The 72,089-nt window shown below is 42.9% G+C and overlaps 1 protein-coding gene across 3 annotated transcripts; it reads right to left on the bottom strand.

The window, feature by feature from the left end:
* Positions 1 to 40,649: 40,649 nt before the first annotated feature.
* IRS2 (insulin receptor substrate 2) lies at positions 40,650 to 70,220 on the bottom strand. 3 transcript variants are annotated; one of them, XM_064143762.1, is made up of 2 exons: positions 66,341 to 70,220; positions 40,650 to 43,169 (listed from the first exon to the last, which is right to left on the bottom strand). In XM_064143762.1, the coding sequence occupies exons 1-2, from the start codon at positions 69,825 to 69,827 to the stop codon at positions 43,165 to 43,167; spliced, it is 3,492 nt and encodes a 1,163-aa protein (XP_063999832.1). In that variant the 5' UTR covers positions 69,828 to 70,220; the 3' UTR covers positions 40,650 to 43,164. The 3 variants fall into 3 exon arrangements, with proteins under 3 accessions (XP_063999832.1, XP_063999830.1, XP_063999831.1); XM_064143760.1 differs by lacking the exon at positions 40,650 to 43,169 and adding an exon at positions 62,433 to 65,014; XM_064143761.1 differs by lacking the exon at positions 40,650 to 43,169 and adding an exon at positions 62,433 to 64,843 and having other exon boundaries at positions 66,341 to 70,219.
* Between the last annotated feature and the right edge of the window lie 1,869 nt (positions 70,221 to 72,089).

The raw sequence follows: 72,089 nt of genomic DNA, 5'->3' as shown, positions 1-72,089 counted from the left end.
TAATATAGATAATTATCTGAAGTCATAGTGACCTTTGTTGAAAGCTGCACTGAAGAATAAAGAAGCATTATATAAGCTGTGCATCCTTACGAGAAGGCAAAGATGCATAACGGCATCAAAGCCCATTTATTATTAATAGATCTGTCACAAAGGGAACCTCTGCTGTTAAATGACTAATTCAGTCCACTGAATTATTTTTATCTGTAAAATTCTAATTTAGAAGTCATTTTCATACAAAAAGACCCATTACTTCTGATTTTCAGGATTTTCCTAATGTGCATATTTAAGATCTCATGAATATTCTGAGTGCTTCATATGTGGAGGTCAGCAAGGGACTGTGCTAGCACTGCCCTCTTTAATATGCATACTAGCCACTGGTGGTTGGGGAAATTGCTAAGTGTACGGCAAGCAATTTGCCGGAGCCACAACTCTCTGCTTCCCTGCCATCAAATGTAGATGAAACAAAGCTTTTCTTCACCCTGCAAAACAGACTCTTTCTGAGACTAGAAGTCAGTCCAAATAAGGAACAAGTATTAGAAAGCCACAAAGAAAATGAGAGCAAGGGAAGTACACTGAAAAACAGGAAAAGCAGTATTAGTGTTAGTCAGTTAGCTATATGTTGTTTATTCTCTTCAGTATAGGTTTCATTACAACATTGACGGAATACAAATTGGCACGAAATTCATGTAAATTTATGTAAATGCATATATAAATGAGTTGCAGCCCTCAGGCTTCTGGCAAGTTGCCACAGTAGCTCTGAGCAGAGCAGAGACTTTGCACCACTGTAGTACTCTGAGAGGTGTTATTGTGAATTAGAGTGTGGTTTTCTGAGAAGCATTAGTAGCTTTATCAGTTTCTATATGGAGTCTGCCAGAGGCGAAAGAAATACCACTTTGTGAACTTTTGCCTTCTTATCTGAGTTAGTAATAGCACTGAGCCTAGAAATAGCTCATGTGTGACCACTACAAACTCTTTCACTTTCTCAGCAGAGTTTATAGTTACTGTGAGACAGAAACACACAGCTCATGAACATGATAAACTTCACTGGCATTTGCTAGGAATCTGTAATTGCCACAAACTCAGAAATCGCCAGTTTGTGACCATTATAAACTCCTTTGGCTTCCTGATAGAGGTTTTCTAACAGCCATGAGCAAAGAAATAGCTGGTTCACAACCATTAGGATCTTTGTAAATATGTCCACTGGGAAAATAGTGGTTGCAACAGCTCATTCACAAATTCCAGACTTTTATTTTCTGACTTGTCCATATCCAAACATAGTTATTCAGCCAATAACTTCCCAGTAACAAATAATGCCAGCATACATTCTTACTTAGTCATTCAGGGATAACGGCACAGAATAAAACGTAATACATTAAGGTAAATGACAGGTACTAGACTCAGGTAGCTTTCCAAAGCTTGTGGCTTATATCTGATGATTTTCTACCTATCTGTCATGGTATTTACCCCCACTGGATTTACATTTACGGAATCCAATTCCATCTCCATTCACGAGAGGAAAGAACAGCTCACAGGAGGTGTCAGACAGTGAAAAGGACAAGGATGAGAGGTACTGGCCTCAAAGTGTGATGGGATGTTCAGGGGCAGGGTTTTTCTTGTTTTTCTATATATAAGAATCTCAAGATGAATATGAAAGCTCTGTGTCCTATCCGCAAAAATACTTGCAGCCAGCTCCATCCAGGTACTTGCTGGATTTTCCTAACTGAAGATGCACTAAATCTAGCTGGTTGTCTGTTGATCATATAGCCAGGTTAAGATAGCTAAGATGGTAGCTGACAGTCTGTATGCAGACTCCCACCTCAGCCATTAACAACTTGCACAAACAGGCCTATGCCTTGGCTATAACATGACAGGAAAGAAATATGCTCACAGTCCTCTTGAATCTCTGCAGGACACCTGGTCCTTGCAAAAGAATGTCTTTCTCTTCAAAAGTCTCCCACAGCAAGTGTGGGAGGTGTCTGGGATCCTCAGAGGCACTTTCCTAGAAACTTTGTGTACTTAAAGGTGCCTACATGACAGCTGAGTACCATTTGCAAGCTCGGCCAAATGATTTTTCAATGACAATGGTAACTCTCTGTGGCACAGTGAACAAGGCAGCTGAATCACTGCAGGATAGAAAGCCTCTGGAGAAAGGAGAAAAAAACAAACGACAATTCTAATTTGCAGAATAGAAAGGAAGGATGGAAGCACTTTTCTTTTGTCACCCTCTCCACAGCCTCTGACTCCACACCTTTTCCTTCAAGTTCCCCTAGAGCCCTCTCCTATGGGACTGATCACTCAAGGCTCTCATCTGAAAACATCTCTCTCATCAGAGAGATTTTCTGAGAGTGGAAATTCCCTCATTTTCCCAGCTCACCATAAAAACAGTTGAGTGGGGTGGGTCAACAAAACATGCAGGTACTGGTGGCACAGGAAGCATTTATGTGCTCTTCTCTCCACTGCTTTAGGGAATTTATTATTTCTTTTAATGAGAAACGTTTGTGTAAATCAGCCCCCTTGGGGCCATGTGGTTGTAGTCTTGGGACTTAATTCTGTTCCCACTGAAGTCAGTGACCAAACCTCTATTGATTTCAAACGAAGCAGCCCTGGGTTTTTTGGTAGTTTATTTCCCACTAAGAAAATGTTTTCATTAAAGCCGTGATATCACATGATGCAGCTCACTGTAAAAGTGATGCTTTTGGTGGGCGTGTAGGGGTATACAAACAGAGGAATGATTTTTCCAATTACAATGGTAACTCTCTGTGGCACAGTGAACAAGGGAGCTGAACCTCTGCAGGACAGAAAGCCTCTGGAGAAGGCATGCGCTAACACATCAAGCTTCAGAGACCATGTTCCAGCAATTAAACATAAGAGGAAGCAACAGTTTTGATTAATTTTGCCACTTTTCACTGTTTAAAAATCCCCACCTTTTGAGACAGAAAAGGACAGATGAGGCTCTCAAGGAAGTTACCAGATGAACCAAAAGACTGAGCGGGCAAACTGGCAGGAAAACATTAAGAGAAAGAAATGGCAATGAGTGTCATTATGGAGATGCTGGGAAGGGATATTAGCCGCAGGAGAAGAGAGAAGGCGATCAAGGGCCTGATCCTACAGACCTTTATTTGCTTATGTGAATGATCTCATTGATCTTAAATGGACTCTGTGCCTGGCTATTGTGGAATCACATCAGAGAGTGGTAAGGAGCAAATGCTACTCTGTAACAGGCTAAACGTTTGCAGGTTTGTTGCCTAACCTGCAAACATTTAGCCAGAGGGAGAGATCAGGGGTGGAGGGAATAGGAGGTGTCAGGATAAGAAGAGGAAGTAACACATCTGGGAAGACTTTGCTTTGGTCTTAGCAGAGCGATATCATTGATGCCACCTTGTCACCCCTTGATCTGACAGAAAGGGGAGATCCAGGTATTTAAGAATGTATTTTAAAAATCAAACAAAGTTCTTGGGTTGAATTTACTTCAACTGAGTCTTGACCCAAGGAAAGGTCTGATAATAGTGTTTGAAAACTCTCATAAAATAAGAAATATTGATAGAATGGATCTAATATGCCATAAAAGGCTTATCTTACTGACGCATCATACTAGGCTATGATATATTGATGAAACTGCTAAAAAATAAGCATCTATTGAAGAAATAAACCTGTCAAAGCAAAAACATGTTATGTTAAATATTCACTTATTGCATTTCCTTTCTTCTCATTAGAGTACCTGTACAGTCTCAAATCCTCAAAACCTATTTGAATGCCTGATTCCTACCGAAACTAGTAGGAGCTAAGCACTTTGTTGTTGGGTTTGTGAATTCAAGTTCATTGATATTATAAATTTAGTAGCAGTCTACCTATTTTCTCCTTCATCTACTTTTTGGTTGTTTATTTTGCTTCACAGCACTGAGAGCACATTAATCACAGTATCACAGTATCACCAGGGTTGGAAGAGACCTCACAGATCATCAAGTCCAACCCTTTACCACAGAGCTCAAGGCTAGACCATGGCACCAAGTGCCACGTCCAACCTTGCCTTGAACTGCCCCAGGGACGGCGACTCCACCACCTCCCCGGGCAGCCCATTCCAGTGTCCAATGACTCTCTCAGTGAAGAACTTTCTCCTCACCTCCAGCCTAAATCTGCCCTGGCGCAGCCTGAGGCTGTGTCCTCTTGTTCTGGCGCTGGGCACCTGAGAGAAGAGAGCAACCTCCCCCTGGCCACAACCACCCCTCAGGTAGTTGTAGACAGCAATAAGGTCACCCCTGAGCCTCCTCTTCTCCAGGCTAAACAATCCCAGCTCCCTCAGCCTCTCCTCGTAGGGCTGTGCTCAAGGCCTCTCACCAGCCTCGTCGCCCTTCTCTGGACACGCTCAAGCATCTCAATGTCCCTCCTAAACTGGGGGGCCCAGAACTGAACACAGTACTCAAGGTGTGGTCTAACCAGTGCAGAGTACAGGGGAAGAATGACCTCCCTGCTCCTGCTGACCACACCATTCCTGATGCAATAAATATTTGCATGCAGGAGGCATCAAGAAAGTTTTCCACTAAAAAAAGATTTTTCACTTCCAAGAGCTTTGGAATTAGTAGTAAGTTAATACGTGTAAGTTACTGCAACAAAAAATTGTTCTTATGGCAATAGTTTAAGTGCTAAGGTACTATCATTCATGGCATAAAAAGTAACTTTACCAGTCCTTAGAGAAAAAGCAAAATGATAGATGCAGTGTCTTCTATTCTGTTACACAACCTGCTGCTAATCACAGAGCAGCTTAATTGCCTCAGCAAGAAAGCTGATGCTTTTAGCTCTAGAATTACAGACAGTGGTGCTTTTCAGAAAAGTGTAGGGAAAGGATTTCTAGAAAATTAAAAGAAGAATAAAATGATACAGAGTTTTTTCTAAAAAAAAAAAAAGAAAAGTAAACTTGCTAAATTTGGTTACAAGATAGGCTGTGCAAAAGTTTCTGTGCTGAGACACTTACAACCACTTGCTGATGCACAGTCAGAAGGAAGGCAGATAGAACAGATCTGTATCATCTGTGTATAAATTTTGTTAATAAAGAGTCATAGAATCATAGAATGCATTGGGTTGGTAGGGACCTTTGAAGGTCACAGGACCACAGGATATTAGGGGTTGGAAGGGACACAAGGAGATGACCGAATCCAACCCCCCTGCCAGAGAAGGACAATACTATCTAACACAGATCACAGAGGAACACATCCAGACAGGCCATGAAAGTCTCCAGAGAAGGAGACCCCACGACCTCTCTGAAGAGCCTGTTCCAGTGCTTTGTGACCCTTACAGTAAAGAAGTTCCCCCTTGTGTTGAGGTGGAACCTCTTTTGCTGCAACTTACACCCATCTACAGGTCATCTAGTTCAACCCTGCTGCAGTAAGCAGGGACATCTTTAACTAGATCAGGTTGCTCATAGCCCCATCAAGCCTGACCTTGACTGTCTCCAGGGATGAAGCCTCCATCACCTCCCTGGGCAACCTGTTCCAGCACCTTCATACTAAATAACTTCCAAATGTCCAATCTAAGTCTAACCCTGTTGGTTTAGAATATTCACTTCTAATTCTTTCCCTGATGTAGTCAGGTAGGTAGGTGGAGAGAAAAGCAGGAAAAAATGAGTAGTTGACAATAGTGATTTAAGATCCTGAGTAGTATAAACTATTCTTATTTTCCTTCCCCATGTATAAGTTTAGTTTCAGTGAGAAATAGCTCAATAATGACATCAAACCAGAGAAGTCTGTCCTTTCATCACCCAAAGCACAGTTTAATCTGTCTGAGGCCGTAAGGATCAGATCTATTTTTAGTAAACATAATGCTAAATAACTTTCTTTGCTTTAAATGAGCTCATTGAGCTAATCACTAAAGACAGGAGATCAAGGCACAGCGCTTTAAGAACTATGACTGTAGTAAATATTCACAATATGGCAATCTTTTCTAAAACCTAAAAGTATGATAGTACTGATTCTGATTCTCTGCTAGTTTTGCACCAATGCAGACATAATTCCACAGCCCAACCAGACTTTCTCCGCATTTACTGCAGCATCACTAAGATCAGAAACAGATTTGTTTATTCATCATTCTGTAGAAAATATCTGGCTTCTCATCATGTTGGAAATATTTTTTAACCAATATTTTTGTGGCCAAACTTCTTTCCTTAAATTTTTAAGGTTGTACTGGGAAAAGCAACATGAAACTCAAGGACACCACCCTCAGTAAGTTCCCAGAGTCATATAATCATACAATTTTCTGTTATTAGTGTGAATAATTATTTGAATCATAGAATCAGCCAGGTTGGAAGAGACCTCCAAAATCATCCAGTCTAACCTAGCACTCAGCCCTATCCAGTCAACTAGACCATGGCACTAAGTGCCTCTTCCAGTCTTTTCTTGAACACCTCCAGGGATGAAAGGTCTCCTCTAACCTGGTTGATTCTATGATTAAAACCGTGAGTTACAGATACACAGAAGAGTTGCATATTGCCAGTCATATTTCAGGTGAGATGAAGTATAGAATTGTAGATTGTGCCTAAAAACCAAGTAAGAAAATTGTGTTTTGATGGTCAGTATAGTGACTCACTGTGGACATAAGCCAAGCACTGAGAACGTCCACAATGACTGGTAAAAACTTGTTCAGATATCCAAAAACTTGTCGTTCCATATGTCTAGAGGGACGACGATTGTGGTGGTGACTGGCACCCTCTCAAAGACTGAAGATCACTTGACTAAGCACTAAAGCCTTCTTTGGGATGCAATAAAATCCCTGTTCACGTGCCCCTCTTTGACTAATCAGAGGAAACAGGTTTGTTTTCTTTTTAATAGCTGAGTGGTTAGACCATTCAGCCTTGGAGTAGGAGATCAGGTACTATCAGACCCTACATAATCAGTACAGTTACTCACATTTATTAAAAGAAGCTCACTGGATGAAATGAAACAGAAAGACTTATGATGAACAGGAATCCCCACCTCAAATGAATAATGTCTCATTCACTCTGTTTGCTGCACAAATCTGGAATATATTTTGGAAATATCTACCACGTGTCAGTTACAGCTGAAGTTTATAATGTAAATAGGCACAAGAACATTTGGCAATGTGGTGGAGGGTCGCAAAGCCCTCTTGCAAAGCCCTCATTTGGGCTTTGTCCTCCGCGACAGCATATATCCCAAATCACAGCTTTCCACTGCAGTTTCATTAGAAAACAGATATATGATAAAATGAACCTGCTATGAGATGTGGAACAAACTGACACTCATCTTTACGCTCTTACAGATATATGATAAAATGAACCTGCTATGAGATGTGGAACAAACTGACACTCATCTTTACGCTCTTACAGATATATGATAAAATGAACCTGCTATGAGATGTGGAACAAACTGACACTCATCTTTAAGCTCTTACAATGCTTGAGTTAAAGAATTTATTATTATTATCATTATCCTAACATATTTAAAGTCAATCAAGTGTGTATCTGAACTCTAGAATGAATTATTATCCCTGTATCACTTCCTTGAAATCTGTTAATTATCTAGGAAGGATCTATTTGGAGACTTACTGCATAGATAGGTATGCACCATATGCTTAATCTGAAGACTTTCACCTGTCATTTAAGATAACTGAATATCAATATGTGAGTGCAGGGTCACAAAACTGGTTGAAATGATTCTAAGGCAAGCTCACAATAAAATTAAATGCCAGTTTATTTTTCTGGAGGCTAAAATGATATATAGACTTTGCTATCAGGTTTGATGTTTGCTGAGTGGATGCTTTAGGTTGGACTCTATGATCTTGAAGGTCTTTTCCAAACTGGTTAATTCTATGATTGTGTGATTTATCAGTAATAAACTACCCCTATCACAAGAAGGCTGCCAACTGAGACTCTGCATTGGCCTAACATCTGTGGGCAAAGTGTGGCAGGGCATAGCAAGTTCCTTTCCCCACTCTCCATATCCAGAGGTTTGACTGGGGCATGGAACTGCTTTCCCTACCCCCACCTCTGGTTCCAGAGGTTTGAACAGGGGAAGAAGTAGATGAGAAGCTTCTCCTCTCATCCCTACATTCTTGAATTGGGAAGAGCAATAGGAGCCCAGCATATATATGGCAACTGGACACTCTGGCTAGGAGGACCTTGAAGAAGGGTGACGAGAAAGTGTGCAGCTGCTGCTTTTGGACTGCTGCATCCTGACTTCCTGCTGGAAGGACCTGCCTTGGCCACATACTGCCACCCTTTGTAGGAACATGCTGAGCAGTTTGGCTTTTCTGTGCACTGCTAAGGCAACACCGCTTCACGAGATTTGCCTCATGGAAGCAGTATCTGAGACACTTTGCCTTTGGTGGTTTTATTTACATTGGACTCTTTGCTGTGTTGATCCATGACTGGATTATAATTTGCAGTTCCAGACACTGCCACAAAGGAGCCAAAGAACTATCTCCATATTCTACTCCACCAACGTGAGTAGATCAGACTTTCCCTAGAGCTCTGGGCTGTCTCTGATTTATCACAGTATCACAGTATCATCAGGGTTGGAAGAGACCTCACAGATCATCAAGTCCAACCCTTTACCACAGAGCTCAAGGCTAGACCATGGCACCAAGTGCCATGTCCAGTCCTGCCTTGAACAGCCCCAGGGACAGTGACTCCACCACCTCCCCGGGCAGCCCATTCCAGTGTCCAATGACTCTCTCAGTGAAGAACTTTCTCCTCACCTCAAGCCTAAATCTCCCCTGGCGCAGCCTGAGGCTGTGTCCTCTTGTTCTGGCGCTAGCCACCTGAGAGAAGAGAGCAACCTCCTCCTGGCCACAACCACCCCTCAGGTAGTTGTAGACAGCAATAAGGTCACCTCTGAGCCTCCTCTTCTCCAGGCTAAACAATCCCATCTCCGTGAGGCAAAGCTATTTTATGGCTTAACCTTTTCAATTTTCCTAAACTACTAAAATTCCTCATTAGCATCCTTGTGAAGATTTCCCAAGCGAATTAGAACCCAAATTTTACTAGTTTGTATATAGCTGGGGGGGGGGACACGACTTTTCAGAAAATAAAAGTAACTATATTTTTATAATTCCTGCCTCGATAACTGCCCCAACCGATTCACAGAGTGCACCTATTTTCAAAGCAGTTTTCAAATAAAGTAGCTTATAGCACATGTGATAAAAAAGGATAAGGAATTAAAGTCTTGTATGGATCTGAAAGATCTGAGAATGTTAGCTGCTAGAGAGAGACTGGAAAGCATGCGCTCTACAGTGACATTTCAGATACTCAACAGGCTAAAGATTTTTCCTTACTTTACTGAAAGTATCTTCAAGGCCAACTGCGCAAGATGATGAACACCTCTGCAGGGAGGTTGTAGCCAGGTGGAGGTTGGTGTCTTCTCCCAGGCAAACAGCAACAGAATGAAAGGACACAGTCTCAAGTTGTGCCAGGGGAGGTATAGGCTGGATGTTAGGAGGAAGTTCTTGCCAGAGAGAGTGATTGGCATTGGAATGGGCTGCCCAGGGAGGTGGTGGAGTCGCCGCCCCTGAAAGTGTTCAAGAAAAGTCTGGGTGGGGCACTTAGTGCCATGGTCTAGTTGATTGGACAGGGCTGGGTGATAGGTTGGACTGGATGATCTTGGAGGTCTCTTCCAACCTGGTTGATTCTGTGATTCTATGATTCTATAATGACTATTCACAGGTACTGACAGAGTTATGACTCGATTTCAGTTCAGGCATATATGATACATTCCTTCATACCTTATAGGAGAGGAGGTGCTCTGTATGTGTGGGAACAAATCCCTCATAAGCTAATAGTAAACTCTGGCTTCCTTATCATGGTATTCTTTGAGTATCCAGAGAGAGGAAGAAAGACACAAAGGAAAGAAAATACCCTGCCTTCATATCTTCCATCCACCCTTCTCTACCCAGAAGCAATGAAAGAAGTTCTTTTCATAACCTGCACAAAACAACTTTCCCAAGAACCTATGCTTTGAATTTTCCTTTGACTAAGGAACCAATGAGACAATTTATGACATTGGTTAGTAGTCTCCAAATTCAAAGTAAAACAAAAAGTAAATCATAGGACAGCAGTGCAGTAAGGAACAAGGAAATAAAGCAGCCCTGCAAGGAAAACAAGCAATAAAACATTTATATTGATTTTGTTAAACAGTCCCAATTGTTCTCAGTCCTGATTCAGGGTCGATTGTGAGTTACGGGAAAGAGAAAAAGGACAAAGTCCGACTAAGAGATAGAAAAATGTTTCAAATAAGGTCTTTAGACCCTAGGAAGAGAAAATAAAAGGAGAGAGGGAAAAAAAAGCAAAGTATATTATGCAAGCTGAGAAATCATGTTTTCAATTTAAAGGAGAAAAATGCATCAGTGTCATTCATTGTTTACATCCCTGAATTAAGCCAGAAGGATTCTATAGATACTAATTCACAATCACATAGAATCATTTCACATTTTTCCCCCCTGGTTTAAAAACATTTCCTAGCAATACCATAATTTCCTGCTGTCTCCTGAAACACTTCTTCAAGATGTCCAAACAAGGTACATTTTTTTCCTGTGTTCCTATTGCCATATCTTGATCTGCTCTTATTTCCCAAATCTTCAGTCTTATCTCTGTTTGTTAAAAGGTTTTACCCCTATCTCATCTGGGGATTTATACTCACAAACACAAAAGCTTTCATGCATGACAAGGTGTCTAATGTGGAATATTTATAAACACAGGAAGTCTCTCTTCTGTAGTGTATTTAAAACAAATCAATGGTGAGGAAAACCTCTTTAAAAAAAAAAATGCCCAGGGAGGAGGTGGAGTCACCTGGAGGTGTTCAAGAAAAGACTGCATGAGGCATTTAGTGCCATGGTCTAGTTGGTTAGACAGGGCTGGGTGAGACGTCAGACTGGATGATCTTGGAGGTCTCTTTCAACCTGGTTGATTCTATGATCTCAGCTAGAGCAACCCAGAACACAGTAGTAGAACCTGTACGGGCCAATCATCAGCAAAACATCTCTCCCAGTCACTACTAAAACAACTTTTAGCATCTCTTCCTCTACAAAATTACCCTTAGTTACAGACCTTGTGTGATAGTTCGAAGCAAGCTAGAATGTTTTGGTGAGAAGCACTAGATTACAGGCTGTGAAAGGAAAACAATGGTGATGTCTACTTCCCTCATAGGCTTGCTGAGATGTATAGCTATTTTTAACACTACAAACAAGTTGTATTGATCTTCATTATTGTTATGCTGTATCTGGCAGGGATTTCAACTTCTAGTCTGACTTAAATGCACCTTTGTGCAAATATCCAGCACAGAAAAATAGATATTAGGTACAGAGTCTCTTGCAAAATTAGCAAAGTATAGTTACAAAATGAGTAACTGCAGTTATTGCAAAGGATAAGAGCAACTTTGAATCTTTCATTCAAGGATGATCAGGTTAATTTTATATTCTATGACAATTCTAAACATTGAGGAACTCTTGTAAAAAATGTAGCTCTTTGGAACTGTGCTAGTTTGAAGCTAGCTGGAATGTTTTGGTGAGAAGAACTAAATTATAGGCTGTGGAAAGAAAACAATGGTGATGTCTACTTCCCTCACAGGCTTGCTGAGATGTATAGGAACAAGAAATAAAAACACAGATAACCACTCTCACTTGGGCTGCTGGCTGAGCTGCATCTTACCCTCTAACCTCACCCTCCATTTTGGACTAATCCACTTTGCTTCCTAACCCCCTGGCCAAACCTCCATTCTTCTTTGGGACTGGGGTAAGGTTGAGAGGGGCAGGGGGAAGGTGCAGGGGTGGTTGAGAGCTCCTCCTGGGGACTCAGGTTTCTGGGAGGGGAGTTGTGTTTCTGTATTACCTTTTACCTTGTATATTTCTGTATATAGCTGTATATACTGTAAATATTTGCTTGTATATTGTGCTAAGCTGTAAATATAAGCTTCATTCATATTTCCAGAGCCAGCTGAGTCTAGTCTGGGTGATTTCCAAAGGGGGGGGGGGGGGGGGGGGGGGGAACACCCAAACCATCACACCTTGCTAAAACACTATAATAAACTAGGTATAACACAAAGTAACCAGGCAATATGCATGTGTCCACACATGGTTAATATCTCACTCTCCTCACAACAAAATGTTAATTCTACTATGCTTCTGCAGGGAGCTAGCTAACACAGCCTGGAAATTCTGTAATAAAACCATGCTTCCCTGTCAGTGCCAAGAGCTTTAGTGTTTTAGGCTGCTCCCCATCACGACAGCACATGAGCACTCTTGTCAAATCAGTCACATTAGGAAAATAAATTTCCTGTAAACCACACACTTGCAGCTGCTTTTTTTTTTTCCTCTTTGCTTTGATGCTTTGAGAGCATATACTTTATCTCTTTGCTAGCTTTTGGTGATGACTTCCACGCTTCTTGGGGCTTGAAAAATAAGTCTTCATAGCCCAAGAATGCCTGCAATAGTTTAAAGCACCAGGCCATACACATATTTTGAAACAGCCAAAGAAATTCTTCCCAGAACTTCTAAGATAGATGAAATAACCTTGCAGACACAGTTTTCCTCTGAATTCCACATACATAAGAGTGATCCTAAAGCATTAAGTTGTGCGTCTTTGATCTTTTTTTAGCTTTTACAATGTCATTACTCTGGTTCTAGTACTCATAAAAATTACAAAGCTTATTATGAGTCCTTGGAAGCTCTTGATTTCTATGAGAAAGAGCTAGACAGACCTGCTCAAACAGAGAGAAAAAAGTAATTCAAATCTACACAGAAAATTTCCAAAAGGAAGGCTAAGGTTCAGGTAGAGAGCAAAAGTGTAATCTAAACTCCTTTAGTACACCTTAGTATATTCAAGAGTTTAAGATAGCATTCAAAATAGTTTGACATAACAATATCAATACCAGTTTAGCAAAGCATAATTAGCGACTGCAAACAGTGTGTGCCTAGCTTAACTTAAGTCATGGTAACATGAAATAAGACGTCTGGAAAGCATCAGTAGTGAAAACATTCCAATTCTTAAAGCTGAGTGAGAGCTCTCAATGTGTGAAGGCCAGAAATCAGCTCTGATGGTAAAGAAAGGAGAGTTCTGTCCTCTTTGACACTGAACCTGTGTTCCTGATTAGATTCCTATCCGCACAAGCTCTAAAACCTCCTTGAAACTCAAATGCTGAACTCAGGTTATGTAGAATGACTCCCAAATGTCATACAACTGCAGCAATTTCCAGGATGAATAGTTGTTAATTATTCACTCAATTATAGATCTATATAATCAGCAATAGAACAAGGGGACACAGTCTCAAGTTGTGCCAGGGGAAGTATAGGCTGGATGTTAGGAGGAAGTTCTTCCCAGAGAGAGTGATTGGCATTGGAATGGGCTGCCCAGGGAGGTGGTGGAGTCACCATCCCTGGAGGCGTTCAAGAAAAGCCTGGCTGAGGCACTTAGTGCCATGGTCTAGTTGACTGGCTAGGGCTGGGTTCTAGGTTGGAGTGGATGATCTTGGAGGTCTCTTCCAACCTGGTTGATTCTCTGATTCTATGAATACATTCCATATCACTACTATATATTCTAAGAACACCTAGCCTGCACTGTTTCATTTTTTATTTGCTTGTTTAATCCCACATTTGAAACTTTAAACAAATTTCTTTTCATTTCTTACAATGAGAACATGGTTGATCAGCAATGTTTCTTTGAAATATCTTTGTTTCAAATCATATCCATGGTTCAGCACAAGCACTCTCTTGTATTAAGGAAAGACTCTGAAACTCTGGCTAACACTGCTAAATTGAAAGATATTTTATTTTCAGTGATGGTCTGTATTTCAAATAATTAAAAAACATTAGAGAAGTCTTCAGTCCTCCAAAAATATATTCACTGTGGTACTGGTAGAGGAAAGTGATAAACAACCCAAGATTTAAGGATCACCATATCAAGAGGAAAAAAAAGCACCTTGGCATTTGTGTTGCCATCAAAGCAACTTTATCCCAAGGTAGACATTAAGAAATACATAAAGAAGCAAATGCAGAAACAGTTACAGGAAGCAACTATTTGCTGTGATTCAAACAGTCACAGATTGATTATCTGGTTTAAATTAAAATTTAAAGAAGTACAAGAGAATGATGATTATATATGTCTGTAGATCCACTCAAACACATTTTTCATCTTCGCTTCAAACACATTTTTCATCCTCACTTCAAACACTGCCAGATGCTCCCATGTGCACTATTCTTAGGATAAAACTCACTCTCAGAAGAAAATCTTGTTATGGCAAACAGTCCTGTTGAGGTCATAGCCACCATAGACACCTGTGATCTGTGATTAAATCAGTGATAATTTTGACACTTGTCCTGAAGTGGCTCCCTCCATCTAACTTTGAGACTTATCAATGTCCCTTTCAGGTGCAGTCATCTCACTGTAAACAGAAACTTGCTAGGGACTGTTTCTGTATTTAATACAAACAAGTCATTAACCCCGTGGGGAGAGAATGTTCCCTCCTGTCTGGTGTTGAAAGAATTCAGCTCTCAGTGTATATACTCTTTACAAGCAAAAATCTGCAGCTCATGTAAAGATCTAAGCTGACAATAGTATTTTATACAAGCTTATAAATTACAGCATGGAGTGGCTCATTATGTGTTGTTGATTGAGGGTGGATGAAACATCAGACAACGAACTATTCAGAGATAGTAGGTTTGAAGGTTTTCTTAAACTGGACCTCAGAGAATATCATACTGTGCTTTACATTTTCCTGTGAGCACTTCTTTCATTCTGAACCTAGAAAATGTTCTTTATGATATATATCCTAACTACAGGTCAGTCAGGTGTAACAAACAAGGTCCACAAACTCCTACAGCAAATTGTTTCTTTGTTGAAGCTAGATCCCAGGAAAGGATGAACTGTTCTCAGCTGGCAACAGTTCTCAATTTATGTGGTCAAAGCTGACAACACAGCTGTCACCTTGATGTCCTTAACCTTTTGTTGTCACTTTGAAAACCTGTACTTACATCAGTGGTTAGAAGCTCTGCTTCACCTGTCGCTGAGCAATACCCAGTTGTGTTAACTTCAGCCTTCGCTGAATACAAAAACTAAATCCACGAAACCTTAAACATTTGTTTTCTCTAATGGCAAAGCAGTGGCAAATAGTTTGTTGCTTCCCTGTTCCTGAACATTTGGTTGCCGTCTTTGCAAACTCACCTGGTTTTCCGCTGCAGCTCAGAGCCCTCCCAGCTCTGCCAGCTGAAAGGGTTATAGGACTGCTTTGGGTTTGTCGTGGAGGCAGGGGATTAACGTGGCTGAGTCAGTAATTTCCCGCCCCCAAAACTACGCACAGAAATTAATTTAGTTTTAATGAGCAGATTCAGTTAGGTTGAGAAGATCTACAAGGATACCATAGGTAATTTGACTATTTTGGAAGTCAGAAGCTGGAAAAGGCTGAGTTATTAAATAATAGCATCCCCCACTATTAATAAAGCTGAGCCAAAGTTACTCACGGGTGAGTCAGGCTGGCAGAAAAGAAGGGCGGTCCAGCTGCTTGTCCTCTGCTCTCTTTCGGAGGCCATCTGAGGGTCGTTAAGGCCTATTGAGCCTGCATAAAGGGTGCTTAAGGTGGAGTCCTTCGGAGCAGAGCGCCAGGGGCTCCTTCTGCAGGGTCTATGCAGGCGGGGGAGACTCTAAGGCGAGAAAGAACTCTCAGGCAGAGGCGAACTCTAAGGCGAGCACTCCAAGGCGGGAAGTCTCCCAATATTTATACCCTCCCTAGACAAAGGGCAGAGTTACCACTGCCTAGGCGCGAAGAGCACAGCCAATCCCAGCCCGATTCCAGTGCAGGCACTGCATGGGGCACCCCTGTGCCGGCAGGGCCCCTTGCTCCCCCCCTTCACACCTGCAGGGCTGGGGGGGAACAGGTCTGTTCCTGCCTTTTCCTCTCCCATTCAAACCACAGAGGGAGAGGAATTTTGGGATATACAGGACTCCAGGACAGGGTTGTGTTCTGACAACGAGAAGGACCAGAGGGATTTATGGGATTTATCCTTCTTTTTGAAAAGCTAGTTTTGAAGAGGGATTTTGATCATCAGGATGTTCCACGTTGCAACATACCCACAAATAGTTGTATCAGCACAGATAAGAAAGCAGTAGAAGACTGGTCAGCGGGAAGAGGGACAGGAAAAATCAGGACATCTGAAACTGGTTGGTTCTCAGAGCAGGGTTTTGTTCAGTAGGCTGAGCCAAGTAATCAGCTGCAGGTACAAAGAAAGCCTGCGCTCACTGTGTCTGCACACCCACACTGTCACTTAGCTTGTGCCAGCTCTGCTGTTTGTCTGGTAACAGAGGGACAACCAAGCTGTTTAGTGAATTCAGTTGAATAAATAATACTGAAATGCAGCGGAACAGAGAAAGGGAAGGGATGTGGGGTTCTATGGTTGGGGTTTGGGTTGGTTGGGTTTTTTTTTTTTGTGTGTGTGTGTTTTTCAAAATGAGTGAGTTAGCTTAAAGAGAAAGGGAATTATGTGACCTGCTCTGGGTGTTCCTGCTCTAGCAGGGGAGTTGGACTAGATGATCCTTTGAGGTCACTTCCAATTCCTAACATTCTGTGATTCACAGTATCACAGTATCATCAGGGTTGGAAGAGACCTCACAGATCATCAAGTCCAACCCTTTACCACAGTGCTCAAGGCTAGACCATGGCACCAAGTGCCACGTCCAACCTTGCCTTGAAGTGCCCCAGGGACGGCGACTCCACCACCTCCCCAGGCAGCCCATTCCAGTGTCCAATGACTCTCTCAGTGAAGAACTTTCTCCTCACCTCCAGCCTAAATCTCCCCTGGCGCAGCCTGAGGCTGTGTCCTCTTGTTCTGGTGCTGGCCACCAGAGAGAAGAGAGCAACCTCCTGCTGGCCACAACCACCCCTCAGGTAGTTGTAGACAGCAATAAGGTCAGCCCTGAGCCTCCTCTTCTCCAGGCTAACCAATCCCAGCTCCCTCAGCCTCTCCTCGTAGGGCTGTGCTCAAGGCCTCTCACCAGCCTCGCTGCCCTTCTCTGGACACACTCAAGCATCTCAATGTCCCTCCTAAACTGTGACATTCAGTGAGAATGAAAAGGGTGAAATGCCATTGCCTCTTTAGGGGCAGCAGCTATTCCTCTGGCTCAGCTGTGTCAAGAAAATGTGGCATTATTATTCGAAAAATAGCAGCACTAATAAGAGGATAACCACTGCAATAAAAATTATTCACTTGCTGTCAGGCTTCTTGTTATAATAATGGAAATGGAGCATCCTTACTAAGCAAAACGCCTCCGATGCAGACACGTGCATTCACACTGCTGGCACTTCAGCAAGTGGAGAATAGGGGCTGCACCCCCAGACTGGCCAGACTGGAGTTTGTAGCAGAGGATGCAACAGCACTGTAAATGTATCCATTGCCTGACAATTATTTAGTCTGTCTTAGAAGCAACTTTGTGATGTTCAGCCATCTTTCAGGGACTCATCTCCCTTACAGACATTCCCAGCATATAGCCTGCATTGCCTTCAACTCCTCCTCCTAACCTTCATTTAAGCCAGCCGTATTTGTTGCATAAGGCTCCAAAGCAAGAGCAAGCAGCAGGATGCTCTTGCCAGAAGCCACTGCGATGCTCCTGTTCAGACAGGTTTTGTTTCCTTAGCGTTACCTACATGATTCAAAATAAGACCAGGCTCTTTCCTTTGCAACAGTAACTGCCTTGCACAGGAAAATGGAATAAAGAGAAGACTGAAATCACTGTCTTCTCCTTGTAAAGATGATATTATCATTGATGTTACTGAAATTCCAGTCTGATACATACCTGCCACTATAGGAAAATACAGTTCTTTCCAAATTCTGTCATTATATAGAAGAGACTGTTTCCACTGATTTCCACTCACATACTCAGTCGTTTGTGTTTTGGTTTTTTACTTTGTTGAATTTGAGTTCATCTCTAATGGAACACATGGATTTAAGAAAACCAAATCAGATGACAGAATCCAGGCAGCCTAAGAAACTAAACTGAAGCTTTGTTTCCACAAAGAAACAAGGTAAACAGCATCAGGGCCAGGTAATTGCAGTGTCCTTTAGTATCACTGTGCAACATAGCTTTTCCTACTGGCAAAATTGCATATGTGCCTGGAGTTCCTTGCCTACAGCTTATTAATGATAAATGCAGGAGTCATTCTCTACAGCACTACCTCATCATGGGCTTAATTCTAAGGGCATAACCCAATTTTCTACTCACCTCTTTGAACCTGGGGTGCTTGACACTTTTCTGAGTAGGGCCATAAGCTGGACAGAATCATAGAATCATAGAATCAGTCAGGGTTGGAAGAGACCACAAGGATCATCTAGTTCCAACCCCTCCTGCCATGGACAGGGACACCCTACCCTAGAGCAGGCTGCCCAGAGCCTCATCTAGCCTGACCTTAAACACCTCCAGAGATGGGGCCTCAAACACCTCCCTGGATAATGTTCAGTGTTTTTACTGCAAAAAAGTCTGCCTTCTGATTTACTACTGCTACTATTGTTGTTGTGATGATGATGATGATGATGTGTCCTTTAAAAACTGCATTTCCTCCCTGGAAAAAGTGTTGTTTTTTTTAAATCACCAATAATTTCTTCTGTTAGGAAAAATGTCTTTGCTCTCTTTCCTTTATCAGCACATACCTGACTGGTGCTGCAGCTGACACTGATAGCCTTTGCTCTGTTTACTTTAAAGAATAAGCCACTACTGTTTGATTTAGGGGTTTTTTTTGTTTTAATGTGTAAGCCCTGTCTTGATCCTGCATTCCAGAGAAAAGGAGCTAGAGTTCCTGTAAATATAATATGGGGTGTCTTTGAAGCCAGAGTTGTAGATGTAAAAATCCTTCTAGCAAATTTATGTAACTGAGATTTAGAGCAGGGAAAAAAAAAAAAAAAGGGGGGGGGGGGGGAAGGCAAAAAACCACAAACCAACAAACAAAACATGTGAGCACCAAATTCCCCTGACAGCATTAATCTGACAGGTGTACCTCAGCCCAACCAGTCACTTTTCATTGAACTATCATTACAACTGTTTAATGCTTCTAGATGCATTGTACTACTACAGCTTTATATTCTAAAGGTCAGCCACCCATACCAAAGTTGAAAAAGACATTTAAAGCAAACAAACAACAAAAAACCAAACCCAAAACCAAAGGTGCCTTTCATCAGACCTGCCTTGAACTAGCTAGGCAAGATGAGATTTGTTAATGCACAGGTTCTAAACTTCAAAGAAAAAAATTCTTGTCAGGGCCATACTAATTGCAAAAAGGAAGAAGATACAAAGAGCTATGTTGCCTTTTATGCTTATATTCATTGAAACTACTGATGCTATCACAGTTACACAAGGAAGATTCAAGTATTTGTATGTGGAAGCAAAACCCACTAAAGATTAAGTCTTAACATTTAATTCCTAAGGGAGAAAAGCACCCCGATCTTCTCCCAGGAAACTAAGAACAGTTGATTAGGGGGACAGAACTTGTTTTTAAATTATCAATGATGGACCCACAATCCCAGGTCCTCGATTTCAAAGGCACTCTCCAAGTCATCCTACTAGAGGTGCCTAATGAAGCTGTGATATCCAGAGAGTAATGCTCAATGCAGAGCCCTGCTATCTGAAGCTGCTGGATCCTTCCCTCATATCACTGACAGTAGAAGAAAAAAGAGCAGAAATTATGTCAGTAGAAGATGCTCTCAAGTTGTGCTGGGGGAAGTATAGGCTGGATGTTAGGAGGAAGTTCTTCACAGAGAGAGTGATTGCCACTGGAATGGGCTACCCAGGGAGGCGGTGGAGGCACTGTCCCTGGAGGTGTTCAAGAAAAGCCTGGATGAGGCACTTAGTGCCATGGTCTAGTTGACTGGCTAGGGCTGGGTGCTAGGTTGGAGTGGATGATCTTGGATGTCTCTTCCAACCTGGTTGATTCTATGTGTCTTCACTGCTTGACACAGTCCAGTGCAGAGCCACAAAAAAATTTTAAGGGAGTGGGACATCTTCCTTATGAGGAGAGATTGAGGGAGATGGGTCTCTTCAGCTTAGACAAAAGGAGACTGAGAGGTGATCTCATTAATGTCTGTAAATACCTAAAGAATGAGTGCCAAGAGATGGAGCCAGGCTCTTCTCAGTGATGCCCAATGACAGGACAAAGGGCAATGAGTGGAAGTTGAGGCTTAGAAGTTCCATGTAAACATGAGGAAATTTTTTTCACTGTAAAGGTGACAGAACACTGGAACAGGCTGCCCAGGGGGGTTGTGGAGTCTCCTTCTCTGGAGATATTCAAACCCTGCCTGGATGCATTCCTGTGTGATCTACTGTAACTCACACTGCTCTGGCAGTGGGGTTGGACTAGATGATCTTTCATAGTCCCTTCCAATCCCTAACGTTCTGTGTTGCTGTGATTTTGTGATGTCTCTGTATGGCTCACATAAAGTCAGTTGAAAAGGAAAAAAAATCTCCCTTTCCCATCTTTGTTTCTTTCTTGAGAGGTGGCAGAGGAAGCACAAGAGCACTGCCCAAAATCTGGGTATCCTGCTGGGCAGGAATTTTCTTTCTCTATCCAGACTGCTGGAGTTTTTTGGTGCCAGATGAACAAAGCAGCTGCTACGTCCAAGAGGATTGTAAACAAGGTAACAAATGTGAAATTAAATAGGTTTTTGGTTTGATTTGGTTTTGTACAGAACCAAACAACAGCAGCAGCTGCTCATGATGTAAACACAGTTCACTTTAGTATGAAAACCACCCATACAAGTTGTTTGAATTGCTTGATCCTCAGTAAGGGAGAGATGTTTATATAAACCCTACACTTCATCCTGGATAACAACACAGCAACACCTTAATCCAAATGACATGGGGCCTGATCTTTCAAAATCTTTGTGTAAAGACTTCCTGATTAATTCCTTACACCAGAAACAAGATAATCACTTCTTTTTTAAGTGCATTTATCTGATGCAAATTTTTACAGTTCATTACGCCAGTCCGTGAACTTCTTAAGGGACTTTATGACACCCTGCCCACATAGCATCTCAGATACTAGGATCCTGGAAACTTTAGGGATATACAGCAATTGCTGAAACTTATCTGACTACGCTAAGGTAAAAAGGGACCTGGGGGTACTGATAGATAGTAGGCTGAAGATGAGCCAGCAGTGTGCCCAGGTGGCCAAGAGATCCAATGGCATCCTGGCCTGCATCAGGAACAGTGTGGCCAGTAGGACAAGGGAGGTTATTCTTCCCCTGTACTCAACACTGGTCAGGCCACACCTTGAGTCCTGTGTCCAGTTCTGGGCCCCTCAATTCAAGAGAGATGTTGAGGTGCTGGAATGTGTCCAGAGAAGGGCAACAAGGCTGGTGAAAGGCCTGGAACACAAACCCTATGAGGAGAGGCTGAGGGAGCTGAGGTTGTTTAGCCTGGAGAAGAGGAGGCTCAGGGCAGACCTCGTTGCTGTCTACAACTACCTGAAGGGAGGCTGTAGCCAGGTGGGGGTTGTTCTTTTCTCTCAGGCAACCAGCAACAGAACAAGGGGACACAGTCTCAAGTTGTGCTGCAGGAAGTCTAGGCTGGATGTTAGGAGGAAGTTCTTCACAGAGAGAGTGATTGGCATTGGAATGGGCTGCCCAGGGAGGTGGTGGAGTCACCATCCCTGGAGGTGTTCAAGAAAAGCCTGGATGAGGCACTTGGTGCCATGGTCGAGATGACTGGCTAGGGCTGGGTGCTAGGTTGGACTGGATGATCTTGGAGGTCTCTTCCAACCTGGTTGATTCTATGATTCTATAAGAACAAATTTTGAGGTGGGCTTTTGAGTACTTTGCAGTTCCAGACAGCAGGAAATGCAAACTGTCCTCTTTTTTCCTTCCTCAGTTAAAAAAAAAAAAAAAAAAATTTGCTAAAGTTTTCACATTTTTGTGAGAATGAAACAGAAAATTTAACTCTAAGCTTGGCTTTGAGGAGCTTATTGTTTTTCTTCTTGTGGAACGCTGAATGATGTGAATTTTTTATATCAATTGAAAAGCCATCTCAAGTGAAAAGCAACTTCCAGAGTAGAAAATTCATCAACTCCTCTTTGAATGCAGATTCTCAGAACGTTTACACAAAAATTCTGTGCATTTCAACATACGTTCATATGTCTCCACCTCCTTAAATAAGGCTATGCAGAGGCTTGACTTTAAGTGTTTTGCTGCAGAGAAGCCTCTGAGTCCTTGATGGAAGAAGGTATTGTTGTGGTGATTTCAAACCTGGAGGCAGGAAGGAAATTGTAAATGTGACACCTTTTAAAGGACAGAAAATAACACTGGCTTTTTCGGGAAATACAAAAGTGAGTTTTTCCTTGGATTCTAAATGGACATATTAATGGTTATCAGCAAAGGCAACAGGAGAAGAAGAAAAAAATATAGAGAAAGGGGATAACTGAAGAAAAGATCTTTCTTCTTAGAGGCTTTACTGAAATGCTTTTAAACAATTGCCTTTGGATAAAGGAGAATTCCTGAATGATTTTGCAAAACAAAGTAGAGCTGCAAATGAAAGCAACACTCTGGCAACCAAAGAAAATGTTTCCCAACTCAATTCTAGTAAAACAAAAAAAAAAAAAAAAAAAAAAAAAGGGGGGGCGGGGGGGGAGGGAGGGGTTTGAGATGGGGAGGAAGTGTGAGGGTGGGGAATGTGTGACTGTAAAAAAAATCAATAGGAAGAGGGTTTTTTTGGAAGGATGGAAATATCTTGCAAAGATGAAAAAGCAGTTTTATTTCTTGATGTTTCAGTGGTACATCTATATTTTCAGTGTTACACATCCTAACCTTGTGTGGTTTGTAAAAGATTTGCCTTTTCACCCCTACTGCTGCTATTTAGAATACCAGTAAAAAGAGTTTTCCTCCAACCTAAGACATCTATATTCGCTCCTCTTGTTGAATAAAGCCAGAGGACAAAACCAGTGTCCCATTGCCATCAGCTCATCTAGAACTGTCTACAGAAACCAAATTATCTGCAACGCCTTCAAGATTGATCCCTCCATGCATCTGAGATGTCTGCACTTCAGCTGAGCTGCACTGGGCTGCCCTCCTATCTATCACTTAGCCTTGTTTTGTTGAGGGCTTTCTGCCACGCTCTTGGGAATAGGGACTTACTTCTTTGTTACTTTCTGAAACCCCCTGGTCAATCCCTACACGTAGGGCATGTGGATTGTTTTTTCTGTTTTGTCACTTGGACTTCTGAGTGAGAGATTGTGCAATGTTTGGATGACTTCCATTTTTGCACCCAACTGCACAAATTTCCTCTGAGGACTGGCCATCCTGATGGTCCTTGCCTCATACACAATTACCTCACTTAGAGGCATTGTGCAAGCAGCTTTAGTCTAACAGTGTGGGGCATAAGCTGTCCTTACTCACACATAAATGCCACTGGTAAAGTCAGTCAGTGTCTGAATCATAACCATTCAAGTACCTGACAAAACGCCATTTACTGCAGACCCTTACATTAATCTCATTATCTTTTTGTGGTGGAAGACTATGGGGAGAACCACTCAGAGAAGGTCAGCAGACAGAACATCTTTCAGGACAGTTGTTTCTGCTGATCTCCTGCCCACTAAACATATGTAAACACACTGCACCACAGGCTTTGCACTGGGAAATAGCCAAGACCTTGGCAGTGATCACTGTAGGGCATTGTCAATTCATGGCGACAATGAAGGTTCCCAAAAGTGTGCCAAAAAAAGCGTGTGTCAGTGCCTGATATCTCAGTTTGGAGTTCAACAAAAGGAGGTGCAGCCTGACTCAAAGCAGCAAAGACTTTCTGAGGTCAAGCATTGTCATATAGATTTCCACAAAATATAATTTAAAAGAAATCATTTACTGCCTGTATTCCAGAAACCTGACTGAGTAAGCAATGGATGTTACTTACCATAGGCCAGATAAAATTCTCTGCCAGAATAAGAATTTATTCACAGTTTGATGGCATTAATTCAGGAGATCCATACCTGGCACTCAGAGGCTTTAGTTCCACAAACACTTTGGTCTGGTGCTGAGGCCAAAAGAAGCAATCCTGTTCTCCCATTGCCTCCATTTTTCTTCTGACTCAACGTTGCCCTCTCCCTTGTTCTGGCATCAGAAGGTGCCTGTCAATGCAGTGGACCAGTGGGGACTAGACTCATGTTTGAGGCAGCCAAGACACTTCTCCTGGCATAGCATTCTCCTGGATGAGTTTCCCTGGCCACAGCACTGTGCAGAGGCATGAAACCTTGTGGTGGCACCAGAGATGGCATCGTATCAAGGGGCCAAGGGGTAACTATGCACAGGGGCAAGGAGAAAGCAGGACTGCTTATTCTAGTGGCAGTTCTCTCTGCTAATTTAACGTGGTTGTGAATGACTGTGGCATCAGAACCATCCTTTCTTGCTTTAGTCTTCAAATTCACTGACCTGATTTGGAAGTGCATCCTCCACAGCGCTGTGCTGTAAGTGAGTTAGAGGATGTTACTTACACAGGACATTTATTGAAGTGACTGCATAGAGCTTACACAAAGAAAATACACAGAACATGCAGAGGATGCAGCATCAAAAGAAGCATGGCCAGCAGACTGAGAGAGGTGGTTCTGCCACTTTGCTCTGGCAAGACTTCACCTGGAGTACTCTGTCTAGCTCTGGAGCCCTCAACACAGGAAGGACATGGACCTGATGGGGAGGGTCCAGAGGAGGACCACAAAGATGGCTGGATTGGTGGAATACCTCTCCTGTGAGGACAGGCTGAGGAAGCTGGGCTCATTCAGTGTGGAGAAGAGAAGGTGCCAGCAAGACCTGACAGCAGCCTTCCAGTACCTGAAGGGGGCCTCCAAGAAGGCTGGAGATGGACTGCTTACAAAGACCTGTGGTGATAGGATGTGGGGCAATGGTTTTAAATTAGAGAAGAAGAGGTTTAGATTGGATATTAGGAGCAAGTTCTTTATCTTGAGGGTGGTGGAACACTGAAATAGGGTGCCCAGTGAGGTGGTTGAGGCCCCATCCCTGGAGATACTCAAGCTCAACAAGGCTGTGAACAACCTGATCTAGTGGAAGATGTCCCTGCTCACTGCAGGGGGTTTGGATTCAATAAACCTTTGGAGGTCCCTTCCTACCCAAGCCATTCTATGATTCTGTACATATATTGCACAGGTTTATAAATGAGTTTAACTATGTCAATGCTGGAACTCAAAAGGTTGCATTTTACCAACACTGGCATAACAATGTGTGATCCAGAATGGAAAATGGACCTAAATTAGGATTGATCATTTAGTTCTCTCAAATTCTATGGCTACCAAGAAATACAGCAGAACTGCTGTTGAAAAAGGCCTGTTGAAAAATACATGCCAAAATAATTAATCTGATTTTAACAAACTGTTTAAATAAAGAATGTTTGTTTTTCTCAGTTAAGTTCTGGGTAGTCTTTAATAAGGGGGGGGGGAGGTGAAGCAATATTTTTCTGGGACCAAAAGGCAGCAGTCCAGTTGCTGGCAAGAGTCACTGTAGAGTACACGGAAGAAGAGTGAGGAATTAGGCTGTGTTATTTTAAAAAGCTGCTTTCATTGACTGGAATTTTGTTCACTAGACTGCAGTACATTAACAACAGGAGAGTATTCGACATTTTCTTGCAGTTCTTACAACTTTCATATTTCCTAGTGCCAGTTAGACTAAATATTAAGTATTGCCTCAGTGACGCCGTTAGTTCTGTGCACAGGACGGACTGATCTTTTGACAACCAACTACCTTGGCACATTCTTGGGTTCATACATTGATGTTTGAATCTTTCAGGGGTGACTTCATTGCTGTCTACAACTACCTGAAAGGAGGCTGTAGCCAGGTGGGGGTTGGTCTCTTCTCCCAGGCAGCCAGCAATAGAGCAAGGGGACACAGTCTCAAGTTGTGCTGGGGGAAGTATAGGCTGGATGTTAGGAGGAAGTTCTTGCCAGAGAGAGTTATTTGCCATTGGAATGGGCTGCCCAGGGAGGTGGTGGAGTCACCATCCCTGGAGGTGTTCAAGAAAAGCCTGGATGAGGCACTTAGTGCCATGATCTAGTTGATTGGATAGGGATGGGTGATAGGTTGGCCTGGATGATCTTGGAGGTCTCTTCCAACCTGGTTGATTCCGTGATTCTCTGGACTGGAAACTATCACTATGGAGATGCTACCAAATGCCATGTTGCAGGTGGCTCCAAGTGAGAACAAAGCTGTGGTTTCTCCTCATTAACACTGTCCAGACAATGGGACTTTTTCAGCAGACTTTACTCCTGAGTGCAGAAAAACAGCATGAGATGATCTGAACTTCCAATGCTTTAGCTTCTACTTCCTGTCTCCTCCTCTTTTCTCACTACATCTCTCTCTTTCTTTCTTTCTCTTTTTCTCTCTTTCTTTCTTTCTCTCAGCCTTGGCTTACTGAACTCCCCTCTTCCAACACAGCTTTCTGCTTTTCTCCCTCTTCTGATAATATGTCCCACCTTACCCCTACCGTTCTCTCTGTCCCCACAACCCTGGTCACAACCAAGACTCATCCTAGCCCCCTACAATATTCTTCAGGAGAATGGATCAGTGACATGGTTGGGGGACAAGCATGACTGTCCAATTCCAGTTGACCCCCATCATGCTGAATAAGGTAGAGGACTGTGCAGGGTACAATTTACAGGCACAAAAGTGTCTGTAAGATGTATTCTGCCAAAGACCAAGGTGGATAGAGGTCCAGAGAAAGGCAATAATGGTGGGGCTTGTGGCTAGAACATTAAAAGGTTGAAAATATTTATTACCAAAGGCTACACAGAAATGGGAAAGGGGTAGGGAGAAGAGTTGTTGCTATTGTTTAGGATTTTTACTGCCTTCTAACTGTTTTTTATTTTCCCTTGTAGTGAGGAAGTACACCATAAGGCTGACTATTAACTGACAAGTAGACATGCCAAATCTGCTTCTTGTCCCCTCAGGCAGTGGTCCCTAACTCTTGGCTCAGAGACAACATGTTGAGCACCAGATTCCTCAGCATTATTTACATCTATCAGGGAAATAAGACTACAGCATCAGACATCACTTGTGATGCATTACTTCTTCAATACATTACTAAATGCTGGTGAAAGCTGGGAATTTCTGCTTGGGATTAGACATTGGTCAACAAGACATGAGAAAGAGAAAACATGAGAAGGTGGAAGAGGAGTTGGGACAATATTGCATGGTACCTGAAAGCTGATATTTTTCACTGCAGCAAATCCTGAAAAGGAAGACTGGGCAAATTCTTTGCTTTCAGTGCCTTCCACAAACTCCATTTTTGGGTTCATGAGAAGACAAGAATAACCTCTGCACTACTTCCGAACTCCTGGTGCCAAGGTGCATTTCACGGAGTAGCTAAGAAAGTCACATTTTTATAACAAAATCCAAACAACTGCAAACCTCCAAACAAACAAAAAAAGCCTGGAAACACAAGAAAGTAATTCGGATCACACAGATCTATTCATCTTGTTTTGGGTGAATGTTTTCTTTAGTTTATAAAGAGTAATTTAAAATATTCTGGAGTTTGGACAGGCTGCAAAGGGGACACAGTCTCAAGTTGTGCTGGGGGAAGTCTAGGCTGGATGTTAGGAGGAAGTTCTTCCCAGAGAGAGTGATTGGCATTGGAATGGGCTGCCCAGGGAGGTGGTGGAGTAGCCGTCCATGGAGGTGTTCAAGAAAAGCCTGGATGAGGCACTTAGTGCCATGGTCTAGTTGACTGGCTAGGGCTGGGTGCTAGGTTGGACTGGATGATCTTGGAGGTCTCTTCCAACCTGGTTGATTCTATGATTCTATGTTTGATTCTATTTATGTTTTGAGTAGAAAATTATCCATGAAATACTAGTTAGGTTGCAATGTACTGTTGAACTATAACCACTGATACAGCAAATTTCCACCGACCAACTCTGAAGTGTAGCAGTGACGATGGAACGAGGTTATCTGTTCCTCTGGTGTAAATGGCAGCAGCATTAATGCTTATTCAGCAGAAAAGAAGGGCTGTCCAAGCAACGAAGACAGATACACAAATTGGCTTCACAGATAAAGTAGTTCTGGTCATCCAGGCTTGAAGTGAAACAAGCAGTTGAGTATTGTGAACAAGCATGTGCCTGATGCGCTCCAGATTGAGATTACAAAGGCTGTACACAGATGAGTTAATCCACTGCACAACCTGATTGTGGCTGAGAGATGATCTATCTTAAGTGATCATAACTTTGAATCTCCACTCTGCATTCAAGAGCACTCTCAAGGGAGGGCTAAAATCTCGTATAGATCACATCTCCTGCATGGAAGGAGAGATACCTTTACGGGTCTCTTGCAGCTGAATGAATCGGGTCAATGGCTCTCTTCTCAAGTGTAATAGGTTCCCTCAGGTTTACCATAGTACACTAACAATGTGTTCTCCTTCCTACGGAGTGGCATTTTAATACCCCCACAAGTTTCACGCATCTCTTATTATGCCGTGAGTCAAGTACCTGCGGCAGCACAGTTTGCCTTGCAAGTTGCCAAGGCTACCCTAAAAAGTCTTCTCTCCTTTTCTCTTCTTTGTGTATCCTTTTCTTGGTACGCAAATGTCAGCAGTTGTAACCTACTGTAGGGAGGCATCTGGCAGTGATGGCTGCCACAAAGGAGGAGGCTTTTGCTGAAGATGCTCTGCCAGCAGTGTTATGCAGACTCCCCTTCTCAATTCACATTTTCTTGGCGACTACACCCCTGTCTGACTGACTTTTAAATGGGCAAAAAGTCAACCCACCAGATGGGCTGAGTGGCAGGCAACCAAGATGCTATGAATGTACATTGTCTGGGTGTGGAGAGTCAAATTGCCAGTCAGGAATATCCAAGTAGCTGCCTGTCACAGAGCTATGTGACGACAGCACAGAGAAATGCCACGAACAACCAAGTTTGAATGTCTACAGCAGCATATGTAGTCAGAAAAAGTACAGTAAAGTGGTGTTGCAGCTGACCACGCTTGGGAGGAATCCAGGGAGGAATCCAGGAAGTAATTGCAATGGAGAGAGGCTAGTCCAGTGAAAGAACAACTTTCCTTTCACAAAGGGACTGTCACCATCCTCCATTATGATGCCTTCTGGAATCATAGCAGAAGATTTTATACAGAGCAAGGCAAGCAGCAGACAAAGTTTATCTTTTGTCTCACAGAACCCCTTTAAACCTCATAGAATGAATTATTACAGAAAAATCTAACGCATTAAATGTGGTTTTGTTAAACAGCTCAATGAGCTTTGTACAGTACAGGTTGGCCTCTGCATGCATGGTGTGAGCAGACTAGCCTAGCAAGTGTAGTTACCAAGGAAACAGGTTTTAAACTTAAAACTTAGGTAGCCAGGATGACAAAAAGATCTTAACAACACTTTTTTTTTTAAATGTGTCTCTTTTCTGAGGAGGGAATGTGGAAGCTGGCTCTCAGAACCCTCCTAACTGTGGTCACAGGGCCAGTGGGAAAATGTTGTTGCACTGTTCACCCTAACTCATTGGCCTAAGGGAAGAGAAAAATAGAATACATAACAAAATATCATTATGCACCATCATCTAATGCTATATCTTAAAATAAATCAAATCAGGGTGTTAATTAGACAAGGATTTCCTTTCTCTGAGGGAGCAAATCGATCACATTTTTTCTGTCCTGAAATGAGGAGATATTCTTTTTTAACATCAATCTTTTAAGCTCCAGTGCTATGGCTTTATAGGAAGAGGAAATTGATCTGACACAGAGCAGCAATGAACATACAGTGTCTTTCTTCCAGAATGTGGCACTAGTTCCTTCTCTCGATCTGACCTTGAATGCATTTGATTAAATGACTAAAATAATTTTATCCCAAAACAATAGTTTGTAGGACAAACTAATTAAGTTCCAGAACTGAGGAATGAAAAAGCATGTCCTACACTTACTGCTCTGTATGAACTCCTATGCTTAAACAACCATGTGAGGGCCTTTGTAAACCCCTGCAATATGCCGAGCATCTGGCCTCCCGGATTCTCCTCCATCTGACCAGCGCTCCAAACTCAGGCAGCGACACGTTACTACTGTTCACTGCCCGTCCCAGCTACTGCTCCCTCCCTTAAAAGCAGCAACAAAGCCTGAACTGTGAGCTGAGTCCCTCTAATTTTCTCATTTCACAGCCTCTCCAGAATATACAAACTGGCCACGGAGAGATTAAAAGATTCATTTGATGCATGTGGGGGGGGAGGGGGAAGGAAAAAAAGGGAAATAAAGGGAAAAGAACAAAACCCACAAAGGTGTTACACCCACTGTAGGACAGCACAGTGAAAGCTGTGAAACTATCACTTGACCTCCACTTTATTTGATCAACCTACCTACACCATCAAAACCCTGAATCTGATTTATTGGCTAGAACAGCACCACTGCTTTTCAGAGCAGCATAATAATAGTAATGCAGATTCAGATCTTCAGCATTAAAAAAAGGAAAAATAAAGGGAAAATAAAAAAACCCACAAAGGTGTTACACCCACTGTAGGACAGCACAGTGAAAGCTGTGAAATTATTACTTGACCTCCACTTTATTTGATCAACCTGCCTACACCATCAAAACCCTGAATCTGATTTATTGGCTAGAACAGCACCACTGCTTTTCAGAGCAGCATAATAATAGTAATGCAGAGTCCGATCTTCAGCATTGTTTCTTTACAATTTCCCAGGTTATCTTATCCTGGCAGTTTAGAAATAGGCGGGAGGGACTTAATTTGTTAACACTGACACTGCCTGTAGTCCTTTTGAGGGGCCATTGGTGCCAGCAGTGGTCAGTGGTGGATAACTCACATAACTACACCCGCTTAAACAAAGCTTGAGAGGAAATTACAGTGGAATTAAAACAACGTTCAGTCCTAACTAAGCAATTCTATCAACTTCAGTGGGGCTGCATAAAAATACCGCTAGCAAAACCTGGCTCAGAAACTCAAGAGAAAACAACCAACCAAAACCAAAACAAACAAACAAACAACCACCCCAAAGAATCTTTAAACCACAACAGCATGTGCTTCATTTTACAAACAATTACTTAACTCACCAATGCATCAATGATAAAAACAAACCTCCCCCACTCCTCAGTCAACAACAACAGAAAATAGAACTAGGAAAGCAGAATTGTCTAAGCAGGGTAAACGGCACATAAATAAACTAGATCAGGGAAAAAACATACTAATGAATCTTCTTTTAAGAGGTAAACAAAGTGCTTGCTTCTCTCCAAGGAGGCATGCATCAGAATCAAGCAGAGGATCCCAGAAAGCGGAGCACAGCACAAGAGCCAATAATGCCTCTTTAGTGCTGCAAATGAAGCGGACACAATCTGAGCGATCGCTGCACCGCCCCAGTCAGTGCAGGGGTGAGTGGAGGGGCCAGCGGCCCTGCCCCAGTGCAGGGAAGCAGTGCGAGCAGCCCAGACAGAAGGGCTGCCAGGGGCCACTCTACCCCAGCAGCTGCCTTTGAGGAAAGGGCTAAAATCCCTTCAGGGTCCTGCTCTGGCCCTTTCAGTGGGGAGTACACAATGACGGGAAGAATTGGCCAAGGCTGAGATTGATGTTTTGTGACATTCCCCACTGGTGTGGCTGGTTGTAGCGGTTTGAGCAGAGCCTGGCAGATGATGCATTCATCCTGTTAGCTCTCCCTGTCCCAGCAGCTAGAGAGGACGGCATCCATTTCTACATTGCTTCTGTACCCACCACCCGCAGAGGCTATGGTGTTTCCCGCATAATGAAGTACATTGCTCTATGTTTAGATGGAGGTTTTTATTTCGTCCATGAAAGGCTCCTGAAAAACCTGAAATCAAAAAGAAAATTAAAACCAAACCAAACCAAACCAACCAACAAACAAACAAACACTCGATTCTCTTTTCCTTGAGTCAGTCACCTTGCAGATTGATGCAGTGAGACAGGGGTTCAAAAACGAGCTTTGTAGAGCTCTTCCCTCACTACATCTCGGTCACACGGATTAATGCAACAGTTAAGGCAGGTACACTAAATGAGGTGCACAGCCGGTGGTTCAAGCTCTGAGTCAGGAAGATGAGGTCTGCACTGCTGTTTCCGTTTGGTATTTCTATTTGCATTCATGGGACAATATCTTTTTGCCTTGTGGACCTTCTGCGCTAGACAACAAGTAAAATAGTCACCCACTCATCAGAGCAAAACAAAACAAATGACATCCTCCAAATACACGTCAGCTGGTGCACTGACATGGCAAGCTATATTTGAATGCACACAAAACTTGAGATTTCTCATCTGGTAACAAGTATAATTGGGCCTTTATCACTGTATCCACTGATAAAAACGGAGTGTTGCTTCCGCTCAAGAGGAGAACTGGAGCATTTCACTTAACAGCATGAGAGAACTTCACCCACAGAGCAACGATATGCATCTCACACACTGAGAAGGTACATCGTTGCTTTATACATCAAATTGAGGACAACCACAGTGTGAAACGACAGAATTGCTGGAGTTTAAGGATAGGCAGTTCAATGACTACAGAAGGTTAAGGTTGGTGTCCCTCAGGGATCTTGGTGTCCCTCAGGGATCTCGGTGTCCCTCAGGGATCTTGGTGTCCCTCAGGGATCTTGGTGTCCCTCAGGGATCTTGGTGTCCCTTAGGGATCTTGGTGTCCCTCAGGGATCTGTGCTGGGCCCCATCCTCTTTAACATCTTCATAGATGATCTGGATGAGGGCATGGAGTCAGTCATCAGCAAGTTTGCAGATGACACCAAGCTGGGGGCAGATGTGACTGAGTTGGAAGGCAGAAGGGCTCTGCATCAGGACCTTGACCGCCTGGACAGATGGGCAGAGTCCAGTGGGATGGGGTTCAATAGCTCCAAGTGCAGGGTGCTGCACTTTGGCTACAACAACCCCATGCAGAGATACAGGCTGGGGTCGGAGTGGCTGGAGAGCAGCCAGACAGAGAGGGATCTGGGGGTGCTGATTGATACCCGCCTGAACATGAGCCAGCAGTGTGCCCAGGTGGCCAAGAGAGCCAGTGGCATCCTGGCCTGCATCAGGAATGGTGTGGTCAGCAGGAGCAGGGAGGTCATTCTGCCCCTGTACTCTGCACTGGTTAGCCCACACCTTGAGTCCTGTGTTCAGTTCTGGGCCCCCCAGTTTAGGAGGGACACTGAGATGCTTGAGCATGTCCAGAGAAGGGCAACGAGGCTGGTGAGAGGCCTTGAGCACAGCCCTACAAGGAGAGGCTGAGGGAGCTGGGATTGTTTAGCCTGGAGAAGAGGAGGCTCAGGGGAGACCTTATTGCTGTCTACAACTACCTGAGGGGTGGTTGTGGCCAGGAGGAGGTTGCTCTCTTCTCTCAGGTGGCCAGCACCAGAACAAGAGGACACAGCCTCAGGCTGCACCAGGGGAGATTTAGGCTGGAGGTGAGGAGAAAGTTCTTCACTGAGAGAGTCATTGGACACTGGAATGGGCTGCCCGGGGAGGTGGTGGAGTCGCCGTCCCTGGAGCTGTTCAAGGCAAGGTTGGACGTGGCACTTGGTGCCATGGTCTAGCCTTGAGCTCTGTGGTAAAGGGTTGGACTTGATGATCTGTGAGGTCTCTTCCAACCCTGATGATACTGTGATACTGTGAAGGCAAGTCCAAACATAAATGAGGTTCTTCCGAACCCACAAGTGTGTAAATGTGTGAACATTGCAGATATTACCCAGCAACAGAATTCTCCAAGTACATCACATAGCAGTTGTGCCTGTTAAACATCAAAAGAGAGGTTTCCAATATGAAAATTATGCTGTCTTGGATTTCTTTGCAGTGCTGCTTTTCTGGTTTTGAAAGCATTGGGCTACATCTGCTCAGTTACAGACCTCATTTTCTTTATTCCTTCAGAAACAGAAAAGTCTTGGGGTCTGTTACCTTATGAGAAATATAGACAAAGTCAGTACTAAGTAATGAAATGTTTATATTGCCCAAGTATTTCCTGTGAAATAACAAAACCATTATCTGATTGAAATAATGCAGTCTGCATCAAAGGTGGAGAAGGAAAATACTACTCTTTTGTCAAGTTTGTTACTAAGACAAGACTCTACTCAAACTAGTAATACTTCAATATTTGTTCTTTAAATAAATAAACTTTAACCTTTACTCCTCTGAAACCCTTAGAGAAACATTAATTATCTGCAGTTGAAATGAATATTGGATTGCTTTATTGATTCATTGGCTAAAGGCATAGAGTAGACATGAAAATTCCTCTCTGTTTGCATTGACACGATGCAGAGGAACCAACAAAAAAGTCATTTAAAAGCAGATTAGCCTGGAGAAAATGGGAAGCATTGTTTTGTTTGATGTTCTAGGCAAAAAACCACGATCTTTGTGTATCCCACTTATGAATCAAGACATTTATACAGGCCAGCTTGATAGACAAGATAAATAACTGGCTATAATTGTATTTCCTGAGGTACTGATCAAAGGCTATCTTATAAAACAACACAGAAAGGCCTTTGGAGGACATAAGGTCAAAAAGCCAAAATATCAAAAACATATAAACAACTTCACAAACGACTCTGAGTCAGAGCTTCAGTTGCAGTAAATCACCATGAACGCAATGGTGGCATACTCCTAATCTGTGGCCACTGAGAGTCTCAGGGTTTATCTTTGTGCAACAGCTTGTGATATTTAGACTGCAAATCGGCAGCAGTAAAAGAGCAATTTGTGGATATGTTGTAGGTGATCTGGATGACCCTGCTAAGGGCAAGCTCAGTGTAAACTTACTTTCCAGTGTCTGTGTTTATACCCTGATCCCATGGCAAGTGCAAGATAACTTGAGGTGATCACTGCTCCATAGGGAAGAGGCAAACACCTCACAGCTATCTCTAGGTCAGATTAAGTTAAATTATAGTAGCAGTTTAGTTACTGTATCCCTTCTTTCTCCTCTATCTCTGTAGCTTATTTAAGCACATGCACATTTACACAAACCATGACAGCTTCACCTAGGTTTATCACATAGCTGAAGTAATGGCATAGAATACCACTCACTGAACATTCAGGTCCTTTTGCAGGATGGCAATACTTGTCTGAAAGGTTTAATGAGAACAGGTTGCTTTGTCATGCTGACCAGATTCGCTCCTAATGCCCAGGGAGCAGTGAGAGACTGCCTTGAGCCACCTCAGCAGGCAGGAGTTGCTAGTCTTCTGTAGCACAAAGGACAGTTTCTTTCCTGATGCATGGAAACTATTTGTGTTTCCTGATACAAAACAACACTGTCTGCAACTGTTAGATAATTCTGTCATAGTGCTGTGTTGGTTTTCTGGATTCATCATGTTGAAAATGCAGTTTAATCTGCAGTTCAGTAAGAGGACTCTTGAGCAAATGACCTAAATTTATCAGAGAGTAACCAGTCTCACTAGTTCCCTTCTCTTTGATAACTGCATTTAAATCAGGTCAACTGTCAGTAAAAAGATAATAATACAGAAATTATTATTTCTTTGCTCCAGGAGTAAGTGCTTTGTTAGATAGGGTCATAATGTATTGTAGCACCCAAATTTAGACCTCGAAGACTTCACAGGAGATAACTGGGAGACCTTTCTAGTCATTTAGTGTACAAATTTGTCCAAAAAATCCATTATGCCTGGGTGAGAGGAAACTTTTAACAATAATTAGGACCGGGTATTAACTCTACTGTTTTACAGTCAGACTTTTCACATAAAAATATCCTAGTGGAGATGAAATATCACAGAAGTTAGAGGTTGGAAGGGACCCAACCCCCCTGACAAAACCAGGATCACCGAAGGCAGTCTGCACAGGAATGCATTCAGGTAGGTTTTAAAGGTCTCCAGAGATGAAGACTTCACAACCCCCCAGGCATCCTGTTCCAGTGCTCCATCATCCTCACTGTAAAGTTTCTCCTCACGTTGAAGTGAAACCTTCTATGTTCAAGTTTGTAACTGCTGTTCCTTGTCTTACTGTTGCACACCACCAAAAAGAGATCATCCTCATCTACTTGACATCCACCCCTCAGATATTTATAGGCATCAATCAGATACCCTCTCAGTCATCTCTTTTCCAGATAAAACAGCCCCATGTTTCCCAGTCTCTCTCCACAGGGGAGATGTTCAAGTCCCCCAGTCATCCTCATGGCTCTCCATTGACCTCTCTCCAGCAGGTCACTGTCTCTCTTGAACTGTGGAGTCCACAACTGGACACAGTATTCCAGGTATAGTCTCACTAGGGCAGAGTAGAGGGGGAGAAAATCCTCCCTAGACTTGCTAGACACAGTTCTTGATGCACCCCAGGCTGCCATTGGCTCTCTTGGCCACCAGGGCACATTGCTGGCCCATGATGAACTTGCTGTCCACCAGCTCCATAGAGCTGCTCTCCAACATGGAAATCTCTGACCTGTACTGGTGCCTCCTGTTATTCCTCCCCAGCTACAGGACCCTGCATGTGTCTTTATTGAATGTCATCAGTTTTGCCTTCATGCAGCTCTCTAGCCTGTCCAGATCCTAACAGGGTGCTGGCCATGCCACACACCCACTTGACCTCCAGTTTTGTGTCATCAGCGAAGTATTGGACTGGATAATCTTGGAGGTCTCTTTCAACCTGTTGATTATATCTCTTTATATCTAAGTTTCATCATTTGGTCAGATACTTTGAATTCAGGATAATCTTCAGGTTAGGGTTCATTTGTTGTTGGTTTTTTTTTTTTTCATTTAAGTCATATTACATGAACTAAATCTACAGCTTTTTGTTTGGGCAAAATTTCCAGCTTGGAGTTTGTCCAAGGTAAAATGGTAGGCCTGGATGTTCACCTCTGCAATACAGATTACTCAGGGTAAGGAATGAATGGGAAAGTAGTAACTGCATTGTTGGGTACACCTACATTTTCAGACAGGAATCTTTAGTTAATGAGAAGGAAAACTATTTTTAGGAGCAGTAGCAGACACTTCAAAGGTTGAGACGGAATGAAATATTAATGTTTCATCCCTGTCACGTACAGGAGTTCAATCTGACTAGTCCACCTGCAGCAAGCATTTTTGCAAGTATGGGTATCCTGTTCTTTTATTTAGGCCACGCTCATATTTGTACTAATGGATGTTTCAAGGTGTGTCCAATTCCATCTTCTGCCTCCTCCATTTACAGTATGTAAGCATAGTCTGATGTTAGTATCTTCTTCCTTGTGTAATAGCTAGTATTTTGGCAGTAGTGCTCCTAACCTTCTACATGTACCTTCCATACTCAGTTTAGCACTTTCTGATGCATTTTTATGCTGGTGTTTATTGCCCACTTTAAGCAGAGGGGAAAAGAGAAGATGCAAAGAAGTCCTGTAAAGCAATAGTGAGGACCAAGCAGCCTTTTCAAAAACCTTTGGCAGCCACGTGTTGCACACATGACACTATGCTGCTTAATATGAAAAACAAATTATGAGGCTGTGGGTTCACATGAAGCAATGTTAGGTGTCATATCCATCCCACAGGCTTATCCAGTCCTAGCTTAAACACTGTAGAACATGTTTAGTTTGGCACATAGATTGGACACATCAAAATAATACGTTTTTAAAATGTTAAATCTCCACAGGGATCTGTATTTGCAAAAGTGAATGGTGGCATTTTCTGTCCCTATTATTTCACAGTATCATCAAGGTTGTAAGAGACCTCACAGATCATCAAGTCCAACCCTTTACCACAGAGCTCAAGGCTAGACCATGGCACCAAGTGCCACGTCCAGTCTTGCCTTGAACAGCTCCAGGGACGGCGACTCCACCACCTCCCCGGGCAGCCCATTCCAGTGTCCAATGACTCTCTCAGTGAAGAACTTTCTCCTCACCTCCAGCCTAAATCTCCCCTGGTGCAGCCTGAGGCTGTGTCCTCTTGTTCTGGAGCTGGCCACCTGAGAGAAGAGAGCAACCTCCCCCTGTCCACAACCACCCCTCAGGTAGTTGAGACAGCAATAAGGTCCCCCCTGAGCCTCCTCTTCTCCAGGCTAACCAATCCCAGCTCCCTCAGCCTCTCCTCATAGGGCTTGCACTCAAGGTCTCTCACCAGCCTCGTTGCCCTTCTCTGGACACGCTCAAGGATCTCAATGTTCTTCCTAAACTGGGGGGCTCAGAACTGAACAAAGTACTCAAGGTGTGGTCTAACCAGTGCAGAGTACAGGGGCAGAATGACCTCCCTGCTCCTGCTGACCACATCATTCCTGATGCAGCTAAGATAATTCAGTTAAGTCCTGTTTTCAGAAGTCAGAATCCCACCAAACGTCACAAATCATACCAGTAAATATCTGTCACCAGCTGCAAGTTAGGACTCCTAAAAGGCAAACTACCTGTTCATTAAATATAATCTCTGTGTGCAGAGACTTTCACAGACTTGTCCCTCTGGCAAAGCCAAGTGCAAGTGAGGTGAGTCTTGCAGGACATCTCGATGTCTCTGCGAGAGCTGGCTCAAGATGGAAAAGCCATCTGGAGATGACTGAAGCAGTAGTAATGTACTGAAAGATTTCATAGGTGATTTGTCTCCCACAAAGCATGAAGGTGTGTATTTCTGGCCAAATCTGTTCTTCAGTAATGGCTCTCTTAAGAGAAGACTCCAGATTGCATTTCCTCACTCAGAATATTGACAACTGAGTACAGAATTACCATAGCAAAGATTGGAATCCTTTCTTCTTCCCACAGTCTTTGAGAGCAAAAAGTTAAGCAAGTTGAACAGTAAGAATAGGTGTTGAAGAAGGCAACTTGTTTGCCCTGCATTCAGTATTTAAAGGCTATTGAAAGATGATGTCTTCTATAGTGATCTCTAGGGCCACTCTGAAGAATGTGGGAATGCTTCTAAGCTTCAGGGTACAGCTAAGTGCTCAATGTAACTTCATTCCATGCTGCAGTGACACCTGGACATATACCAGCCTTTCCCTGAACCATGTACTGCAAAAAGTGAGCTAAGGTTCTCAAGAAGGCTGAAAGCTGTGGACTGTTTCGAAGTCTTTAAGTATAGTTACTGGACAAGGACTTCAGAGCACCACTCTCAGGTCAGTGCAAATGTCACTCCATTTGGAAGTAGTCTACATGGCACCAGCCTGTGCTGTGGGTGGGCCAAGTATGCAATGGTTTCCTTCATCATCTGATTATCCAAAGTTGAACCCTGGAGAGAATCTGACACTGGCCTTCAAGATATATTACCAAACTAACTCTTCTTCTGTGGTATCATAAAGTACCACTTGCACACCTTATTGACAGCAGAAAAGGAGAAGACACTTTTGGATAGCTGTGTTTCTCCCGAGTGATTTCAGACTAAAGATCTCTTCAAGGATGTAGGCAGTGTAAGATTCACAGTCTCCCATTTCATCTTCTCTACCCAAAGCTTGCAGACAAGATGGTCAAGACAGACGAGAGAATGAACTGACTGCTCTGTCCTAAGCAGCAAGTGCATGATCTGTGACTTGTGTCTGAACTTTGTGGCTTATATGAACACTGCAGCAGTCACAGAATGATTCTGCTGCAGCCACAAACAGAACTGCTCGTCAAGCCACTTTCAGAGAAAGAAACTGAGCTTGCCACAATAACAAAGTTTTGTCTTTTTAAGGTAAAATTGTATGAGTATGGTACTTCAACCATCGCCACAACACAAAGTAACCGTGAAAGTGTCAATCCGTTTAATGGTAGATGTGATCAGGAGAGTGTAACATGTGTTCCCCAAGACAACTCAAACGACTTTAAACGTGATTCGCTGAGACATCATGTCTCCTCCTGCATCAGCAGAACTTGCATGGGATCAACGAAGATGAGCCACTCAGGCATTCCGACTCAAGCAAAGGAGATCTCAGCAAGACTCTGCTACGAAATGGACATCAAGTTCTTTACAAACCTACTGTTCTTATCCCCTGCCCATCATCACCACAGTCCCTGTCATAAGCCAATGACTCTCACACAGGTCATTTATCTTGGTGCAAAGAACACTGGGACAGGATCACTTACACAAGTGTAAATGACATTCCTATTGACAAGGAGAAGATGAGGCTACAGTGACCCTATGGTGCGTATGACAGCACACAGAAGCCCCTGCACTCTAACCAGTGGATGCATTAGGCTCATGTTCATCTTGTACCAGTGTATATGACTATAGCATTGAACAAGGCAAGTCAGTCCTCACTAACTATGCTGTCAGAAGGACTCCCATGGTCCTCCTCACTTTTAAAATAGGAATTAGAAATCAAGATCAAGTTCTGCTCCTAGTTATGTCCTTGAGTATATAAGCTTCACCTTTGAAAGACTGGTCTTTTTATTCTTAAATAAGATTTTACATTATTTCATGATTTTTCACAAGTGTTACACATGTTAAAAGGAAAGCAGGTAACAGAACAAGGGGACACAGTCTCAAGTTGTGCCGGGGAAAGTATAGGCTGGATGTTAGGAGGAAGTTCTTCTCAGAGAGAGTGATTGGCATTGGAATGGGCTGCCCAGGGAGGTGGTGGAGGCACCGTGCCTGGAGGTGTTCAAGAAAAGCCTGGATGAGGCACTCGGTGCCATGGTCTAGTTGATTGGACAGGGCTGGGTACTAGGTTGGACTGGGTAATCTTGGAGGTCTCTCCCAACCTGGTTGATTCTATGATTCTGTGATTCTATACATGCAAAGCAGTAACATTTTTTCAGAGAAAGTGTACTTCTATTTAACAGAGAGAATAAACTGATTTTATGCAAGCAACCAGAAAAAACACACTACTCCTAGAGAAGACAGGCACACAAATACTTCTACTTCTTTCATAAATAATGTATTTTATTGCATATGGCTATTAAGGAGAGCATCCATGATCGATACAGACTAAATACAATACACTAGTCTAGTTCCATTTATTCTGGTCTCCAGCAGCATCACGTTTATCCTTATATACAGCGTGTACATTGGAAGACACAGCAAGATAAGTTAAGTCTCTTGTCATATCACAATAGCAAGAAATATATTTAACATCTTGATATCCAGAAACAGTACGTACTCAAAAAGAAAACACTGCTTAATAACTGTTAAGGTTATATAGCAAAAAATATTTTAAATTTAAGGTAAGTCAGGCAAAATGTACAAAGACCCAATATACATTGTGAAGTTTTAGCAAACATAACATTTATACATTTTGGTTCCATTCTGTAAACTAAATTAAGAATGTAAGTATTGCATATGCCTTTGTGAAATATACAGGAAAAAGAAGAATTTACTATACTGTCAAGGGGGTTTTTTAGCCATTTCTTTTAGTGGCTTGACTTCTGAATTGGTACAGAGGGCTACTTCTAATCTTAAGTTCAAAACACTGAATTCAGCAGGTCCTACACTCAGTGCTGGGGAAGGGGTGGGGGAATCAGGCAGAAAGTGTCAAAGGTATTTGCTTTTTTTTTAGTTCCAGCTTTGAACAAGCAGCAATTTAGAATGTCTTAGAACCACTTAAAATATTACTAAAAAAAAAGAAAGAAAGTCAAAACCCAAACCCAAACTCAGAGAGACTATTTAAATTGATTTTAGATCTAATATTGTATTAGTCTATGCATTGCTGTGATCTAAGACCCCCAAAATTACACTGAAAATTATGTGTGTCATGGAGTGGGGAAAGAATTAGCTTACATTCATCTTTGTCTTGTAATACAATCCTCAGTTCTAAAAATTCAGCACGTAGGAAGACCGCATTGCCATTCACTACATTTGTAAGACACTGGCTCCTGTCTTCCTCAGAAAAAGAAAATCCTGAAAGGTAATGCATTGCTGATAGTGAAGTACACGTTCCACCAAGTACCATGATTAGGGAAAAAAAAGAGAGAGAAAGAAAAACCAAGAAAAAACAACCTCTCACATAACTCAAATAACTTACAATGTCTATCAGAGCCAGGCACTGGGAAGGTACCATTACAATGTAAATGAACTCTTCGACAAATTGATCGAGGGAGAAGCGAGGTGGCATGACCTAGTCTGGAGCAACAGCTGTATGTGACATTTGTGACAGTAGCTGCCACATCACTTGGATTTTCAGGCTACTAGAAATGTGATGCATGGGTAGCCTTGGAAAAAAAATCAGGATAAGAGACTGCAATGGTTCTTTTTCCCTGCAATAATGCCTGCAGATGCAATGGTGCTTTTCTGTTAAAAGGCAAATGTCAAGAGTTTCTAGATGGCAAGATAATACTGTTAATATTAGCGCTTGAATCTGCCTGATCCCCATTATCATCCCTGCATTCCTAGCATGCCTATGTGGATTTTTGGTTACAAGAACTGCAGCTAAGAACAGGGTTAGATGACCAAATCGAGCTTGTAGATAGGAGAAAAGGCTTTTGCAATCTCAATTACCTACTTAAACACCTACATAGAGAGGATTAAACAAGTGAGTCAAAGGTACAGAGAGACACCCCCCAATAGAGTTTGATGTTTTTGACTTACTTTGCTTCAGTTACACATTTTATATTTCTTAACTACTATGAATCTTCTGTCCAAGTCCAATCCACAGAGTTTTGTCCCATTTTAGACTCTTCAATGCCCTGGTTAGGCTTTGTCTGAGAAGTAAACCCTGCGGCAAAGGGTTGGACTTGATGATCTGTGAGGTCTCTTCCAACCCTGATGATACTGTGATACTGTAGCTAGTGATTCACAACCCAGCAGCAGCAGCAGCAGCAGCTGTATGCATTGCAAGTTCAGTAAGGCCGACGACCGTTCTTGAGAGACTCAGCATAGAGACAGAGGAGGTCCTGTCGCACACCAACACTGCAAATCCAGCTTTACTTTGGACTGAGGTAGTACTGTGGTAGGCTTGAAATTATGCCAGTAAATACCAGATCTTACTGCTTCAGCAGGTGTTACAGAATCTCTTAAGATGCTGAAAAATAAATACAGTTCTCTTTGAAGAAAAAGGAAATGAAGGCATTGGCCCTTAAGAGGCCGGCAGAAAAGTTCCTACGATCTAAAGAGCATCTCCAACTTCTGTCAAAACAGCAGCAAAATGATACCGTAGATGCCATGGATAGGTAATGAGTTAGGCAGGTTGCTTTCCCTTCCTCCCAGATTTGTTGCATGGTTTAGTCCAAAACAGTTAAGTAACTGTCCAGGCCAGCAATAACAACAACAAAAAAGTAAACCTTAAGCAGCTTCAGTTACCAAAAAACCCAACAACAAAAAAAATTCCAAATCAAAACAAAAACAACCAAAAAAAACCCACAAAAGGTATATGCTGAGCAGCTTCTTTGAATGTTGTACTCTGTTGTTTGAGGTCATGGTGAGAAAACTAACTCCTTCACTCTGAAAAGAAAAATGAAAGTCAGTCAATAAAAGCTGGGGAAAAAAAATCGTAGTTATGATTTAAACAACACAAAAAATGCCACAGAGAGATTATTCAGAATAGGCTTTCATTAAAGAAAAAAAAAAGGCTATGCACTAACTGCTTTTATATTTGTAAACATCATAAGGTACTGCAGAGGGAATAAAGGGAATACTCAACCCAATATTACCTCCTGGTTCTTATAACTTTTCACAGCTGTGGCTCTTCAGATGAGTAAACCAAAGGAGACAGAAGTGGTTAGAAAACCCAAAACAATTCCCCTAGTTCAAGTTGTGACCATGACCATTTGCACAAGTGGAAAGGAAATGGGCGTTACAGAAAGTAGGTACAAACTCAACTACTTTTTCAGTCAACTAGGCGTTATCAAAAGCTGTCCATTTCCAGACATTAAAAACAAAGTTATTGAGAATATAATGTCTTTAAGGAAAGAATGCTCTCAAAACATAAAGTATAGAATGAACCTCTTTCTAATCAAGTTATTCTATTTGCTAACTATTATTCCAGAAGTGGGTAAACATGCAAATGGAAGAAAACTTCTCCTTGTTACTGACTGCAAAACTGCTTTAAAAAAGTCACAGTGAATCAATGTAGTAAAACAAACTGATTACAAAGTGACCCACTCAATTTTAAAGTGTGCAGTTTGTTCCTTTTATATGACAGAAAGACAGGGAACTGCTCCAAAGGATACACAGTCTGAAAAGATAATTAGGGGACTAGAACATCTCACTTAAGAAGACAGGCTGATGGACTTTGGGATTTTTAGCCCAGACGAAAGATGACTGAGGGCTGATCTTATCAATGATTATAAACAAAGGGTGGGTGTCAGAAGGATGGGGTCAGGCTTTTTTCAGTGGCGCCCAGTGACAGGACAAGAGCACAAATTTGAACATAAGAAGCTCCATCTAAACATGAGGAGGAACTTTTTTACTCTCAAGGTGTGTGGTGGCTTGGATGTTATCCCGTCCCCCCACACTTTTAGAAACACCCAGCTAACACAGTCGGACTCTGGGAATATAAATGAAGCTATTTATTTACAGCTAGCACAATATACAAGCAGATATTTACAGTATATACAGTTATAGACAGAAATAGACAAGGTAAAAGGGAATATAGAAACACAACTCCCCTCCCAGAAACCTGAGTCCCCAGGAGGGGCTCTCAGCCACCCCTGCACCTTCCCCCTGCCCCTCTCAACATTACCCCGGTCCCAAGGAAGAAAAGAGGTTCAGCCAAGAGGTTAAGAAGCAAGGTTATGGCAGTGATGTTAAGGAGATGTAGCTCAGTCCAAAGCCAGCCAGAAGAGTAAAAAAATGGCGAAAGTGTTATCTAATGTTTACTTTCTTGTTCCCATACATCTCAGCGAGACTGAGAGAAGCTGACATCACCATTGTTTTCCTTTTCACAGCTAATTATCTACTTTTTCTCACCAAAACATTCTAGCCTGCTTCAAACTAGCACAAGGTGGTAGAGCACTTTTAACAGGCTGCCCAGAGAGGCTGTGGAGTCTTCATTTCTGTCATTCAAAACCTGCCTGGATGCTGTCCTGTGCAACCTGCTCTAGCAGAGAGGCTGGACTGGATGATCTCCAGAGTTCCCTTCTGACCTCTATCGTTTTGTGACTCTGTATTTTTTCACTGCAAAGAATTAACGGGTAGTGTGTGCCAACATCATAAAAGTACATTATTATACTAATTAACTCCTTAAGATGATTTGTTGACACAGCTATTAAAAAAAAAAGAAACCAACTTTTCTCCAGCATATTGCTTATCATGTAGCTTTCTCCTGTTTGCTATATTTGGAAAGCAGCAATGTACATACAGTAGTGATTAAAACACTGAGACTGTAAATGTTACATGACAAAACATCGACACCTCGCTTTGAAAGGTGCCAACTACGGGGTAAATCCTGATATGATGTCAGCATGCAACACTACATTCATACTGTGCTATTAATAGTGTTTATTTCATACAATAGCTCACAGACTTTTTTTTCTCTATGTTGTTGTCCCCAAGTTTACAAGTTAATGAAAATTTTAGTTTCAAGATGTATCACACAAGTTTTCCTAAAATTGAAGTTATTTAGCATACTTTGGTAACCATTCCAAACTGCTACTCAGAAATATCTACAAAGTATTATATTGTAAGAAGTCAGCATTCCTGTATATTTTTAATTCCTTTGGGACCATAAAACTGAAAGAAATGACATAAGAAACCTGTACATCAAAGTAAGCCTCATGCACACCTGTGCAAGTTTCAAACCATGTAAGCTTCTGATAAATCAATGCAAAGCTTTTCCTTCATGTCTACACAAAGTCAAAATTTGACACACCTCACATATATGCTAGAATTGCTTTATTGCTATTGAACTTCTCAAAATTAAGGTTTCCTTAAGGAATTAGTCCTGTTAGAAATCAGTTTGAGCCACTATATGATCAGATACTTAGGATATATTAATTTCATGACATGTCTTGAAATTAATTAACAGCTTGCCAAGACCAAAAGGACAGCATTGCATTGCTCCCACTCAACGGCATTTATTCGCTGCCACTTTTCTGACCAGAAACCAAGTCAAATCTACCCATTCAGTCTTCAGTAAACAAGCTTCTGTTGCTTGGGTTGGGAAGGTTTTCAACTTGAATAGGCTCGTGATGCAGTCAAGTGATCTCCAGAACTGCCATCACCATCAGGTAAGAATGTGGGGGAGAACATTTGGTAGGATGGATGGCTCTTAGAAGGAAACAGAGATCCTTGGTTTCAGGAAAAGCCACTTAACTAACCATTTTGTTCTCTTTTTTTTTTTGTTTGAGAAGCAAGACAAAAGGATTATGTAGGCAAACAAGCGAGAGTTTGAGTCTTTACATGCTGACTCTGTGTTACTACTTATTTCCTCCAAGTGGAAATCAATTTGACAACTAAGTTTAGGTTCCCAAAGCTGTTTACATGATAGTGAAAGCCAAATAAATTTAAACAAGCAAAACCCCCAAAGAACCAAACAAGCAAAACAAAACCACCAAAACATAAAAAAAATCATGCATTCAGATATGGAAACATATTTTTGTACATGCACAGAACACATGTGTATTTCCAGAACTATAACAGCCTAGAGCAGTCATCAGGGAGGATTATTAGCAGGTGAGTAAACCTTCTGTTGTTCTTACAGCACTATAGGTACTTTCCAGACAGAACTAAACTGCAGCAGGTGAAGTGGCCAGTGCTTCAGAGCACTTACAAACTGGCTTCATCGGGTATTGTAGGGAGATGGGACTGTCAGCACATGCCTAAGAGCCTATGATTCAATAAACATGTCATCCACTGAGGCTAGAATGCTGACTTGTAACTCAAAACCTAACTCAAAGTCTTCAATAATGAAACAATTTCCCCTGACTTCAATAAGCTTTGAAACACATTTTGAACAATATTTGAATCAAGAAAGGAAAATTAACTACTGCTGCCACTTGATCCACATAATAGCAAAATTATCTTCAGAGGAAGCCTTCTTGCAAGAAGTAAGCTGCAAGTTTCACACTGAAGTAAAGAAATAATGATAACGCCAATATAACTGTTAATTTTTACTTCAGTGATTATTACCTTTGGTTATCTCAAATCTCAGGTCAACGTACTACTTACACAGCAAATCAAATCATACCAGTATACATTGTATTTATACAGAAAATGAACAAAATCCCTACAGGACATGTATATACTGTTTGACAACCTTGTTCTCCAAGGGCAAGCATATACCAAAACATAAAGTGTAACAATACTGAAGTTTCTTCTTGGTTTGGGGTTTTATTAAGAAAAGCATCTGTGATTATTGCTAAGTGTCCAAAACTACTCTGAGTCATCCAATTCCACTGGCTAAACCAGGTAATAAACACACACAAACTGTTAGGAAACTACCAAATACTCAAAGATTTGTTAAATATACTGTGAAGAGAGTAGTCAGTTAAAGAAGATCTACTTTGCTTATTAATTTTCAAAGTCAGTAAGCAATGAATAAAAAAAAAATCCTAAAAAAAAAAATTCCTAAAAATAACTCTCATCTGCTAACAAGCACACAGACAGAAAGAGCTATTCATGTGGTTCATGGCAAAACACATTGCTGGTTATTCATGACCAGTAAATTTATTCCACTGGCAGCACAACTGCCAGAACGAATCAGGTATTGGACACACAACCCCCAGCTCTGCCATAGGCTTCTGCCCTGACTACAGGCACATCACTCCGTGGCTTTGTCCCTTTGTTTCCCCTTCTCACACTGCCTGCCAAATCGATTAGGGCTCTGATGCAGCTACATAACTTTTCTTGGAAGAGCCATCCTATTGATATAACCAAATCCGGAGTTTAACAACACATACATCTTGTGGGCATCAGGTCAGGCCATTAGATGGTACCACCCAAAGAACCAAATCACAATTGCAGGGGAGGACTTTGGCCTCCTCAGCATCTGGGAGGTGGGGAGGGGCAGCAGGGGATCCCGATGACAACAAATTCAGGTTGATCTGGCACTGATGGCAAAGAGAGATGGTCTCTCATTGCCCTGCAGTCTGCAAAGGCTTCTTTATGGAAGGGATCGTAGGATGTACATGCATGCAAAGGTCACAAATCTGGCCAAGCATCCTAATGTGAATGCCAGGGTGCTACTGGGGAAGTGCACAGTAGGACTCAAATATTGACTTGACTCTCATTAAACAATGTAATGAGTAGTACATATGAAGAACACAGGTAAACTTGATAAAGATAACAGAATAACTCACAGTGCTGAGCTATGTCTCTCCACAAGCAATTCCAGGGAATATGAGCTCCTGCCAAAGAAAGGCAGGCTCGGCCATCATGACAAGGAAAGGTTTCTTTCAGAGTTTAGCACTTGCCTTACCAATACTGCACAGGGAAACAAAGCAGTATGCTCAACAGTTTACAAAGCCCATGAATAACATCCATCCAAAGTAAAATGTTTCCACCTTTGGTGGAAAAACAAGTTAAACCATGAGATGAAAAACTCACATTTTTTAAAACAAGTAATTGTTGATCATAATTAGAGACATGCTGCCCCAAGAAACAAGGCTTTTTTTGGTATGTGATTCCACTAGGGAACAGTACATAATGTTATTGAGATATGCCTCTTTTGCTTTATGAATTTAGAAAAGCAAGCATCCAGTCATCATAAACCAAAACAAAGACCACTGCATTTATTTCAAATAGTAAAGTTGGGATTTTCCAGCCAGTTATTCATATTAAAATTGTTTTTATAGTATGTTTAATTCATGTCCAATAGATAAAAATTTGTAACATCTTTAACTGCATTTAGATATGCATGCAGAAAGATGTTCTCTTCTAAAGTGGGAAACAAAACATGAGATTATCTGGAAAAAAGAAGCTCTGTGTCAGCAGCTGCAGGTATCTCTTTTTTTTATGTCCTAGCACACACCTGAGAGGCTAAAATGCTTCTCTCATGACATGGGCAGATCCCCACAATTTGTAACAAACATCAACCTTTGTCCAAAAAACACTAAAATGTAATCTGTATTTGATGTAATATATTTACATGACTAACATATCTGCACTCTTACACTAGAATTTAAGCAGATGAGTCTACAGTAAGAATAGAGAGGATGAAGAGGGCTATGCTTAGTTGATTTCAGAATCTGATATAATTTGTGGTTTATATAATTTTGTCAAGGTTATTCTAGATTTTTTCAGTATGAATAACTAAACATTAAAATGTAATTATGTGGAAAATAAGGGATGAAATTCACAAATGTCATTATAATGAATTTATAGCTCAAGGTCCAGAAATACATTTCCCATATCAATTATAATAAAAATAGGCAATTCGAATTTAAAATTAAGAAACTAGACATGCTCATGTTTCCAGAATTTAATACAGTTGCTATTATATCTCTCAATTTCAGAGCCACAGTCACAGTGTACTATTAAATAAGTTTGTATAGATGTGATTTAATCCCATGATTACGAATAAAACAAATTAGACCAAAAAAACCTTCAACACAGTACTATCTGAAATTTGTTCAATTATCCTCTCCCTTGCAAGCTGAGTATACAACTGTTCAAAAACACTGCACGAAATTACATAAAATCAAGCTGCTTTCTCTGAGCAGACAAAATGCTGGGGGAAAAAAAAGTTTAGTCGTTTAGTCCTTTCGGACTTCCATTGGGATTTTGTAAGAGGGACAGAACACACACACAGAGAAGCAGATGTGGGAACTATATAGAAAATTTGCCACTGAAAAGATTAGACCATGGCAGCCAGCCAAAGAGCCACTCAACAGTTCACATGCACAAGATTTAACCATCATAGAACAAGTCACGTTCCTGGTTGATGACCATTATCATGCAACTGAAATTGCCTCCCACCTTAAAACCATCACACCCTTAAGCAGTGCAGATTCAAAACTGCAAACATGGATTCAGATTGGTGGTTGTCTTGGTTTTTACAACTCCTTTCACCACACCAAGCAGAGAGTGCAGCTCCCCCCAGGAGCAGACTGGAAGCAATAACCAAACTCCAGTGACACCACTTTGTATGTAAAATGAGGCTTGAAGGGTGAGCGAGGAAGGAGTAGGTGACTAATACACTGAACTACCGACCAGCTCCACCTTCAAAAACATAATAAAACTAACTGAATTAACATGTCTGCCCCTACAGCATACACTAGATAAAATTCCGTTGAACTCTGCCATCCCAAATGTGTACCTCTCCACCTCTGACCTACTCACCCTATGAGGAGCTAGTCATTTTAGCTCCTTACAGTCAAGAAGAAAAAACAAGCACCTCTAAGCAACAATTCTTCCATGTTAGTATCAGATGAATAACAGTTAGGAAAGATGTCAAAGTCTGTGAGGTGCATGACTTAGTAACCATTTCAGGAGTGGAGATCATATCCTGGGAAGTTTGCTTGGCTGTGATGTCAAAGGTGTTATTTGTCCCTCTTCTCACATGTATCAGTTGTCATTAACAACAGCAACAAGATCTGATAAGAGCGAGCAGCCCTTCTAAGAAGAGTTTGCTGTTATCACACAGCTGCCAGATGCAATGCATGGTGAACCTCACGCAGTGTGGAGTTCTGCACTTGAGGAGGAATAAGCTCCTCAGGTAGGGGGTTGACCTGCTGAAAAGCAGCTCCATGGAGAAGGACCTGGGAGTGCTGGTGGATGGTATGTCAACCATGAGCCAGCAAAGTGCCCTCATGGCCAAGAATCCCAATGGTATTCTGAGGTACATGAAAAAGAGTGTGGCCAGCAGGTCAAGAAAGGTTCTTTACCCCCCCTACTCTGTCCCAGTCCTGGAGTCCAGTTCTGGGCTCCCCAGTTCAAGTGAGGCAGGGTTCTACTGGGGAGAGTCCAGCGGAGTGCCATGGGGATTAACTGGGGGCTGGAGCATCTCTCTTATGATGAGAGGCTGAGAGACCTGGGGCTCTTTAGCCTGGAAAAGAGAAGACCGAGAGGGGATCTTATAAATGCATACAGAAGTCTAAAAGGGCCAGGCAAAAGGGACAAACTATAGCACAGGAAGTTTCACAGAACCACAGAATTATTGAGGCTGGAATAGACCTAAGAGCATAAAGTCCAGCCTATGACCTAACACCACCACATCGACTAGGGCATGTCACTAAGTGCCACATCCAATCTTCCCATAAATGCCTTCAGGGACAGTGACTCCATCACCTCGCTGGGCAATCCATCCCAGTGTCTTATTACCTTTTCCATGAAGAAGTGCTTCCTAACATCCAACCAAAATCTCTCCTGGAACAACTTCAGGCTATGCCCTCTCATCTTGTCACAAGTTGCCTGGGAGGAGAGCTCAACCCCCACCTTACTACAACTTCCCTTCAGGTAGTTGTAGAGTGCGAGAAGGTCCCCTCTGAGTCTCCTCTTCTCCAAACTAAACACCCTCAGCTCCTTCAGCTCTCCTCACAAGGCTTTCCCTCCAGCCCCCTCACCAGTCTCATCACTCTCCTCTGGACCCATTCTAGCACCTCAATATCTGTCCTGCGGGGAAAGGCCCAGAACTGCACACAGTGCTCATGGTGAGGCCTTACCTGTACCAAGTACAGGGGAAGAATTACACCCCCAGTCCTGCTGACCACACTATTCCTGGTACAGCCAAGATGCCACCTGGGCACACTGATGGCTCATGTTCCAACAACTGTCACCCAGCACTCTCACATCCCTCTCTGCCAGGTTGCTCTCCAGCCACTCATCCCCCAGTCTGTAGCACTGCATAGGGTTATTGTGGCTAAAGTGTAGGACCCTGAACTTGGCCTTGTTAAACCTCATGCTGCTGGCCTCAGTCCATCAACCCAGCCTCTCTAGGTCTCTCTGAAGTGTCTTCCTACATTCTAGTAGACCAACACTCAGTGTCATATGAATTTACTAAGGGTAGACTTCATCCCCCTATTCACTTGAACCTAAGGAGAAGCTTCTTTGTTTTGAGGGTGGCAGAGCACTGGAAGACGCTGCTGAAGAGGCTATGGAGTTTCCCCCCCTGCAGACTTCCAAAACCCGCCTGAACATACTCCTGTGTAACTTTATCTAGGCATATCCGCATTAGCAGGAGGGTTGTACTAGATGATATCCAGAGGTCCTTTCCAACTCCTACCATTCTACAATTCTATATGCTTACCTTTTTCTCAGATACATAATGGGACTATGACCATCTGTATAAATAACATTTATAAAGTGGTCCTAGTCAGCTCTCCTTAACGTCCTTGGAATGTAGGCTTGTGATCCACAGCTATGCTTGGCACAGTGGACACTGTCTGAAAGCCAAAATCCCAAATTTAGTGAGGTGCTCTGTCCTTGTTGATTTCAACACTTACATCCACTTGAGCCTTACTACTTATCACCCTAGAGCAACCAACTAAGTCTCCTTGAAAACAGTCACTCCTTCTCTAACACAATCTCCTACCAGAACTTTCTAACTATCCCTTCACAATGAGCCAATGTCCACATAATCAAAGCAAAGCCATGTCTCAAATAACATTATTAACAGATTTATTTACAAGCTAGACTGCACTTCCCTTTGCATGAAACACATTTTTGTGAAATGCTAAAAAAAGCCAAAAACATTTTTATATTTCATTTTTAAACCAACTGAGGAATCTGTAACCTCCTGCTCTGAATTTAGTCTCAAGATCAATTAGCATTACTTTCTCAAGTTGATATGGATTGTATTGCATACAGAAGCTAGTATTATGTTAAGACATGAAAAGAGATGTATTTTTGTCACATAGACACCACATTCACCATTCACAGACCAGTCCTGGAGGTTGAAAGTAGAGGCAAAAAGCTTAGCAAACTGTTTAGGAATGTGTTTAAAAGGTAGTTTCTGAAAACACCGGCTTCAAAACTGGAAACTGGTCACAAAATGACTTGTGATCGCACAAAGCATGCAATTATCTCCTTTGTTTTACTCACGCTTTAATTCCTTTCTCAAGCAAGATTGTACTGAATGAATGAGACTGCTCCCAGGTCCACTGGATGCGCCTTGAAGCGTCCCCATCTAATAGTTTACTGCAGAATTAAAGAGAGGCAAGCCCACAAGCTCTCCAACACCAAACAGATACTACAGCTTCACTTTTAAGAAAGGCAGAAAAGGCTGCATGCAAAATGACAAGTTTCACCTATTCTAAGGAACAAGAGTATCTGAGACACGCAGCAAATTTCACCTTAGAAAACAGTACTTATTTCACTGTTTTTTAACCATGAGACCTGCAGTACAAAATGACACCAAGAAAAAAAATTTGCTAAAATATGTAAACCACTATACTTTCATAGTACTTTTCTTAACACTTCAGAAAGACTTTTTTTTCCCCATAAGACTAAATATCAGCATAATTTACATGCAACATTGCTAACTCCAGATCAAGATGCACTTCCTTTTGGAATTACAAGAGCTCTCTGTAAATATTTATGCAAACAGAGCTGTACTCTACTATTTCACCATTTCTGTTTTTCCCTTCACACCCAAGTGCCCTGATATAGGTGTCTTAGTGTTATTGTATGGCTCTCCTGATTTGTTGCCAGTCAATATGCTTATGAGCAACCAACGATGCTTAATTATCTTAAAAGGTTCACCAGTAGCTCATGTAACATTTTGGAAAAAAACATTCTACCTACAGCAATTTATCTGACTATAAAACTGACCCTCATTTTTTGGAAATTGTATTATGTTGCTGAAATTGACTCTATAAAACAGATTAAAACCCATCTTTAGCACTTGAGATACTTAAGAATTTGGCTCAAGTCATATGACGCTCAGCAGAGAATTCCCCTAGACTTCAGGCAGGCTTTCCAGTACACAAGGACCTGCATGTATTTTCTCCCATGGCTTTTGAAAGCTGCTTAGGATAACTAAAGTAGGTGTGATGAATACTTCAAGATGTCACATCAAGGAACTACAACCTCTTGTAGAATATCATGCAGTAGGTGAGAGTTTAAAAAGCTAAGGTGCCCTTCTGAGGGGGATGCTATGTGAAGTATGGAAAAGACCACAGACAATACAGATGGAGAAATACTTTGCAAAACACCAGTTATTGTCCCCCATGACATCTGTGCCTTCAAAGCCCAAGCTCACTTCCAAGTGGTAAGGACCTGATACCACTGCATACTTCACGTATTGTAATTACCAGGAAAGCCACTGAAAAGCATTCAGTCAACAGCACAGCAGCTGCACAGCTAGAGAAAACACAAATCCCTTTTAATTTCACATTTACTGAACAAGTACAATACATCATCAACTAACTAGAGTACAGTCTAGGTCAGGCAGAAATACTTAGCTAGGCCAGCTGATGCACATATGAGTATCAGTCTCATTTAAAATCCTTTTGCTTAAAATAAGACCACACACAGCAAGACTGATCTCACAAACCACAGACCTCTGGAAGTTCCGTTTATGCCAAGCATATAGGCTCTCTCTACAGTCAGGCAAGACAGGTTTGTGCCAGCCTCCAAAATCTAGCTGTGACCAGCCTCTTCAATAGTTCAAAGGCAGCCATATCCTTGCAGTGACTACTTATGGAAGGCAGATCTGTATTTTAAATGGACTGTTTCAATGGGCTCCTAATAAGGTGTCTAATGAGGCAGCAACAGACTGGGCCAAACCTCTCAGTAAAGGGCAATACTGGCAAGATGAGAATGTTCACCATCTATGTGGAAAATCTAAGGAACATGGACCCTTAGGAAATACTGGAGACACTTGTGACAGAGAAGGCATTAAGTAGCTTTACTCAGAACACCTACATTAACATCACCTAAGATTTTAAGTCCTATGGTCATCCTGCAGCCTCAGACAAAGATATTTCTGCCTTTTAATTACACTCTTGTGCCCATTTGACGAAGGAGCCCTGTGCAGCTGAATTCCAAAAAATCCGTTAGGAAAAACATTGACAAAAGGCCTCCTCTGAAATATTCTCCCTCAGTTTGCAAATAATCCCATCCTGTCTGTGCTAAACAATCCTACCAAAACGGCAACAATCAAGATGCCTGTTTCTAAGGAGGAAAAAACAAGCAGTCTCTTGAAGCACTAATAAAGGGCACAATTTTGACAGTGTCTTCCACTTTGACGCCTCAGGCTCTCTAAAATGTCATCAGCAAAGTCCCTTAAATAAATAAAGTCAAAGTCAATTTATGTTTTGAGATGACAGACCACAGATACACTTTCCTATACTGCAAGAATAAGACCTAGGCAAAATCACTTAACCACTCCCGTAAAACACACAAAATAAAGGCAACACAAATTGTCTATAAATTACTGGTTCCTTCACTTCACAGCTTTCCAAATTACAGTCCATGTGCTACTTTATATTGTATAAGAGGTCCTTACTTCCAGTAGCTATTTTAAATTAAAGTACACTTTAAAAAGTTAATTGAAGTGATTAATTATTACTATTCCAGAAAGATACTATGCGGTCACAAATGGCCTGAAAAGGGACCCAAGACAATCCATGAAAGGAGAAATGGTTCCAAGTCTCTCTATTAATATCTCATCATTGCTATGAAGTCTTAGAAACCTCTGTCAAATTAAAAGTTACCATGTTACAGAAGCAGATAAGTTTAAGAATGGTGCCAAGAAAAACACATATATGAGCAGAAAGAAACAATTAAAAAAATCAAACCCAAACAATTCCAGTAGCATCTAAACCAATGAAAAAACAGAATTTCAGACTTGAAGACAGATGGCAATGCTGATCATTCCAACAGTTACAGTCATAGCCCCACCACACTATATCCTGTACTAATAAGGGTACCACTTATTTCCAATGTTTTTTTTCCTAAACTACATTGTGGAATTTGAGCACATGTTTCCTGTTCCTGGATTAACTGGCAATTACCAAATGTTTATTTCTTTTAACATGGTGCTGTTTTCATTAACTGACAAGAAAAGAAGCTTTTATGTATCAAATACTCTTTATTCCCTTCTTCCAGGTACTTTGTGTCTGACACAAATAATGGGCTAATGAGAAATACTAAAATGTGGCACACTTCTTTGCCTACAGAACCAAAATGAAGATCTTACTCAGGTACGCACACATATACATCTATACTACTAAGATCAAATCACTTCACAGTATGATAAAAAATGTGCTTCTATGCTTAAAAAAGTAAAACATTACCAAGAAAAAAATTGACATTCAATAAAAGATTTGTCTACTGTTTTATCATCTTCAGCAGAACTGAAGAGAACTTTGCCTCCAGGTTGGATTGAAACAGGCAGCCCTTCACAAAATGTATGAGAAAACTCCTCCAAAAGATAAGTGAAAAATCAGTGACCAATAAAGGGAGTAGGATCTAAAGGAAACAGAAAATAAGAACATTTTCAAATACTTAACTAAGTACAGGATGCATGCACTTCATTCCACTCAGAGTAAAGAGTTTAAAGTTGTCTCCTGCACATCAGTTCTCAAGAGTTCACTATTTCCCAGGTATGTGTTCTGAAGTCACAGCATCTTTTTTCTTCCCCCAATTATTATTATTAACAAACAAACAAACAAACAAAAACCCCAAACACCTGCTTCTCCTCTGCATAATTAAGGAATCAGAATAAGCTGCACTGTAATGACATGAAAATTAGTAAAAATCAATACAATTATACTATTTGGCAAAGTAAAAATAAGTAGAATACAAGTGTGAGTCTACGTGACCAAAAATTTTCAGTGTTTTAAAAATAGTATGGTTAAAATGTTATCACCTTGCAAAAGCAATACCAGCCAGTCTATGGACACAAAGAAAATGGAAAGCACATACTGAAGAGTAAGAATAGAAAAAGTTGCATTCTCCTGATATAACAACATAGGATGCATATATGCATGGTGTGGCAAGTTAAAGATTGCCATGGGTTTTGGCAATGAAGCAGACTCAAGACTTGGGGAATAATATCACACCTGCAGAAGACTAAATGATCTCCTCCAATGACTTAATCAAACACCAGTGTAATATCTAAACATCCTACATAGCTGATTAACAGCTCAAGCCAGCTCCCTCTACATTGAGACACATCAGTATGACCACTCAAGCTCACTCGGGCTGCAAGATCTAAGCCCATTGTTTCCACATTTTAGCATAGTCAGTTATACATTTATTAAAATGAAAGTCCATCAATTTGCTTCCTGAGGGCTGAATGTTAGTTCTACTAAAAACCAACAACAAGAAGTCCAGTTATTTCACTACCACCAAGGTCCAATTTTTGGTTTGTTTTCTTTAAGTAACAGATGGACTATCTCACATTACTGTATCTTAGAAAGCTTTTAGCATTCATACTAATAGGACCTGGACTATGAATCACTTAAGAGTCCTGAAACATATTGGTGCATTTGTATCTGGAAATCATCCTATTGGCTAACATTCAACACAGAGTATCACCAATTTATTTATTTATTTAGAATCCATGTGACCTAGTATTTATTTAAAAATACGCCACTTAAAGTTAAAAGCTTATCTTGACAGGATTTTTATTTGACATTTTAAACAAAACTGTAATAAATTACCTTTCAGTAGATATCCATAAGAAATCAATAGTATCCTAGCACTGGTGTATGTTTCAGTCTCTCTGGTATTTGCTAGACTATTAGGATTATAAAGCTACACCAATACTCTCAAGTCTCAGAATCATATATTTACGTTTCTGCATAATGCTTCTCCACATAGTCATTTCTTGATAACCACTGTTAAAATCATAAGCACTAATTCTGTAACTTCACCACTGAGGAATTATGCACCCTTGCACTAAATTAGATTCCAAAGAGCAATGTTCAAAGCTTTATACTAGATTAAAACTAAGTAGTCACAAATAATTTTATAATAAAGTGACTTCTCAAAATTCACAAAACAACTTTTACTATTAATCACCATTACTGATCCTGAACAATAGTTTCTACACAAGATTACAACAACAGCATGTTTTCTTTTTTTGTTACATTAAAGAGATGATGTTATTATAGTTATATTTTATTAATTTGGTAGAAACTGATTGTAAAATACTCAAGTCCACCCTCCTACAAACTTTTCCAAATGTTTACATTACAAGATATTACAGCACAGCAGAGTGCAGCTTCCTTGAACGAGAATTTTACCTGCATCTTCCAGATCCACATCTCCTAACTCCTTTGCAAGAAGCCTTTTTTTGAGTATAAACGAAAATTTTGGTTAGACACATCACCTAACATTTCATCTGCCTTTTAAAGGAAACAAAAATCACTTAAGGGAGTTTTGGAAAAAGAAAAAACCCAAACCATAATATCAGAAAAAAAGGGTAAGGTGTACAGAAGAAATTCAAGCACCGTTTTGGTGATATAAAAGGGTTTTGCACTGGCTAGAAAGCTCCTTGTCAATTCTAAACTTATTTCTTTTAAATAATGCTAAAAATTAGCATTACCATTTATTACAAATAAGTTCCTAACACCTCCATTAGTGAAGGCTTTGTTGTTCCAGAGCAACTGTTCAATACTATTGTCTCCTGCACAATAGTCAAGCCTAACTCTCCAACCAAGAGACTGTCAGATGACTTGCTCCTTCATCCTTGTGACTTCTACTTAGCAAAGGCCTAGATTCAAAGGAAAAAAATCTTTCAAATTCTGATGCCATAAGAGTAATTTGACAACGCTACCTGTTTTAATGAAGGGTTAAACTGGACATCAGGACTGTCTTCAAAACTTTAAAAATAATGCACTGCCTGGGAGGACACAATGCAAGAGGCAAATTTAAAACTCCTTAGATTGTATTTAATTTACATGATTTTCCCAGTGTTACTGGAATGATATATTGATTTTTCTCTGACTGAAAAGAAGTCCTCTGTCTCAAGATGCACTTACAATGTTATTCTTAGTGTGCTTTTTTAAAGCATCTGTAGAACAGATTTGGAAACAGAGACCAAATGGAACAGCAAGGTTCATACCTTACACTCATCATCACAGCATGTATCAAACAAATTTTACTAAAGCATCACTTGGAAAATTCTCCACTGTGCCCTACTGTTTCTAAGAAACTTCTGCTGTTCCTAGTATCAGCAAGATTGCTATTTTGGCATCACACTAAAGCCCCAGTGCCTCTACTTCTGACCCCTTCAAACAAAAACAAGCTGCTCAACAATGTCTAATCCGTGCGTCATGTAATCCTGCTTAATACTCTACAAACTCTGGGTAATATTTGGGTAGTTTTTAAATTTAGCAAAGAACATCCTGGCCTACTTCAGAGATACCCTTGCCTTGGGTAGCATCCCCTAGAAACACTGCCCACACTCATTTTCAAAGAAAAGCAAACAGACATAAACACGTAAGAGGAACGAACAAAAGATAAAACAGAAAATTCTGGTCTAATGGTGTAATAAAAACATATAATACACAAATCAAATGACTGAAAAGGGAATGAATTATGCAAGCACCAACACACCACTCACAAACAACATTGCTTTGGACCGGTTTATCAGCACAACACAGAGCACTGTCAAAGTATGACCAAGCTCCAGCTTCCAGTGAGGGCACTCTCCTGCAGAGCACTGTAGCAGGGTCAGCTAAACCACGCAATCCTTCCTCCCATCCACACAGAGCAATTAATATAAAGTCAGCTACCACTCTGATGGAGAAACAGAAAATCCTTTGAGACTTGGTCGCTTTTTGCATCATCATGATCTCAAGTGTCTCACACTGCAAACACTGCCAAAGAGGTCTAAATTAAATTCCACTAGAATTCTTCAGTGTATCATTCTGACGGTCCTCCCTAAAATCTCCCAGACTCTCGCTGAAGGACAAATATGTTCCTATTTTGTTTAGGCTGTCAGGCAGACAGCCTCCGATCATTAGCCTCTTGTCAGCAGTGATGCTGGGGTAGATTACTAGTGCGGAGTGCTTGTAACGGCAGGTGCATGGCCCTAGGGCCGCCATCTGCCAGGAAGGAAGTGTTCTCCTCTAGGATGCTGAAGAGATTGACAAATAATGTAAACAAAACACTGAATCATTCCTAATCTATGGAATCAGGCTATTGCATTACTCGCCTACAACACAGACAGTACCAAAGGTGGGGGCTTAGTCTGGGGCTTGAGTTGTTGGGTTTTTTTCCCCCTCTTAACTATTTCTACATTTGATTTAAATTAAAAAAAACCAAACGCCACATACATTCCAAGAGAACTTGTATTGAACTAAGACAGGCAAATCTGGGTGTGAATACAAACAAAAAACCCACCTCAGTAGCAAGTATTATTTTGGAAAGTATTTCCCCACTGTTAGCTTGTAATGCACTTCTTCCCAGTGTGCATTGCTCTTCACTGCAAGAACTCTCTATGTTTTGGGGTTTAATTACTACTTTTGATACACCTATACACAATTTTGGGCTGTCATCACTGATAAGAATATTGAGACCATCTCTTTTGAATAAAAATATAAATAATCTGAAAGAAAAAAAAATAGATAGGAGCAGAACTCCAAATACTGTCTTCAGCCTTTTACACTGATTTCCAAAGGGATTTCTCATTATCAAACATCTTTCCTAAACAGTGCTAGTTTATGGGTCCATTTGCAGCTCTGCTACCAAGCAACAGCACAACTCCATGCAAATGTGAACACACTTACCAGACTAATTGGTGTCGTCATACTTATACCTCAGTGTTATTGTCTAACTGGCATCACAGGAGTGATTACAGACTACTGCTGTCTTTGTGTGAGCCTCAGATATTCCCATATGGGCTAGCACTTTTACCACTTCATGATCTGTATTTTTCAGGTGTGCCTCTGTGTAAAGATGTAAGCAATCTTTAGACTGATTTCTCTGTGATTTGGATCAAGTTTATAATACCAAAGCTTTAAAAGCTTGCTTTAAACACAGACATCATCATCTAAAGGATTCATCCTACCTCAGTTAGTGTGGAAACTGCAAATACAACCTACATCGGTAATCCTGGTCTCCCCTATAGCTGAGAGAAGATGCAAGGGGAAATTAATCCTACTTTGTAACTTTCACTTAAAAGACGTGGGAGCAGTCACCCTTGCTGGCTCCGGAGAGCATCTGGCGGACTAACCCAAGATGCCCACATGTATAGCTAAAGGCAGTTGAGATAAACCACCAACCAAATGAGCACACAAAACAAACAAAGTTAAGCAAAACACAACAAGAAAAGCCTAAGAAAATATTTCCTTGAAAAGACTGCTTTTGCTCCTGCATCCTTTCCCAACAACTGGCAGCAAGGACACTACCCAGCTGAACTTGGCTTTCTCAAGGCTGCCACTCTTGATGCTCTATATACATACATGCACAAACCCTTTAAAAATAGCTATGAGCTAGACAAAAGACACACAAAAACATACCTGAACTTTGGGGTCACTACATTATCTTCTAAAAATTCAAAGTATGTTACTTGTTTCCACATACACACATACCACTTCTAAGCAAACACTGAGAAATTACAACCTAAGAGATGTGAAATTCTGATAATTACACAGTCTAATTTATCTAGTCAGTTGCTATACTCACTTTAAATTGCTATTACACACACTGTACCAACATAACATTAAAACTCCCACAAATCCTAATGTAGTGTGCTGTAACCAATACACAACACACCCAGACACAAAACATGGATGTCCACTACCTCAACGAACCAAGGGGAGGGGGTGAAGAACCAAGATATATACATTTATGTGTTTATTCTCTTTTTAGGAGAAACAAATTAATGGTGGTTTAGAGAAATTTTTAATTAAACAGAAATAACTGGATATACATGTTAAGTGCCAAATAGGAAAGGAACTTAGGTTACATTGACTCTAGCTTAACTTTTTGACTTTTAAACCACTTCAGCATTCTAAGGCAATCAGTGTTATGTAAAGATAATGGTAAATCACATGCAAAGAAACCCGTATTATTCCCTCCTTACAGAAAAAAACAACCAAAAACAACAAAACAACCAAAGCCAAGAAACACCACCATATAAAACATGTCCCAATAGTCTTTCTGTTCAAACACTCCTTTATCTATTTTACTTACAAGTGAACATTAGTCTCTATATCTATCTTGAAAGAAGTCAAATAATCAGAAGCAATCATCAACCTAAGCATTTCCTCTGCCTTGAGCAATGACTGTACTGGTTCATTTTAGAACAAATCCACCATTCAACTTGGTCTATAGCAATTTATCTTAAATAACTCAAAGTAACCATGACCTTCTTTCTATGAGCAGTATGGGTAAACATAATTTAAAGTATAAAGCCAAACAAAATTCTAATAGATGTATCATATTTTAATATTATATCTGCTTGTAAAAAGCTGACATGCACATAATCAATGTAATTTAAAATATCAAAGGCTTCACTTAATCTTAGATAACTTCAGTTTACATTTTGTGTTCTGCAGAGTGACACTACTAGGCTTAGACCTAACAATTTTGGTTTGGACATCTGTTAAAATGTAATCTGAGAGACAAGACCTGAGTTTCAGAGGTTGTAAGAGAAAACCTCAAAATTTTAAGTATGAGTTAAAAAAACAATACTTTTAAGATGCCATTTCAAAATTAATACAAGTTTTATTGAAGAGACAAACATTTTCATGCTACTCTGAGAATCAAAACTTTACAACGTTAGAGGGCTGAAAAAGACAAACAAACATAAAAACCCACAATATAAAACCCCACCCTTGATATTATTTACTGTTCAAAATAATTCCCAAGAAGGAAATTAAGGTGGTATCTTCAATAATCTAAAATGCCATCAGAAAGACACAGGAAGAGATTTCTTAAAATAGGCTTTTTATTGTTTAGGTGCAATCATAAAACCCTCACAAAAGTAAAAGCTAATTGACAAGGCAGAGGGCATTATTATCAAAATATCACCTTATTAGGAACTTACATAGCTACATTACAGATGATAACTTCTTTAAATAAATCAACACAAAATAAGCTAAAACAGGAGGAAAACACTCCTCAGGGTGTTTTTTCACCATGAAATGTAGTATCTGTTTAATTTTAGAAAACTAGACCAACTACTAGAAACATTTATAAGTTACAGAGCATTTCATTAATGGAAAAGAAAATAAAACTCAACTCTAGTGTTTTCAATTAAGCAAAATTCCCTATTAAACACCCAACAAATTTAATGGGAATTTTACTTAAGAATGTCAGGTTTATACATAAAGAATAAAATTTTAACCCTATCAAAACAGACAGAGAACTCCCACTTGACTTCACTAGAACTCAGATCTACTATAAAAAGTAGATGTAATCAGTCATAAATATATTGAAATAAATAATTTGCACTCTATGAGGAAAATTACTATAAGTGTCTCCATAAATAATAAACACCATACACAGCTCATATGTTTTTAAGCAAACAAGCAGTCATAATTTAAGAACAAAGGCTAATTATCAACAGTTACAAGCTTTAACCAACCAGTAATTTATTTACACATCAAATGAAGGCAAGTGTTTCTCCAATTCTTAAATATTTGCAGACTTTCAGAACACAGTAAAACTAAACAAACTGAAAATTTCAAGCAATCTTTTAATTCTTTTGTTTTGACAGCAGTTGTGGATGCACTTGCTTGTTCTTGCCATGACAGCATAACATGGACAGATATTTCCAAAAGCACAGCACTCCCTACAGCAGAGGTAAGTTACTGATATCAGAGGCAAGCTATACATGAAAACCAACCACCTTTAGATCATACAAATCTCCCCTTAAAACACTTTTCCACAAGAAAACACATCTGCTGCCACAGAACTTAAGCTGGGGTTTTTTACATGTATTCTACACAAATCAAAACACTAACTTACTGAGAAAGTAATTACCCCATATCTCTGAGATCTTCCTGTTCTAAATATCAAATATATGTCAATTCTCTATTGGTTTAAAATTGCTAGAAACCTCACTTGGTTTCTGAGAAGTTTTGAAGATGTAAAGCTTTTCTAATAATACTTAAAAAGACAATTTTAAAAGTGCAAACAACTAAGTAAACAATGCTAATTATACATAAGCTTTCATGTGTAAGCCACTGATTTTTACAAAATTAGATTATCTTAAATCCACATGAATTACTCCCATGTTAAAATAACCTTGCTTACGCTCAAAATAGTTTCTAAATTGCATATGTGCTTCTCCATAAAACATTAAATTCTTAGTAGTGTCCCAAATCACAAGGTTTAAAATTCAAATACACTGGCATAGTACTTGATGTTTTTAAACACTGGCAGAAGCCCTTCTGTAAACAAACAATGTGAAATCTTAATGAAAACCAAAAGAGAAACTAGGAAACCTGTAAAAATTAATGATTTGATTCGATTTACACCAATAAAGCTCTTTATGATTTTTTTTTTCCATCCCTGTGCTACGACTTTTCTAGTTTGCCTGCCACAAGTGCAATGAACCCGCAAAACCACGGTTTTGGTACCTGACGCTTCAGGCTGCTGCTGATGTTTGTGTACGGTTTTCCCTACTGCCTTGGCCTAATACTGGCAGCATTAATACCTCGAGCATGCCCAGGAGGCATCCATCGCACACTCAGGTAAACAGGATAGTGGAGAAGACAGACTTCTACAGACAGACCAAGTCTCTACGAGCTTCTCCACAACACCTCTTAATGTAGTTTGTGTTTAAAAGCTCATGAGAGCCCAGAAAAATAAACCTGCATGCAGTTTAAATATTATAATAAGGCAAGCTTATAACCGCCCTTTGACAAACATAGAGCAGAGATGCACCCTCCTCTCTGTACGCCGTGCACCACGCCAACACGGCCGTTTATTGCACTATTCTGTTGTCTACTGGAGGGGAAGGCCAGCGGTCGGTTCCCCTTCCTTCGGAAGATAGGCCATCTCCTTCCGTTCCTGCTTTTCACCTACATGGTGACTGTGTTGCCATCCACTCCAGGTTTTTTCTGTAACCAGTGCCTGCTCCACTCTCTCCCCCTCCTGTAGGGTCAGCAGTTTGGGGAATGCTGTGGAAATAGCTCTTTCCCAACATAGGGCTCAGTTTGAACTTGGGACTGTTGGTGGCTCGAGACAAACTCCTCAGTTTTGTAAGAACTCAGTTTTGTAAAGTGAGGGGCGCGATGGTTTGGTCGGTGCCTGGGGCTGCAATCACACAGCTGGGTGAGGAGAACGGTCACTGCAGCATCTGCACCAGTTTCAGTCAAGCCACAGGGATCCTGAAAATGACCCAAATAAAACTAAAAGGAACAGCCAAGTAACGCTCAGCCCTCAACCTTTCCAAGTCATTCAGAATAAGCGTTCATGCTTTCAAACTGACATTTCATTCAACAATCAAAGCTTGCTCTGCAAACGGTGGGTCTCTCATCTTTTCCATCTTCCTGTACCTCCTATCAAAAGAAAAAATATTTTCTTCTTCAAATTCATCTAGCTACTGAGAGAACAGAAGAAAAAAAAACCTGCAACTGGCTCTTGCAAACTGTTGCTGTCTGCTTATTATTGATGACCACTATCAGCACTGCGAATACAGGAACAAAATCTACTCACCCTCCAAGCAACTCCTTTTAAGTGGGTATGTCATTTCACCTAGCCAGACCCATAAACATCTATTACAGTTATATGTGCATACGAGTTTGAAGTACCATGCCTTGCATAAATTCAAGAGCAAAGAGAATCCCTACAGCGTCTCATCGTTAACTTTTAATCCTTGACTGATTGGATGCTCTGTGCCCTCCTCAATCAGCACCTAGTTCTATAAAAATTCTCACTCACCAAGAGGAGGCAGATTTCTACTGGGGGGTGTGTGTGTGTATTTCTTTGTTTGCTTTTGGGTAGGTTTTTTTTTGAAACAACATAACTAGCACCCCAACAAAGGAACAGCTACATAATCAATACATACATTCTCTTTCACACCAAGTTTCAGGCTTCTTTGGTTTCCTTTTGTCTTTGAACACCAAGCATTTGCAACTTACATAAAAGCAAGTCAGACAACTGGTCACTCATGTTGGAACTGTGCTGCCAACTGGAACATAGTTACGCACCACCATGGGATGGGCCTTTTAAGTGAAATGTGTGAATACAACATGCCACATCATGCACGTAGTGACTTTTGATTTAAAAAAATCACTTTTTTTAAAATTTACATTCCGTGCTCAACATGATTTACTGTTAAACTTTTGAAACAGATATTTCAAAACCAAGATTTAAAATTTATCCTTCTCAATTTGATACAATTGACCTTCCCAGCTAAAGAGACAAGGATTTTTGTTTTATTTTTGTAGTATTATGTCCCCAGTCCAACAACCCTGCCTTAACTCGATCATTCTACATTTTAAAACAGTATTTGAAAGCTGCATCAACATAAACTATTCTAGTCACATTTTCCAAACATGTTCCAAGATCTTACATAAGAAAACTCTGCAGTACAGCCCAAACATAGTAACCATGTAAACATTAGCTTCTCTTGGGGTACTCAGAAGTATACACTCATAATAGCACAGTAAAATTCAGATGTAAAGAAATATCCCAAAATTAAACTTTTTCTCATACAAAGAGCCAGCAAGTTCCTACGAGACTATTACAAGATGTGTTGGGATAGACATACTTTTAAGGAAGAGAGGAAAATGTGCCCTACTCAACAGAACACAACCCCGTGGTAAATAACAAACACTAGGCACTAAAACTCATGGCAGGCAGTGTCAGATGTAGCTACTCACCTTTCACAGCACTTGCTTCTTTCAGGTTGTGAGACAGAAAGTCTATGCTGGCATAGGCGCTCATCTCTACTCCGTTGATGCCCCCGTTGAGGACACGACTGGCTTTCAACCTGGCTTTGTCGCAGTTTGCCAAGGTCCCATCCACCACGTCAATAGCGATGTAGTTCAGACCATTCTGGAAGCCAGCCGAGGTCTCCCGGCACATCGGGCTGCTACCCTGCTCCTCCTCCAGGCCTTCACTTTTCCTGAGGGACACATTCTCCACCGAGGCCGAATTGTGCCGTTTGGGGTTGTGTGCAAAGGAGGGGGACACGGGGGTCACAGTGGTGGTGGACGAGAAAGTTTCCGAGCTGTGCCTCCTGCGCCCCTGGGGATCTGCCCGGATGACCTTGGCCCCTCGGTTCGGGTCTGGGGGAGGGCTAGAGAGAATGAAAGCTTCCACCCCAGAGAGGGTGAGCCTCTTCACCCCAGCTGTGGGGCTAGTAACCCGGGCACTTTCTGGCTTCTGAACAATGGGCTGGGGTGGTGTAGTGGCCATGCCAAAGGTCATTTCGGTGTAATCCCCGCCGTCAGATGGGCTGGACGAACAAGCCACCCCCACAGCTGCCTTCATGTAATGTCCGTCAGGCTGGCTGGTGCTGGAGGAAGAGCCTGGCGAGAGCGCTTCTAGGGAGCCCACTGAAACTGTGCCCGACTGGGAAGGAGACTGTGACCCGAAGTCAATGTTCATGTAGTCAGAGAGAGGGGAACGCCTCTGCCCCGTGCCAGAGCCCAGGGAAGAAGCCGGGCTGTCGGCAGGTAGCGACGGGGGAGAATAAACGGCAGCATCCCCAAAGTCAATGTTGATATATTCGCCAGGGCTCTTCGGCTCAGACGGCAGAGGGTGCTCATTCATACTGGGCAGCATCGTCCGCAAGGTTTCCAGAGAGAGGCGACTGGGTCGGGCCGCCCGCTGGCACCGCTGGCTCAGGAAGCTCTCAGTCCGGCTATGGCGCAGGGGCGAAGGCACCGTGTGGCTAGAGGAGGAGAAGGTGTCGGCAGGTGACTGGCCTGCTCCGCACACTGCCTCCTCCGGGATGATCCTCCCCGGGGAGTTCATGAAGACGTACTGGTCACTGTCCTTTGCCAGCCCCTGGCTCTTGTAAGAGCGGGGTAAGGAGCTGTAGGAACAGCAACCGGGCTTCGGGGGCTCGCCGGACCCGTGCCCCGAAGGAGAGAAAAATAAGTCCGGAGGGGTGAGGGAGGGAACTTGAGACCCGTGATGGGGTTCCCGAGGGGACATATTGATATAGTCGCCGTTATGTAGCCTCCCGTCCGAGCTCTCTACGGACAGCTTGGAGCCACACCACATCCTCATGTACCCGCTATCGTCAGGGGAGCTCTCCCCGGGTGAGTTAGTCTTGTAGCTGCTCCCGTTCCCGGGGGACCCGCCCCCTACACCCGCCCGGGGCTGCAGGATCTGCTTTGGGGCGGACACGCTGGTGGGGCTCATGGGCATGTAGTCGTCGCCGCCTCGGCTTCCCTGCCCTAAGGCTGCAGCCACGCCAGGGGTCATGGGCATATAGCCGTCATCATCTCCCCCTCCTCCTCCCCCCCCTGCCGGCGGCCCCAAGTTGGTGCTGCTGCTACCGGAGCTGCGGTGGGAGCCGATCTCGATATCCCCGTAGTCCTCGGGGTAGGGGGTGTAGGTGACTTTGGGGGAAGCCCCGGCTTGGCAGGAGGAGAAGAGGCGGCCAGCACTGCCGGCGAAGGTGGCGCGCATCAGTGTGTACTCATCGAGGGAGGCGGAGGAGACCTGCGGCTGGGCGGGCCGCTGTCGGCACGGGGTGGTCAGCGAGTAGGTCCGCTTTCGATGGCCTTTGTCGGCGGGTGCGTCAGGACAGGGCCGGTAGCAGAGGCGGCCGCTCGGGGGCCTCTCCATCGCCATGTAGCGGTAGATGTCGATGCTGCCCCCGGGGTCCCGCACCGGGGGCGTCTCAGCCACCGACTCAGGGGTGTTGCTGCGGTTGCTGGCAGTGGAGGAGAACGAGAAGGGCCGCAGGTCGCCTCCCGGGCTAGAGCCGTACTCGTCGAAGGACATAAAGCCAGCGTCGCTAGGGGAGCCGGAGACAGAGGCACTGCCACTAGACGGGCGCTGCGGGTGATGAGAGTGGACAGGCTCGGAGCCGAGGCCGCTGCTGGAGGACAGGCTGAGTGGGCTAGTGGCAGATGGGGGCGAGTGGGAGGTGGGCATAGACATGGAACGACTGTTTTGCAAGCCGCCGCCAGGCAGCACTGGCAGTAGCTTCCCCGCTTGCCGGCCGCCGCTGCTAAGCGTGTGCGAACGGCTGAGGGGGGTCCTCACGGGGCCTGGGCTCATGGGGCTACCGGCCACCGAGCCCACCCGGCAGCCGTCGCCCTCGCTGGCCGTTCGCACCCGGCACGGCGTGCACTTGGTGCCGGCGGCAAGGCTGTCAGTGCGCGAGCGACGGAGGAGGCCCGTCTGGCTGGGAGGCAGGTTGACCAGGTGGTGGTGCCGGCGTCCGGGCACAGTGATGGGGTGAGTGGCGGAGGCGCCACTGCCGCCGACGCCAGCGACCCCCCCGGAGGAGGATGAAGATGAAGACTGGCTCTTGCTGCGAGGCCGGAATTCGTAAAGCTCCTTCAGTGCCTTCATTGCCTCCAGGATGGTCTCGTGAATGTTCTGAGCCACCACCGAATCGTCCGCCTGCATCCACAGCTCGCCGGGACCGGTGGCTGCCGAACGCCCCACCTCAATGAAGAAGAAGCTGTCGGAGTGACCGCAGCGGCGGATGTTCATCAGCTGCAGCGTGACCGAGGGCAGCTCACAGTTGAGGCGCACGAACCCTATAGTGCGAGCCGAGAGGCAGAGCCGGTGGACACCCGTGAGGTTTTTGCTCTGCCCCAAGCCTTTGGGCTTCAGTGTCACCTGCCAGACCTCTCGGTAGGCAGCGGCAGCCGGCGTGATCAGCCCGTAGTTGAGGTCCTCGCCGGCGACGGCCACAGAGGCGGCGGCCGCGCTGCAGGAGGCGGAGAAGGGGGAGGCGAGGTGGCGGTGGGGGGACCCCTGGCAGGCCGCCGCCTTGCCCTCATTCAGCAAGTCAGTGAAAGCTTGGTACCAGCCCTCCTGCTCCTGCTCGTTCTCGGCAGCCACGGCGAAGTACTCGTCCTTGGTGTAGAGGGCAATGAGATACTTGTGCTTGGCGTCCGCCCGCTTGTTGATGTTGAGGCAGGAGTCCAAGGCGATCACCCGCTTGGGCGCCCCAGACTTGTTCCTCCATTTCTTCTCGTTCTCATAGTACTCCAGCCGGGCGCCCCCCGTCTCGTCCCCACCGCTTGGGCCCCGCAGTACGAAGAAGCGCTTGTGGCCGTGTTTCTGCTTGCGCAGGTAACCGCACTTCCTCACGCCTTGGTTGTTGTTGTTGTTGTTGTTCAGGTTGGGGCCGGGAGGGGAGCTCAGGGGGGGCAGCACGGCGGGGCTCGCCATCCCCGACCCGACGCTGGCAACACCGCCTGGCTCCTCTGCTGCTGCCGCCGCCGAATGAGGTTGCGGGCTGAGTGCCACAGGGAAAAAAAAATGTATAAATGAAGAGAAGCGGTGGGGAAGGAAAAAAAATAAAAAAGAAAAAAGAAAAAGTGAAGGAGAAGTGGGTAAAATAAAGTTATTCCTTCGCAGGAAGAGCGCAGCTGCTCGGAGCCGCAGCGGGGCTCTCCGCCGTCGCCTCTAAGCAGCGGGTGCTGCCGGCGGTTGCTGGGCGTCCTCTCCGCTTCGGTTACCGGCGGCGCCACTGCTGCCGCTTCCCAGCCACTGCTGCTGCCGGCGCCAGCGGGAGTTTCGCCGTAAGTAACACATCGCGCACCGAGTGCCCCAACTAAAGAGCAAAACAACACGTGACCGCCGCCTCACCGAGACGCTCACACACCGAGACGGGGCGGAGCGCGGGCACCGCCGGCACCGCCCCGCACTGGCCCCTGCTCCGCGCGAAGGACGGCCCAGCCCGCCAATGGGACGGCGGGGCGCGCCTTCGGGAACGAGGCAGCGAAACGCTGTTGGGAGATGGGAGCCTCGCCCCCCACTCACCTCCCGCCCCTCCGCGGCGGGAGTGTTCCCGCCCACAGCCTCCGGTTCCCCTCACGCACAGCGGGAGTCGGTTTGTTCGCCCCCCAGCTTAGCTACCACTGCCCTACGCGGACGCTGCCTGAACCGTGCCGGAGTATGGGCATGACGGGGACAGCTAGTATACCCGGCGAGCCTAGACACTGCTCCTCTCCAGCCATCGTATCCCTGGCGGACGGGACACGGGGCGGAGTACAGCGGCGTAGCTCTCCGCGGCCATCAGGTGTTGCCGACCTGCCTGAAGCGGCTTTCCCCCTCCCCCAGATCTGAGCTTCCGGGTGTGCGAAAGCGCCAGCCTTCCCACCGCACACCTACACACAAACGCGTGTGCGTCAGCCTTCTCCGCACACACACGCACGGCGGTCACCCCCCCGGCCCCCCGCCGCTATACGCGCACTCTTCCACCTGGTGTGTCAGCTCGCGCCCACGCCCCCCTCCCTCCTCCCTAAACACTCGGAGTCGCTGCGATCGTCTCCGTCGTGTCGTGTGCTCCCCTCCGCCGCTCCCCTCGGGGGCCGGCTCCTCCCGCCCCGCGCAGTAGCTATTGATGTGAAGAGAGAAAATGCCACCTAGTGAGGGCGGGCAGTTGGGCAGGAGGATGTCACTATTACTCTGTTCTAATTAAATTAATTTATCGAGGTGTTGCGCGTTAGCGACGAATAAAGACAAGTGTCCCCGTTTCCTTTGGAAACGAACCTGGCCCCAGCAAGAGGACTCACGGCGCGGCAAGGCAATTAAGGAACGAGCGGCGGAGGCGGGAGAACAGCCCCCGCCTCACCGTCCCGCCTCCCACTGCCAGGCTGTCCGCTCCCAGTCGCGCTCTTTCATGCGGCATGCACGGTCTGTCCCTGATGGGGGGGGGGGGGGGGCGGGGGCGAGAGGTGTTAGCCTTGTTTACTAGTGCCTGCCGCGCCTGGGGATCAATGGGCGCCTTTTTCTCCCAGCTGCCGGGAGGTGAAGGCCGGAGGGGAGGGGGCGCGACTCACTGCCGCGGGGTGGGGAAGGGGCCCCGGCCGGCGTGGGCGGGGGGGGCGGCCCTGCCAGTCTCTGTTTTTCTCTGTGCTGCGGGAACGGGGGAAGGAAGGGGGAGTGCCGGGGGCCCGGGAGAGGGCTGCCTAGCGACGGTTCCCGGTTCTGGCTCCGTGGTGAGGGATCCTCACGAAGCGTGCAGCGCTCGGTGCGGGGTGGTGCGGAGAGGGCAGCAATAATAAAAGCCAGGAATGAACGGATAAGGCTACCCTGACGATGTTCGACCCCGAGCTGTTTCTGATCATAGTTACAATTCTTCCTGCTCAGAGAGCGACTGGGGAAACCTCTTTGCACATGCCCAGGAGGTGAAGTGAGGCTGGGGTCAGGCAAACATCTATACGCGCTTGCAGCTGCCTCCCCGGACTTAGGCCGTCGGGACAGGTTTTTATTTGTCCGTTTGTGACGAAGCTGAAGCAGCAGGTTTTGCGCGTAATGCCGGGGCGGGGGGTGGGGTGTGGGATTACAGACCAAAGGAAAAATGAGGAATAAAAGACGAAAATGATGCGGTGCCTCAAGCTGCCGCCGTGAGGGGCCGTGGCTGAGGCCACAGCCGGGGGCGGGCGTTCTCTGCGTTGGCGAAGGGGTCGTTTGCAGCTCTCACGT

This window comes from Pogoniulus pusillus, chromosome 5 (genome assembly GCF_015220805.1).
Source record: "Pogoniulus pusillus isolate bPogPus1 chromosome 5, bPogPus1.pri, whole genome shotgun sequence".
NCBI classification, from domain to species: domain Eukaryota; kingdom Metazoa; phylum Chordata; class Aves; order Piciformes; family Lybiidae; genus Pogoniulus; species Pogoniulus pusillus.
The sequence above is the reverse complement of the archived record's forward strand: the minus strand, read 5'-3'. Positions and strand labels throughout refer to the sequence as shown.

What these genes read in the sequence shown, in the direction of transcription:
- IRS2 (XM_064143760.1), bottom strand. Translation starts at nt 69,827, where the DNA reads ATGGCGAGCCCCGCCGTGCTGCCCCCCCTGAGCTCCCCTCCCGGCCCC. An exon ending in AGAAGCAAGTGCTGTGAAAG is followed by an intron (nt 65,015 to 66,340) that starts GTGAGTAGCTAC and finishes TTCTTTTGATAG; the next exon opens with GAGGTACAGGAAGATGGAAA.